Raw genomic sequence first — 71,226 nt, 5'->3', positions numbered from 1 at the left:
TGTGTTCACTTCCAGAAGCCCAAATGCTCAGAATATTCTGAGTGGCTGAGATGAGCCTATTACAAGACACCTCAGATCTCCTCTAGAGGTCTCAAAACTTCCCTATCTGTAAATGCTTGAGGGCTAGGCAGGAAGGTGCCCAAAAAGCAAGCCACCCTAATTGTGCTACAGCTCTTAGTCACTTGGGCACCATCCTCAACTTCTGTGAGCAACTGCAGCAGAGAATTGGGCCTTGGAACCGAACAACCTAGGCAAAACATGGTGACCTGGAGAGGTGTGTTTGATGGAGCTTAGACTTTAAGGGGGGAGGGGGAGATGCAGGGCAAATCCTAAGAGGGCCCTGAGTGCTTGCTTGGCTAACAGATTTCCATAGAAGTAAATTCAAATGAGAGAACTTTGTTTTAGGCCTATCTCTGGTCATTCATCACATCGGGTTATAGATTGGCATGGTGCCTTGCCCTGAGCAGATTGCTTCTTCTCTCTAGGTAATCTGTGTATGGTGACTGGAGGTGCCAACCTGGGAAGAATTGGTGTGATCACCAACCGAGAGAGACACCCTGGTTCTTTTGATGTAGTTCACGTGAAAGATGCCAATGGCAACAGCTTTGCCACCCGACTCTCCAACATTTTTGTTATTGGCAAAGTAAGTCCGGGTTTCCCTTCTCTAGCCCAGGGAAACCTGTAAATGTAGGTACTGCTGGGAGTGTAGCACCTGGCTCCTGGCTGGCTTTTGAAAAGTACCAGTAATGAAGTGAATATGCCTTACACTGTGGTTCTTCCAATTAGTGCCTGGGGGTTGGGGAGACTAGTGGTCAGCCTCGGACACTACTTAGTAATTGTAAGTCATTAACTACGAAGGACATTAAAATAATTCACATCTACGTGTATAGGCAGCAAGTTTAATAGGGTGGCCCCAGCAGCCCAGACAGTGGATATTTCTCATAAGCCAGCATCTAAAGGTCTTAGGACTGCCTGGCTGTTGCTTAATGTTCTCAGGCCTCTGTTTCTTTAAATGAGAGGACAAATAGAGCACATGCCAAGCTGCTAATGGGAGTTAGTGTGTGGTGGGTCTTGACACTCCTTGTTCTCTCCTCCAGGGCAACAAACCATGGATTTCTCTTCCCCGTGGAAAGGGTATCCGCCTCACCATTGCTGAGGAAAGAGACAAGAGACTGGCAGCCAAACAGAGCAGTGGGTAAAATGGTCCCTGGGTGACGTGATTGGAAGTCTTTATACTTAATTAAAGATTCTACAGCACGCTAAATGTCTCATGGTGTTTGTTGTGGTCTGGGTTGGGGTTTTGTTTTCTTTTACAGTTGCCTACTTGCCTACTGTTTTATTTCTAACATGAAAAGTAGATTGAATCCTCCAGCAGGCTTGGGCATTCTGTGATGGAGGTCTTCCTGTGAGTGGTTTGGGTTTTTTTTGTTTTGTTTTGTTTTGTTTTGGCTGGACTTGGGCAGTGGGAGGGAGAACACACCAGACTTAAGGAGCAGCAACTAACCCAGGAGGGGGGAGAGCCCAGATTGTTGGCCATAACTCCTCTGTACTGTTGACTCTTCACTTGGAAAAAAAAAAATCGATACCCTCCTTCCCCTGGTTCATCTGTTTTTTATTTTTATTTATTTATGATAGTCACACACAGAGAGAGGCAGAGACACAGGCAGAGGGAGAAGCAGGTTCCATGCACCGGGAGCCCGACATGGGATTCGATCCCGGGTCTCCAGGATCGCGCCCTGGGCCAAAGGCAGGCGCCAAACCGCTGTGCCACCCAGGGATCCCTCATCTGTTTTTTAGAGCAAGGTGAAGCAGTGGGAGAGAATCTTCAGCAGACTCCCCACTAATCATGGAGCCAGATGTGGGGCTTGATGTCATGACCCTGAGATCATGACCTGAGCAAGTCACCCAGGTGCCCCTTGCCCACCAATCTTTTCCCAAGGTTTATTTTAGAGGTGGAGGAGGGGCAGGGAGAGAATTCTTAGACTCCCTGTCCAGCACAGGGCCTGCTCTGGGACTCCCAGGGCTTGCTCTTAGGACCTTGAGATGATGACCTGAGCCTAATCAAGCTTAGGCTGTTGAGCCACCCAAGTTCCCTGCCCACCAATCTTAAGAATTGTCCTTGCTGCGAGGGGCCAGCTCTCTTCCTTTTTCCCTATAAGGCAAGTCTGCTAAAAAGCCTCTTTACCTCCTATAGCAGGGCTTGTCAACCTTCATATTCTTGGTCCAGATAACTTGTGGGTGGCTGTCCTGTATATTGGGAGATAAACAGCATCCCTGGCCTCCAACCACAAGGTTAAAGCATGCCTTCCTCTTCCACCCAGTTGTGATAATGTAACAAAGTAACTCTTGATGTAGCCAGATCCCTCCTGAGGAGCAAAACTGGTCTTGTGTCTCACCATCACTGTTGGTTTTTTTTTTGGATTTGATTTATTCATGAGAGATCAGGAGAGCTAGGCAAAGACATGGGAGAGGGAAAAGCAGGCTCCCCATGGGGAGCCCAGTGTGGGACTCATCCTGGAACTCTAGGATCATGCCCTGAGCTGAAGGCACTCAACCACTGAGCCACCCGGGTGTCCCTCACAATTGCTTGAACATCTTGTTGCAGACCTAACTTACTAAATGATTCCACCATGACAAGTTTTCAGATAAAAAGGCCATTTGGACTTTATTTTTTTAGATTTTGTTTGAGAGAGTGAGCATGAATGGGAGAGGAGACAGAAGAAGACTCCCCGTGGAGCAGGGAACCCATTGGGCTAGATCCCAGGATCCCAGGGATCATGACCTGAGCTGAAGGCAGACACTTAACCAACTGAGCCCCCCGGGGCCGCCCCCCGTTTTGGGCATCTTTATCTGAAGCATGATGAGCCTGGGTAAGTTCACTTCACATGTTTAACTTGGCGCACACAATGGTCCTCCCAGGTGCCCAGGTCTGTGGTCTGACAGAAGGAGGTATGCTGAAGACCTGTGGCTTGCAGTGTCTCCACCCCAGCTGGATCTTGGGCTTGGAGTTAGCCACAGGTGCAAACTGAAAAGCTAAAGGAGGGATCAGCTAAAGGACTCCTGAGGGAGTCTTCCAAGCCGATTTGGTCTCACAGGGCTTCTCTGCCCTTCATTTTGCAAACTCCAAAGCACGACTGGCTGGGGCTTGAGAGCAGTCAACCTGAGACCTCAGCAGGAGAAAGGGATTTTTTTCAAGAACAAGTTCCAATCAAATCAAGCCAGAGGGGTGTGATATTGGGCTTGTCAGACATGTTGCTAAAGTGTAATCCTGTGGAGCTCATCCAGATAGGCAGTTCTGATGAGGAGCCAGGCCAGAAGTAATCTGAAGGTGTCCCTTGGGACGCCTGGGTGGGTCAGTGGTTGAGTGGCTGCCTTCGGCCCAGGGTGTGATCCCAGAATTCCGGAATCAAGTCCCGCATTGGGCTTCCTGCAAGGAGCCTGCTTCTCCCTCTGCTTATGTCTCTGCCTTCTCTCTGTGTCTCATGAATAAATAAATAAATAAAATCTTTGAAAAAAATAAAGGTGTCCCTTGAAAAATAGGCTGATGAGACAGTGAAAGGCCAAAGGGCAGGAGTCCTAAATACTGGTGGATTCTCTTGCTGCCACCCTGCTCCCTGCACCCATGGATGTTCTTTTAGAAGTCTCAGCTCTGCAGATGATGGAAATTATTTGAATTTTAGCTAAGGAAGCAAAGCAAATAGGAATGAGAGGCCTCTCAATTGGATCTTTCCACATGGGCAGGGGTTTCCTAGATGCTTCATCAGCCAGCCATCTTGTGCAATGGGGGAATTGGTGTGTTTGGCTGCAGTCTGCTCACATCACAAGTTTTTAAATGCTTTTTTTTAATGCCTCTACACATAAGTATTTTTTCACATTTTTTTTTAAAGATTTTATTTATTTGACAGTGAACAAGAGCATAAGCCAAGGGCATAGAGGAGAAGCAGACTTCCCACTGAGTGGGGAGCCTGACAAGGGGCTTGATCCCAGGACCCCAGGATCATGACCTGAGCCAAAAGCAGATGCTTAACCATCTGAGCCACCCAGGTGCCCCTCAAATTTATAATTCCTGTTAACATGAGTTACCAGAGTTATATTAGTCTCAAGTGTACATACAATATAATGATTCAACAATTCTGTACATCACCTGGTGCTCATCACAATTGCCTTCCCTAATCTCCGTCGCCTATTTAACCCACCCCCTACCTCCCCTCTGGTAACCATCAGTTTGTTCTCTATAGTTAAGAGTTTGTTTCTTGGTTTGTCTCTTTTTTTCTTCCCTTTGCTCATTTGATTTATTTCCTAAATTCCACATGAGTGAACTCAGAGTATTTGTCATTCTCTGACTGGATTATTTTGTTTAGCATTATACACTAGCTCCATCCATGTCATTGCAAATGGCAAGATTTCATTCTTTTTATGGCTGAATAATATTCCATTGTGTATATATACCACATCTTTATCCATTCATCAATCAATGGACACTTGGGCTGCTTCCATATCTTGTCTATTGTAAGAGAGAGAGAGAGGCAGAGACACAGGCAGAGGGAGAAGCAGGCTCCATGCAGGGAGCCCGACATGGGACTCGATCCCGGGTCTCCAGGATCAGGCCCTGGGCTGAAGGCGGCGCTAAACCACTGAGCCACCCGGGCTGCCAAGATAGTTGTATTTTTAACTTTTTGAGGAGCCTCCATACTGTTTTCCAGAGTTGGCTGCACCAGTTTGCCTTCCCACCCACAGTACATGAGGTTTTTTTTCTCTGCATCCTCTCTAACACCTGCAGTTTCTTGTGTTGTTAATTTCTGCCATTCTGACAGGTATGAGGTGATAGCTCATTGTAGTTTTGATTTGCATTTCCCGGATGGTGAGTGATGATGAACATCTTTTCATATATCTACCATTTGGGTGTCTTTGGAGAAATGTCTGTTCTTGTCTTCTGCCCAGTTTTTAATTGGATTAATTGTTTTTTGGGTGTTGAGTTGTCTAAGTTTATATATATATATAAAATATGCTAACCGTTTACTGGATATGCCATTTGCCAATGGCTCCCATTCCATGGGTTGCCTTTTAGTTTTGCTGATTGTTTTCCTTCACGGTGCAGAAGTAAACAACATTTTAAATGTCTTTTTTTTTATTTGTGAAGCTAGTGCAGGAATTTTTTTATTTTTTTTAAAGATTTTATTTATTCATGAGAGACACAGAGAAAGGCAGAAACATAGGCAGAGGGAGATGCAGGACTCCATCCCAGGACCCTGGGATCACAACCTGAACCAAAGGCAGACACTCAAACGCTGAGCTACCCAGGTGCCCCAGGAATTTTTTTATTAAAAAGTAGCCCTAATGTGGGAAAGATTTCCATGCTAACAACCAGGTCATGTGGGTGTACTTAGCCAAAGCAGCTTGTATCATCAGACTGAGCTACAGTTTTCCAAATAAAATTGCTCGTGTGTTTGTAGGGCTTTTGAAGGCTTCCAGTTTGATTCATAAAATCTTAGAGCTGGGGCGGCCCGGGTGGCTCAGCGGTTTAGCACCGCCTTCAGCCCAGGGTCTGATCCTGGAGACCCGGGATCGAGTCCCATGTTGGGCTCCCTGCATGGAGCCTGCTTCTCCCTCTGCCTGTGTCTCTGCCTCTCTCTCTCTCTCTCTCTCTCTCTCATTCATGAATGAATAAATAAAATCTTAAAAAAAAATCTTAGAGCTGCAGGGAATCTTAGCGATCATTTCAGCAGGGATGCAGGCAAATGATATTGAGATGAAACTGACTGAAGAAACAGACCTTTACTGGGTTTGGTTTACTTCCCTTGTGCCTTCAGTGGGCTGGGGCTAATGTTCCAGTCAGAGAGTAGCACAGCACAGCTTTGAGAAGAATACAACTAGGATTCATGTAGCACTTTATAGTTTACAAGAGCCATCTTGATTTTTTTTGATATCCAAATCCTGTGTTCCTGCTGCTAAACGAGACATTACAGAGAGAATGATATCCTCCCCACTGCCTCCTGACCGACGCCAGTCAGTTCTATCCATTGTCTTTCCCATCTCAGGTCAGGGCAAACTGTCTTACCAATTACTCAAGCCAAACACTTTGGACACGTCCTTAATCCATCTCCTTTCCTCACACTCCATGTAATTTCATTAGAAAATATCAGGAGTGGAAGGGCACCTGGGTGGCACAGTCAGTTGGGCATCCACCGTCGGCTCCAGTCAGGATCTTAAGAGTCCTGGGATCAGGCTCTGCTCAGTGGGGAGTCAGCTTCTCCATCTCCCTCTATGCTCTTTCTCCCAAGTAAGTAAATAAAAATCTTTTTTAAAATCCCATTGGTTCTACCTTCAAAGTATGTACAGAATTCATGTTTCATGATATTTAGAAATTAATGTTAATTTTTTGTGAGACAATCGTGAAAAGTTTTCCAGAGATACATACTGAAGTATTTATAGAAGAAACCGACAATCTGGAATTTGCTTTAAAATAATCTTGGGGGCAGCCTGGGTGGCTCAGCCATTTAGCGCTGCCTTCGGCCCAGGGCGTTATTCTGGAGACCTGGGATCGAGTCCCACGTCGGGCTCCCTGTGTGGAGCCTGCTTCTCCCTCTGCCTGTGTCTCTGCCCCTTTCTCTCTGTGTCTCTCATGAATAAATAGAATCTAAAATAAAATAATCTTGAGGCGTCTGGGTGGCTCAGTTTGTTAAGCCCCTGCCTTCAGCTCAGGTTGTGATCCCAGGTTCCTGGGATCCGGCCCCACATTGGGCTCCATGCTCAGAGGGGAGCCTGCTTTTCTGTCTCCCCACTGCTTGTGCTCTCTCTCTCTCTCTCTTTCTCTCTCTTTCTTTCTATCAAATAAATAAATGAAATCATGGGATGCCTGGGTGGGTCAGTGGTTGAGCGTCTGCCTTTGGCTCAGGGTGTGATCCTGGAGTCCCTGGAGTCCCACATTAGGCTTCCTGCATGGAGCCTGCTTCTCCCTATGTCTATGTCTCTGCCTCTCTTTCTCTGTGTCACTCACGAATAAATAAATAAAAATTTAAAAAATAAAATCATTTTTATAATGGTTACATGAGGCTCATTACACTAGTTCTACTTCTGTATAGGTTTGACATTTTTCTTTTTTTAAAAGATTTATTTATTTATTCATGAGATGTTCAACTGCTGAGCCACCCAAGCATCCCTGACATTTTTTCATAATAAACTTATAAAGGAACAAATAAATAGTATAGTGTCTGCCCTCTTCCCCACCCCAAGTAATACTGCACTATTTCTTATCACCTGCATTGCTACCACCCTAGTCTGAGGCACCAACAATCTTGTGTACATTACACATTATAGCATTAGCCCCTGACTGGTCTCTCACTTCCAATCTCGACCCAGAGGCCAGAGGGACCCTGTTAAAGTAGGTAAGTCAGGGTGCCTGCCTGGCTCAATCGGTAGAGCATGTGACTCTTGATCTTGGGGTCCTGAGTTCAAGCTTCATGTTGGACACAGAGATTACCTAATTAAAATCTTTTTTAAAAAGTAATAAAGTGTGGGGACGCCTGGGTAGCTCAGCAGTTGAGCACCTGCCTTCAGCCCAGGGCATGATCCTGGAGTCCCGGGATCGAGTCCCACATTGGGCTCCCTACATGAAGCCTGCTTCTCTCTCTGCCTACATCTCTGCCTCTCTATGTCTCTCATGAATAAATAAATAAAATCTTTAAAATAATAATAATAAAGTGTGTTTAGTCAGGTCAGGTCCCTCCTCTGCTCACAGCCCCTGAATGGCTCCTATCTCACTCAGACTAAATGCCACAATCATGAGGCCCTACAAGGCACTCACAACCTGGCCTCTCATTTCATCTACTACTCTTACCCTGGCTCAACCCGTTCCAACCACACTGGCCCCCTTCTCTTTCATGAACACAAGAGGTACTCTCCTCTCTCAGCACCTTTCCCTAATACCATTTTTATATATGTAGTTTATATTATGAACATATTCAAATATATAGAAAAGCCAAAAGAGCAGTACAATGATCATCCATATAGACACCAGCTAGATGCAATAATTAACATTTTGCCATATTTGCTTTATTTCTCTTTGTAGACATACACACACACATCCCTATTTTACCTCTTGAAAGTAAGTCGCAGACATCATGACATTCCATTCCTAGTGCCAAGAGATGGCCAAGGGCTGACTCTCAGGGGCTCCACCCAAAGTTAATTTCCATATTACCTTGGGTACAAACTAGATACTCAAGAGAGATGCTATCTTTTCAGGTAGGACTTTTCTACCCTGAATCAGGGGAATCCACTTATCTGCCCAGATTGTTAGGCTTCAAAAATTCCCCCAAATCAAAGATCAATCCTAAAGTTCAAAGAGAGAGAATGAAAAAGGTTTGATTTGCTCAGGCAGGAGTTTGTGGGTCAATTTCTTCTACCATTGGGCTATGTTTTAAATTTATTTATGAGAGAGACACAGCGAGAGAACATGCACGAGCCTGGGGAGGGGTAGAGAGAGACAGAATCTCCAGCAGACTCCCTGCTAAGCACTGAGTCTGGAGCCAGACACAGGGGCTCAATACAGGGCTCAACATCGAGCTCGATCCCACCATCCTGAGACCATGACCTGAGCTGAAATCAAGAGTCAGTCACCCAACCAATTGAGCCATCCACATGCCCCTACCATTTTGGCTTTTGAGAATGTTGTACTTTTTTTTTAAGATTTTAATTTTATTATTTATTTGACAGAGAGAGAGGAGTATGAGCAGGGCGGGAGGAACAGAGGGACAGGGAGAAGCAGACTCCCCGCTGAGCAGGGAGTCTGACATGGGGCTCAATCCCAGGACCTCTTGATCCTGACCTGAGCTGAAGGCAGAAGCTCAACCAACTGAGCCACCACCCAGGTGCCCTGAATGTTGTAATGTTTAAACAATAATAACAACAACGTTCCCAAGGGACAACAAACATTGTTCAACAACAACATCATCAATAGAAAGAAGAAACTTTCCAAGAGCCAACAATGTTTCAGTGTATTCCTGGGGTTTTCCTAGGGATATACTCATGCATTTTTCTTGGCTTTTCTAAAAATGGTAAACATGTGTAATCAGTGGTGTGGTGGTAAATATTTAACCGCTAACTCCCTAAAAAAATGGGCACATATACATGTTCATAGGTTTATTATAAGTTTCACTGATACAAAGAATGTATGACACAATTTACAAATAATAATGAAATAGGCAATACTCAATTTTTTAAAAGATTTTATTTATTCATGAAAGATACAGAGAGAGAGGCAGAGACATAGGAAGAGGGAGGAGAAGCAGGCTCCACTCAGAGAGCCCAATGTGGGACTCGATTCCTAGGACCCCAGGATCATGCCCTGAGCCAAAGGCAGACACTCAACCACTGAACCACCCAGGTGTCCCATAGGCAATACTCTTTATTGTGAATTCCATATAGTCAGTTGGTTCTCACAGAAAGCTTTCATCGATTTTTGCCAAATTCTTATAGCCATATCAATCTATGATTATGGTTACAAATGATCAAAAAATGTAGTTTTGACAAAAGTGTTGGTTGACATCTGGGTCTGCATTAACAAATGAGACAAAAGCAAAACAACAAAGACATTCATAAGAACTTCACTCATTTGTCAATGATGTGAGCAACTTCTTTGCTGAATCAGATAATAGTTTTCAAATGTCGAAAGAGTATCTTCTTAATTTTTTGTACTAGTTATAATATAATGGCTACAAGACACAACATACTAAGTTTAATCTGCATTTTTAAATTTTTTAAAGGTTTTATTTATTTGAGAGAGAGAGTGGAAGAGCACAAGCAGGGGTAGAGGGAGAGAGAGAGGGAGAAGCAGGCTCCCTATTCAGCAGGGAGCCCGATGCTCAATCCCAGGACCCCAGGATCATGACAGACAGAGGCAGATGCTCAGCCTATCAAGCCACCCAGGCGCCCCAAGTTTAGTCTGCATTTTAACATTTTCTCCATTGCTTCATTTATTCATGAGAGACACAGAGACAGAGAGGCAGAGACACAGGCAGAGGGAGAAGCAGGCTCCATCCAGGGAGCCTGACATGGGACTCGATCCTAGGTCTCCAGGATCATGCCCTGGGCAAAAGGTGGCGCTAAACCGCTGAGCCACCAGGGCTGCCCTCTCCATTGCTTCCTTAACTTTAGGCCATCAACAAAGCAATTAATCAAGTCCTGATTGAGGTGTTTACCAATTTCAAGCTACCATCATGATGTCACTGAATGGGGAGCTGGAAGGAGGTGCACAGCAGCACACCACTACATAAGCATTTCCCCCACATATATACGATGGCATAAATAACCTTGAGTGCATATATAGTAAAATGTAAAATAATTAGGAAGTAATGAGTGTTTAGTATTTATTACCTTTACATTTAATATAATTTGCTTAATTGTAAGTTTATATATTACCATTAAATAGAGTTTTTTGAAAAAGATTTTATATATTTGACAGAGAGTATAAGCAGGGTGAGCAGCAGGCAGAAGGAGAGGGGGAAACAGGTTCCCTGCTGAGCAGGAAGCCCCAAGTGGGACTTGATCCCAGGACCCTGGCATCATGACCTGAGCCAAAAGCAGATGCTTAACCTACTGAGCCACCCAGGTGCCCCTCTCTTCATATCCTTTTGACACTTTTCTTCTAGGAGCTTTTCCCACTCTCAGCTATCCTTCGGGTGTCAGTTGAGATATTGCTTCCTCTGGGAAACTTCTGGGAATGCCAGGGGCCCTCAGCACTCTGTTTCCCTGTTCTTGCCATCCTAGAATCTGCCACAGTATATTAAAATGGCCTATTTACGGGGCACCTGGCTGGCTTAGTCAATGGAGCACTTGACTCTTGCTCTCAGGATTGTGAGTTCAAGCCCCACCTTGGGGGTAGAGGTTACTTAAAAAAAATTGTTTATTTAATTGTCTGTCTCCTTCAAGAGTTGGTGAAGTCCATAAGGCTAATCTTGCTCACCACCATAATCCCCACTATCTAGCCCAGTTACTGGTGTGTTGTGGGTGCTGAACAAATGAATGAATGAATGAGTAAGAGGTATATCCTGCAGTTCCCTTAGAAACCTACCCTCCATCTGTCTTGTTTCCTCTCTGTTTCCCCAAGGACACCTTGTACTTTTTCACTTCCAAAAAAAAAAAAAGAAAAGAAAAGAAAGAAAGAAAGAAAGAAAGAAAGAAAGAAAGAAAGAAAGAAAGAAAGAAAGAAAAGAAAGAAAGAAAGAAAGAAAGAAAGAAAGAAAGAAAGAAAGAAAGAAAGAAAGAAAGAAAGAAAGAGGAACCCAAAGTTTTTGCTTGTGCTTGAGGGGACAAGGTCAGAAAATGTTACCTTCGGAAATTAGAACTAATAGAATCAACATTGAATAGATGAAAGCAGCCATCTGCAAAATAATCCACTTTAAAAGGGTTGGCTTGTAAATGTGGTACAATGCGACTTTTCGGGTCTCTATGGTTACCAGCATGTTGCCACAGGCTGGAGATCTGCCAAATATAAAGAAAGCGATAATGTCAATCAGTTGTAACCTGATTGTTAAAGATAATGTTGTACAAGCAGGAGGGCCCTTGTGTACATGGGTCTTGAAAAGAATGGAGCCAAAAAGCAACACACTTTTTGTGTTTGATCATCATCAAGTGCTACACATGGTCTTTTACAGCGTACAAAGCACTTCCAACGTGTTACCTCAGTGAATCTCCATGATGACCCCACCAAGTAGATCTTGTTCATCATTTTACAGATGACAAAAGTAAAGTTCAGGGAGGTAAATCAACTTGCCCTAAATCTCCCCTCCTATCCCCTGCACAAAACACATATCCTAACACCCACACCTTCACTAGGCCCACAGAGCATGAGATGGTGATGAACCCAAGGAGAGAAATATCCCTAACCAGAGAAAGTTCTTATGACCAGTTGGTTAACTCACTTGCTTTGGTTCATTCTGATTCTATGCTCAGGTAGTAGCTTTTAGCTTTGGAAAGTTTTGGCTCAGGGCCTTGGACCCCCTGAAGAGAGTCAGGGTCGAGGGCAATGAGGGAGGACTGCAGCCAGGTTGGTCTCTTGTTCATTCAGCAGATGTTTATTGGACAACTACTATTACCCAGCAGTGCTAACAGCATGGGATGTAGTGGTGAATAAAACACAGAGCTCCTCACCAAGCTGATGTTCTAATTACAGGCATCTGACAAATAGTATAGTAGTCCCTTCTTATCTGCAGGGGATATGTTTCAAGACCCCAGTGGATGGGGCACCTGGGTGGCTCAGTGGTTGAGTGTCTTGCCTTTGGTTCAGGTTGTGACCCTGGGGACCTGGGATCGAGTCCCACATCAGGCTCCCTGCAGGGAGCCTGCTTTTCCCTCTGTCTGTGTCTCTGCTTCTCTGTGTGTCTCTCATGAATAAATAAAATCTCAAAAAAAAGATTAAAAAGACCCCCAGTGGATACCTGAAACCGAAGATAATACTGAACCCTATATATACTATGTTTTCTCCTCTATGTGCCTATGATAAATTTGAATTCATAAATAGACACAGGAAGAGATTAACAATGACAATGAATAAACAGAACAATTATGACAATATTCTGTGATAAATGTTATGTGAACATGATCATCTCCCAAAATATCTTATTGTCCTATACTCATTCTTCTTATGATGATGATGATGATGTGAGATGATAAAATGTCTACATGATGAGATGAAGTGAGGTGAATGATGTAAGCACTGTGACGTGGTGTTAGGCTACTGTTGATCTTCTAATGCTATGTCAGGAGGAGGACCATCTGCTTCTGGGCCACGGTTGAACTTGGGTCACTGAAACCACGGGAAGCAAAACTGCAGATATACTTACAAATACGGTTATGATAGAGGCTGTAAAAAGGGAACACGGGGTGCTCTGGGGGCCCATTGAAGAGCCATCCACAGTGGTCTTGAGGAGGGTCTGGGCAGGTGTCCCGGAGGAATAGATAGATGCCTGAATTGATACTGGAAGGGACTTAGCAATACAAAAAGAGGTTGGAGGAATCAGGATGGGCAGAGAAAAACTTAATAGAGATACAGAGTGAGAAAACTAGAGGAGGATGGGAGTGTGTGAAGAAAGGTCAGGGGAGGGGGTTGTGAGAAGTGCGGCTGGAGAGATAATCATAAACGCCAAATCAATAATAATGTATAGTAGAATTTAACAAGATCCATGAGGTCCTGATCATGATTATTAATCATTAGTTGATTACACCAATAATAATATATATAGCTGGTACTGATGACTTTATACTTCTATGATCTAACTTGCAATGAGTGATTAGAGCACCTCATTGTGGGGCACAGAGCTCAGCACACTGCACGCACCCTCACAACAACCCTACCTTGTACGAACTGTTATGTCCTACTGTGCAAATGAAAGAATGGCAGGCCAGAGTGATCAAGAGTGTATCAAAAGTCACACTGGCTGTTATACGGCTTGTATGGCATCAGGACTGAGGTTTGATATAGACTCCAGAGTCCATCCTGGAAAATGACTTGCTTAATAGCACAGCACTTCATCAGACATGTATAGGAATTTCAACTTAATCCTAAGAGAAATAAAGAGGGTGCCTGGGTGGCTCAGTGGTTGAGCACCTGCCTTTAGCTCAGGTTGTGATCCTGGGGGTCCCAGGATGGAGTCCTGCATCGGGCTTCTTGCAGGGAGGCTGCTTCTCCCTCTGCCTGTCTCTGCGCCTCTCTCTGTGTGTTTCATGAATAAATAAAATATTTTTTAAAAAGGAAGGAAAGAAGGAAGGAAGGAAGAAAAGAAGTAAGAAAGAAAGAAATAAAAGAGCTGTGGGCCAGAAAGAGACAGCCAGATTTTGCTTTATTTTTATTTTTTTTTCCAGATTTTGTTTTAAAGAACTCACCCTGGGGGGCACCTGCAGGGCTCAGCCGGTTAAGCACCAGCCTTTGGTTCAGGTCCTGATCTCAGAGTCCTGGGATCTAGCCCTGTGTCAGCCCCCTTACTCAGCTGGGAGTCTGCTTCTCCCTCTCCCTCTGCCTTTCCCCCTGCTCATGCTCTCTCAAATAAATAGATAAAGGGGCACCTGGGTGGTTCAGTGGTTGAGCATCTGCCTTTGGCTCAGGTCCTGATCCCGGGATTCAGGGATCTAGTTTCACATCGAGCTCCCTGCAGGGAGCCTTCTTCCTCCTCTGCTTATGTCTCTGCCTCTGTGTGTTTCTCATGAATGAATAGATAAAATCTTAAAAAAATAAAGTTAAAAAAAAGTCATCCTGGCTGTGGGGTGAGGGATGGGTTAGAAGGGGAAGAATAGAGGCAGAGAGGGCAGGGGAAGGCTTTTGCCTTTTACTTCATCTCTGATGGTTGTGGCTTGGACTAGGGAGGTAGCAATGGGGATGGAGAGAAGGGAGTAGATTCAACAGATAGGTAGGAGGTAACATTGCCAGGCCCTGGTGCCTGATGAGGTATGGGGAGTGAAGGCAAAGAAAACTTGAGCATGACTCCTGGAGTTCTGCCTTAAGCAGATGGATTAATGGTGGAGCCATTTCCTGGGAAGAGGAACACAGAGGGAGGAGGAGGTTCTGAGCAAGAAGATCATCCCAACCCTGTGCCACCCCCCCATCCACCCCCACCCCTGCTCCCACCACTGAGTTCACACTGCAGGTGGAGCACAAAGTCCACGCGAGACACAAAGCTGGAGAGATGGTTCTAGACTTCAGAGAAGAGATCTGGAGCATGGATCAAGATAAAGAAGGGGCTTCCAGTGGTGGAGGGATGAAGTCTCCCAGGTGTGCAGGGTGAGAAAGGCAAGGGCAGATGGGCACCACTGTTTGAGGGAGGATGAGTGAAAAGTTTGTATAAGGTACTGCATAGGGTCTGCTTGTTCTTCTGGGAGGAGAAAGCTGGTAGGCCTGAGACTTCAACTCTATGAATGGAAAGGACCTTCAGAAGGTGTTCAGTTCAATTCTCTTGCTTAGAGATGCCTCCCCGAAGAGGGGCATTGCCAGTTTGAGCAATGCTCATTGAGGACGAGGGCTAGGGCTGCCTCTCTACTCAGGGTGTGGGCTGTTGTTTGACATAGGGCAAGTCAGTTCACACCCCTGGTTCTTACCTTTCCAACCTGCAGAAAGGGGATAATAATTATATAAACCTCACAGGGTTTGTTTTGAGGATAAAATGAAGTAGAATATTCCCTGTGGCAGGTGGTAAATTCTATTGAATGTTAGCTGATCCTGGCCAACAGAATGTGTCTGACCTATTACAGTTTCCAAATCCATATTCTCCTCAGCCCAATTGCTCAATAACGTTGCTTAGGGCATTCAAAAAGCAGGAACAACAAAAGTATTTGGGAAAAGAACATAATAGTTGATATTTCAAAGGACTCACTTTGAAATTCAAGGACTAATTTTGACTTTCAAAGTAGTCATCACAGGAAAAATCAGAACTTGGTTGGACTTTCTTTTCCTTTTTACAGTTTGGTATAATTTTTACTCTGAATCACCTAATGATAAGTGGTAGTATTAAAGTGTGGAGTCAGGGGCAGAGGTCAATCCACTCTTTTCAGTCCTTAAAGCCTCTGAGTCACAGTCTCAGATAATCCCATTAGAGCTTTTCATCAAGCCTGCAAAGGAAGTGTCATTTATATCCTTCTTTGTAGAGGTGGAAAATAAGGCTTAAAGAGATGGAGAACAGACATGGGACTGGATGGGAACCCAGGCAGATGCTGTCAGAGCCTCCCATGAAGTGGGGGGATTGGATGGTTCATGGATCTAGAGGGGAGAGTTCTTTGGCATTGGCTTGTTTGTCCCATGTAAGAGGAATTCGTGCTTTTGTGCAAGAAGTAAGGCAGTAAGGGGGCCATAGCAGAGTGATTCAGGCCAGAAGGCAACGATGGCTCTCAAGGCCTTTTGGAAAGCCCCCTCCTTGGGAGCCATATGTTCACAATCAGCGTGTATTTGGCCAGAGTTAAGGGGCCTGTCTTGGCCAGTGGCCAAGGCAGATGTTTGTTGTGTGACCCCTCATAGCATGATCTCAGTAAACCCTCACCATACCAGGAATGTGTATGCCATAGTTATGACCAACTTCATCCCGTAACTGAGAAGGTTTCAAAGGTCCTCTGGGCCCAGGCTGGCCCAAGGCAGAGCCAGAGAGGCAGAAGGTTAGCCTCCCATTCCCTCACACCTCCCTGCTGGGGCCCCTTTCTTTGTAGAAGACTTTCTCTTCCACTCTTTCCATGCTCTCAAGTGCTCCCTGTCCTCCTGCAGGCTTCCCCACCTCAGGACTTCCACTAAGGCCTGCCTGGCCATTGGCTTCATTCCCCCTCCACCCACCACCTCCACTTATTGTGAAGGATGAGTCCCTTTGCCCCTCATTTTCTTTCTTTCTTTCTTTCTTTCTTTCTTTCTTTCTTTCTTTCTTTCTTTCTTTCTTTCTTTCTCTTTCTTTCTTTCTTTCTCTTTCTCTTTCTTTTCTTTCTTCTTTCTTTCCTTCTTTCTAAGTAAACTCTACCCCCAAGGTGGGGCTTAAACTCACGGTCTCGAGATCAAGTCACATGCTGTACCTGAGCCAGCCAGGTACCCTACGTATCCTTTACAATCTCTAATCTTGCTTGGCTCTGTCGTGAAGCTTCTCCAATTTCCCCAGAAAGGGAAGGACAGGAGACAAGTGTTCAGTGAGCATCTACCCTGTGCCAGTTGTGGAACCTCATTAAATCTTCGCAACAGCCCTGTGAGTTTCTATTCTTTCTTTCTTTCTTTTTTCTTTTTTTTTTTTTGCCCTGTAAGTTTTTACAGGTAAGGAAACCTGGGTTCAGAGATGGCAAGCAACTTGCCCAAGGTACACAGCTGATAAAGGCAGGGTGTAGTTCAATTTAACTCCTGAGTGCCTGTGACCTTGAACTCTCTCCAGTTCATACCACAATGCCTGTCCCAAGACATGTAAGCTCTTGATTACCTTTGACTCCTCTCTTCACCCCACCAATCCTTCAGCAAATCCCACTAGCTTTACCTTCAAAATATATCCAGAATCCACCACTTCCCACCATCTCCACAGGTGCCACCCTGGTCTAAGTTCTCATCATCTTTCATCTGGATTGCTGCGATAGTACCAATAGAACTGCTCCTTTGCCCCTAGCAATGCTCCTACTTCATTCACCCTTGTCCCTCCCTACCCTTCATACATGGTGTATTCATTCCTCACAAGCCAGAGGGATCCTATTAAAACACATGTACAAATCATGTGTCTCTACATCAAAATCCAGCAATGGCTCTCATTTCACCTGTAGTATCCATCCTTACATTGGTCTGCATGGCCTGCGTGTTCTGTCCCTGCCTCTTTTCTAGCCCTCTCTCCCTTGCTGCTCACTCTGCTCCAGCTATACTGGACTCACTGCTGTTCCCCCAACACACCAGGCATGCTCTTGCCTTAATGCCTTTGTACCTACTGTTTCTTCTGCCTGGAACATTCTCGGAAATTAGCATGGCTGGCTGCCTCCTGTCCTTCAAGTCTTCATTCAAATGCTACCTTCTTAGTGAGACTTTCTCTGTCGCCCTGTTTAAATTTGCAACCCCCAACCCACTACTGCTTCCATTCCTACTCTCCTGTTTTATTTTTCTCCCTTGCTTGCACTTGTCAGCAGCTACAGCCACACCTCCCACTGAGCTGTGATGGTTCATTTTATGTGTCAACCTGACTGGGCCACCGTGTGCCCAGATACTTGCTTAACCATTATCTCTGAGTGTGTCTGCCAGGGTGTTTCTGAATGAGATTAACATTTGAATCTGTAGACAGAGGAGAGCAGATTGCCTTCTTCAATGTGGGTGAGCTTCACCCAATCCATTGAAGGCCTGAATACAATAAAAGATTGAGTAAGGAAGAATTACTTCCACCTGACTGTTTGGAGCTGGGACATTAGTCTCCTCCTCCCTTCGGACTGAGACCGGAACTTATACCATAGGGTCCCTTGGGTCTCCAGTTCACCTAGTGCATATCGTGGACCATTCAACCTCCAAAATTGTATGAAGTAATTCCTTACAGTAAAATTCTTTAGGTATATGTACATGTCCTATTGGTTCTGTTTTTCTAGAGAACCCAGACAAATACACCAACTAACAGTATACTTTCATTATATTTTTAAAAGATTTTATTTATTCTTAAAATATTTTATTTATTTATTCATGAGAGACACACAGAGAGAGGCAAACACATAGGCAAAGGGAGAAGCAGGCTTCCCGTGGGGAGCCGGATGGGGGCTTAGTCCGATCCTGGGACTCAGGATCACGCCCTGAACAGAAGGCAAATGCTCAACCACTGAGCCACCCAGGTGCCCCATTTATTTATTTGACAGAGTGACATAAGCAGAGGGAGATGGAGAAGCAGGCTCCTCACAGAGCAGGGAGCCAGATGTGAGGCTGGAACCGAGACCCCAGGATCATGAACTTTTTGGCTCGTGAGACAAAGGCAGACACTTAACTGACTGAGCCACCCAGGCATCCCACCTTTATTATACTTTAAAAAGTTATTGTCTCTCTCAGCTGCAACTTAAACTTCTTGAGAGCAGGAACTTTGGTCTGTTTTGTTCACCGCTGTATGCTCAGCAAGATGCCTGGCATAGAGTATGTACTTGATAAATATAAATTGAATGAATGATGGCCCTTATAATTGTACCCTGTTTGTCTCGCTTTTTTGTTTTGTTTTGTTTTGTTGTGTCCCGGGAGTCTGTGAGCCACTCCACCACAGGAACTGACCTTTGCATCCCCGATGCCAGGCGAAATGCCCATCACCAAAGCCCCAGGGCATTTACGATCCATCCAGAAGATCACTGACCATTCAGGTTTCCAGAACCACACAGGGCAGAACCCTTTCCCAGTGCCGAATTCAGGAAGACCACTCGTCTTTCCCCCTACCGGCCCGTCAAACGCCAACCCCAGCAAGGCTAGGCGCCTCCGCCTGCCTGGGGCGCCCGCCCGCCCTCCCTTCCTCGCCTCTTGCCTCCCTTCTCCCTCCCAACCCTCCTCGCCCGCCTCGGTACAGGCGATTATCTGGGGGTGGTAATTATTGCGAGTAAATTGGAAGTTGTTTTGCACAGGGCTGTGTCTCACGCAGGTCGATTTGTATGCTTCTTGGGCACTTGTGACACTCCAGAGACGCCATAGCAACGGCCCCGGCGCCGCCGGGCTCACTGACGACAGGAGACGAGGCGGGGGAGTGGTGCGAGCCGCGGGCCTCGAGGTGGCGGGCAGGGCCGGCGCGGGGGAGGGGATGGGGAGGGCACCGCGCGGCAGGCGGCCGTCGCCTCTCCCGGCCTGGGTTTCCTCCGTGGGTCCCAGGGCCAGAGCAATGCGACGGAGGCCGTCGCGGGGCACAGATGAGATAGTGGCCTGAAAGGTTTGTAAACCGGTAGAGCCAGGGCTGGCTGTTCGTGCAACGACCGTTCTCTCCCGCGCCATTGTCTTCTCTCGCGCTTGCCCCGCCTTTCCGCGGCTCCCCCTGCCCGCCTCGCCCCCGCCCCGACTCCTTGCCTGCCAGATTCCCCGCCGCGGGAGCGGGGTTCCTGCCGGCCCTCCTTTATTCGGTGCAAAAATCACTGCCCCTGGAACACCTTTTGGCGATGAGGCCCACAGAGACACCGCCAGCGCATCCCGCGGGGGCCGAGCCACTGATTAAATTGTATTCACTCTGCCTTTCGGTCATTCAGATTGGCTGGGACGAGGCCAGCTGGAATTAGTGACAAATTTGAAGCGAGAATATTCACAAAGGAAGGCCATTTTATTGCTTGCAATGACATGATAATTCAAAGGAGGCTCCCCGGTGTTTCCAAGGGTAGCTCTACTTAGACTTTTCTTTTCTTTTATTTTTTGCTAATTATTTGCATACATGCAGACCGCAAGTCCAGAAAATCAGTTTTGTTCCCTTCTTGGTATTGGAAAAACAACCCTTCCTTCTCCAATGGCCTCCTCCCTCTTTAAATTTGAGATCCTGACCAGGAGAAGGCTTTGAAAACAAGACAGGCTACTGAACAATTAATTTCTTCTAAATCCTTTTTGAGCACCTACTATGCCTCAGAACTAGTGTTGGAGACGCAGACATGGAGCTAACATTCTGGAGGAGGAACAGATAATATGGAAGTAAACATAAAGGAGATACTTTTCAATAGTAGTAAGGGCTCTCTCTAAAGGACATAAACAGGATGAGGGAGTTGGGGTAGCTACTTTAGAGAGGATGGGTCAGGAGAGGTCTCACAGGAGAGATAGTGGAGATCTGGATGATAAGAAGGAGCCAGCCATGCTAAGATTTTAGGGGAAAGTGTTCCCCGGCAGAGAGAAGAACACATGCAAAGACCCTGTGGTGGAAATGGCCTGGGTTGTCTGAAAAAGAGAAAGAAAGCCAATGTAGTTGAGGTGAAGTGAACAAACAGGATGATATTTGGACCTGTCAGGTCCCTGGGAAATTGCAGGCCACAGTGAGGAGGTTGGATGGTATGAGTGCATTGTGAACTCATGAAAGGTTCTAAGCAAAGGAGTGATGTGATCTGGTTTCTATTTTTTAAAAAGATTATTGGCTGCTGTTTGAAGGATGGATTAGATTACCCTAATAAGAAAAATGGACCAGGAGACAAGAACGGGAGTAGGGAGGCCAATTAGGAAGCCATTGGTAAATGCCAGGTGGCTTGCAGCTGGGTGGGGAAAAGTGGAAAGATTCAGGATGTATTCTGGAGATAGAGCCTACATGGCTTGGTGATGTGTTGGATGAGGGACAGAGAAGAGACAACATTCCTAATTTCTAGGTTTGGGGCTTGAGCAACTGGGTAGATGGTGGTGTCATTTATAGAGATGAGAGAGAATGGAGCAGATCGGGTTTGAGGGTGGGTTGGGAACCCATACTTTTGGATGTTTTCAGTATGAGATGTCAGAGAGGCCTTGATATAGTAGTCTGGGGCTCAAGTGAAAGGTCTGGACCTAAGAGAGACATTTGGAAGTCCTTGATATTGAGGAAAGAGTTCTCAGGATTCTTGGTGACTTGTTCAAAGCTAACCTGATGCTAGAACAGATAACCACTTCCCTCTCTACCTCCAAAATGACACCCTTGTTCTTCACTTGACCTGTATCAGTGAAGACCTACTCATAGGAGAAATGCAGAATGAAACAATGACTTTTTAATAAGCAGAAGGGCAAAGAGCAAAAGGTTGGAAAACATTGTTAGCAAAGGTGTGGGGAAACACTCATCCTCATTTATTGCTGATGGGCATATAAATTTGCCCATCCCTTATGGAAGGCAATTTAGCAGTTTCTGTTGAGATGAGAAAGACACATACACTTTGACCCCAACAATTCCACCTGTAGGAAATTATCCTACAGATATACTCACAGATATTCACAAGACTGCACGTCCCAGGATATTTATTGCTGCAATGTTTGTAATAGCAACAGATTGGAAAAATATCCACCACCAGGGGACTGGTCAAAGAAATTAAAGTACACTCTTACAATAGAATATATGCAGCCATTAAAATTGAGGAAGTGGGGCAGCCTGGGTGACTCAGCGGTTTAACGCTGCCTTCAGCCCAGGGCCTGACCCTGGAGACCCAGGATTGAGTCCCACGTTGGGCTCCCTTCATGGAGCCTGCTTCTCCCTCTGCCTGTGTCTCTGCCTCTCTCTCTCTCTCTCTCTCTCGCTCTCGCTCTCTCGCTCTCTCTCTGTCTCTCATGAATAAATAAAAAAATCTTAAAAAAACCTGAGGAAGTGCTTGAATTTTTTTTAAATTGAGATGAAACTCATGTAACATTACATTCGCTATTTTAACCATCTTATTATTTTAAAGATTTTCTTTATTCATTCATGAGAGACACAGAGAGAAGGGAGAGATATAGGCAAAGGGAGAAGCAGACCCCTGGCAGGAGCCCGTTGTGGGACTCGATCCCAGAACTCCAGGATCACACCCTGAGAAAAGCAGATGCTCAACCATTAAGCCACCCAGGCATCCCTATTTTAACCATCTTAAAGTGTAAAATTCAGTGTTTTCCTGTATTGATATGGAACATCTTCTGAGACATATTGTAAGTGCCTATTCCCACTCACCTGTTCCCACCTGCCTACCTCTGCTGGTGATCCTAGAAGGGACTTTTTTCAATGGGCACCTTTGAAATGTTGCCATGACACAGGAGGCTGAGAGAGTCTGTTGCTAGGGGAAGGTGGTGGTAATATTAATCAACAGTTCTCTTATACTATATGTTGGCAAATTGAATTTAAATAAAAATAAATAAATAAATAAAACAAAACCCAAAAAAAAAAAAAAAAAAAAAAAAAAAAAAAAACAGTTCTCTACCAGCTGCACATTAGTGTCACTGGGGAAGATCTAAAAAAAGGCCCTTGCCCAGGCCCCACCTCTAGAGATTCTGATTTAATTAGTCAGAGGTGGGGCCTGGACATGATTTTTAAATTAAGGCATAATGTACACACACGTTCAAATGCATAGGTCTTAAGTGTATAGCTCAATGAACTGTGATAATTGTGGGCAGTATGTAACCACCACCCCAGTAAAAACATAGACCATTTCCACCGTTTCCACCATCCCAGTCAATGCCCCCATTCCTGCCAGAGGAAACCACCATTCTTTCTATTGTAGATTCATTTCCATTGTTCTTGAACTGCATATAGGTAGAATCAAGCAGTATGTAACATTTTGAGATTGGCTTCTTTCACATACCATAATGCCTTTGAGAATCATCCAAATTGTTGCATTGATCAGTAGTGATCTCTTCTGCTGCTGAATGGTATTCCCTTGTGTGGACACAATTGTTTGTTTAGCCATTCACACATCCAGGGATATTTGGGTTGTCCCAATCTTTCTGCAGGCACATGCACTCATTTCTTTTGGGGTGGAATTGCTGGATTTATGTTGAACTTACTTGAAACTCCCAGTTTTCTAAAGTTCTTTTTTTCCCCAGTTTTCTAAAGTTCTTGTACCAATTTACACTCCCACCAACAAAATATGAGAGTTACAGTTGTTCCGCATCCTTGCCAACACTTCGTATTGTCATCTTTTTAATTATAGCTATTCTCATGGGTACATGGCGGTATCTCATTGTGGTTTTTTTTTTTAATTTTTATTTATTTATGATAGTCACACAGAGAGAGAGAGAGAGAGGCAGAGACACAGGCAGAGGGAGGAGCAGGCTCCATGCACCGGGAGCCCGATGTGGGACTCGATCCCGGGGCTCCAGGATCGCGCCCTGGGCCAAAGACAGGCGCCAAACCGCTGCACCACCCAGGGATCCCTCATTGTGGTTTTAAATCGTATTTCCCTAATGATGATGTTGGTTATCTTTTCATGTGCTCATCCACCATTCATATATCTTGTCCTATGTAGTATCTATTCCAGTCTTTTGCCCGTATTTTTTAAGTTATCCTTTTATTATTGATTTATAGGGGCTCTGTATATATTCTGGATAGTCTTCCTTTATCAGATTCATGTATTGCAATACAATTCTTATTTAAAAGGTCCCTCCAGGGCAGGGGCAGCCCTGGTGGCTTAGCAGCGGGGGGTGGGGGGGGGGTGGGGGGTGGGGTGGCTTAGTGGTTTAGCGCCACCTTCAGCCCGGGGCATGATCCTGGAAATCCGAGATCGAGTCCCACGTCAGGCTCCCTACATGGAGCCTGCTTCTCCCTCTGCCTGTGTCTCTGCCTCTCTCTCCTTCTGTACCTCTCATGAATAAATAAATAAAAATTAAAAAAAAAATAAAAGGTCCCTCCAGTGACTCTAATATGAATCTAGGGTTGAGAACCCCTGGTACGCTAAAGATCAGCTCCAGAATGTCCCTACTTCTATGAGTCCCTGAATATGCTCCCTAGCAACTATGCCTGATGATTGGTTATTTTTTTAAAGATTTTATTTATTTATTCATGAGAGACAGAGAGAGAGAGGCAGAGGCATAGGCAGCGGGAGAAGCAGGCTCCCTGCAGGGAGCCCAATGCAGGACTCGATCCCAGGACCTGAACCGATGGCAGACACTCAACTGCTGAGCCACCCAGGTGCCCTGATTGGTTCTTCAATCCATGTGAACATATGTGGCCATGAGGATTTGGAAAGTGAGGGTGCCTTGTCAGGCTTCCTCCTGTGGATCTGTCTGGCTTCTTGGATTGGTTCATTTATCTAAACTGTTCTCTCAAAAAATAAAAATAAAAATAAACTGTTCTCTCATCCTCTGATGTGAAACCTTAAGTAAAGGTTTACTTGGCCCTAAAATCTCCCATGTATGAAACTTGACCTTATTGCCTGACCCATTCCTACTATCTGGATATGGTGTACGACAAAGGGTTAAAGACATATTTTCTCCTGGATGGAGCTAGCTATGTCCTAGGCATAGAAGGAGTGTGACTTTCTGTATCCCCTCCCAGCCATTATCCTCAGGCGGATACCTGCTCACTGAAAGGGAGAATCATTTTCTCGTAGCCTTGGCAACCATTTACCAAGGGTTGGGGAGTTGATGGCCTGGTCCTGGTCTCTTTGAATCTGCTGTATACTGCATGACTTTGTGTAAAGCAGTTAACCATCTGAGCCTTGGCTCTTGTGACTCATAAAGGAGAACAGTAATTTCTTGCTTGTTGTGGGGAAAGTGCCTGGGATAGTGTAGGTGTTCACAAAGCCATTGGTTCCCTTGAAAGGGTATCTGGGAAGGCTTGGCTCTGGGAGCACTGCAGCTGGGCAGTGAGAGGAGCTCTCTGTTTGGGGATTTGCTATGCCCTCGACGTGCCCTGGTGTCATGTATCTGCTCCTTCCCTCCACATACAGTTTAGGAAGGCCTAGACTGACCAGGATCCCTCCTGCTGTGTCATCTTCACCCTGCCCTTCTTGGCTAATTTGAACAGAGCATCCAGCAAGGGCCCCTAGACTCTTTAAGCTCAGAGCAGATGGCTGGGAAGCCAATTCTCTGGGACATACAGTTCCTGACTCAGATCCAGGCAGGGGGCCAAGGCCTTCAAAGGGCTGTAGAAAAATGTAACCCTCATCCTCCCCTCAAGAGCTTGTAGATTTTATTGTTGGTCTCTTTTAGTGCCAAGGAAGAACAGCAGAGGACCACAAAGGTTAGGATTTGGTGCCCCCAGTAGTCCCTTCTTGGGCTGACACTGGGGAGTAGCCTTGACTTCAGCCTGTAGGGTAGGTGCCCATGCCATAGAGGGAGCGTTTGCTGCTGCAGGAACAGACACAGGTGGCTTTCTCCCAGTCAGAGATTTGGGGAAGAGAACAGAAAGGGAGAATCCCATTCCTGGGTGTCATTCTGATGGCTCTGTGCTATTTCCAGGTCCTTCCTGAGGCAGGTTTAAAAGGCAATTGCACCCAAAAGCATAAGATACCTAGGAATAAACCTAACCAAAGATGTAAAGGATCTATACCCTCAAAACTATAGAACACTTCTGAAAGAAATTGAGGAAGACACAGAGAGATGGAAAAATATTCCATGCTCATGGATTGGCAGAATTAATATTGTGAAAATGTCAATGTTACCCAGGGCAATATACGCGTTTAATGCAATCCCTATCAAAATACCATGGACTTTCTTCAGAGAGTTAGAACAAATTATTTTAAGATTTGTGTGGAATCAGAAAAGACCCCGAATAGCCAGGGGAATTTCATTTTTTTTTTATTTTTATTTTTATTTTTTATTTTTTTAATTTTTTTTTTAGCCAGGGGAATTTTAAATAAGAAAACCATATCTGGGGGCATCACAATGCCAGATTTCAGGTTGTACTACAAAGCTGTGGTCATCAAGACAGTGTGGTACTGGCACAAAAACAGACGCATAGATCAATGGAACAGAATAGAGAATCCAGAAGTGGACCCTGAACTTTATGGTCAACTAATATTCGATAAAGGAGGAAAGACTATCCATTGGAAGAAAGACAGTCTCTTCAATAAATGGTGCTGGGAAAATTGGACATCCACATGCAGAAGAATGAAACTAGACCACTCTCTTGCACCATACACAAAGATAAACTCAAAATGGATGAAAGATCTAAATGTGAGACAAGATTCCATCAAAATCCTAGAGAAGAACACAGGCAACACCCTTTTTGAACTCGGCCATAGTAACTTCTTGCAAGATACATCCACGAAGGCAAAAGAAACAAAAGCAAAAATGAACTATTGGGACTTCAAGATAAGAAGCTTTTGCACAGCAAAGGATACAGTCAACAAAACTAAAAGACAACCTACAGAATGGGAGAAGATATTTGCAAATGACATATCAGATAAAGGGCTAGTTTCCAAGATCTATAAAGAACTTATTAAACTCAACACCAAAGAAACAAACAATCCAATCATGAAATGGGCAAAAGACATGAACAGAAATCTCACAGAGGAAGACATAGACATGGCCAACATGCATATGAGAAAATGCTCTGCATCACTTGCCATCAGGGAAATACAAATCAAAACCACAATGAGATACCACCTCACACCAGTGAGAATGGGGAAAATTAACAAGGCAGGAAACCACAAATGTTGGAGAGGATGCGGAGAAAAGGGAACCCTCTTACACTGTTGGTGGGAATGTGAACTGGTGCAGCCACTCTGGAAAACTGTGTGGAGGTTCCTCAAACAGTTAAAAATAGACCTGCCCTACGACCCAGCAATTGCACTGCTAGGGATTTACCCCAAAGATACAGATGCAATGAAACGCCGGGACACCTGCACCCCGATGTTTATAGCAGCAATGTCCACAATAGCTAAACTGTGGAAGGAGCCTCGGTGTCCATCGAAAGATGAATGGATAAAGAAGATGTGGTTTATGTACACAATGGAATATTACTCAGCCATTAGAAATGACAAATACCCACCATTTGCTTCAACGTGGATGGAACTGGAGAGTATTATGCTGAGTGAAGTAAGTCAGTCGGTGAAGGACAAACATTATATGTTCTCATTCATTTGGGGAATATAAATAATAGTGAAAGGGAATATAAGGGAAGGGAGAAGAAATGTGTGGGAAATATCAGAAAGGGAGACAGAACATAAAGACTCCTAGCTCTGGGAAACGAACTAGGGGTGGTGGAAGGGGAGAAGGGCGGGGGGTGGGAGTGAATGGGTGACGGGCACTGGGGGTTATTCTGTATGTTAGTAAATTGAACACCAATAAAAAATAAATTTAAAAAAATTCATCTGTTCCCTTAAAAAAAAAAAATAAAAGGCACAGTGCTGGCAAGTGCTGGCAAGAAGTGTGGCTGGTATCATGTTTGGACCACCCCCCTTCCTTGGTTCATGGTCTCCACTATTGCTTTGGATATATCACTCCTACCCATGGCCTCATTATAGCTCTCCAACATGGTGTCTGTTGCTCTCCTTTGAGACTCGTAAATTGACAAATTCATCCATCCATCCCAAAATACTTACTTATTAGCTACTATATGTAGGTACTGTGGTAAGCTCTGCAAGGCTATAATGTGAAAAAGACAGATCTGTCCTTCACAGAGCTCACATGATCCTGGGTGAGCCAGAGGTAACAAGGCAGCTACATTCCATCGACTAAATCCAATGACAAAGGCAAGGTGTGTCACATTGTGTCCCAGAGGATGACTATTGGGAAGGATTATGGAAGAAGGTCCCTGGAAGAAGGGAAGGGAGATTTGAGCTGAGAGCTGAGGAGTGAATAGGAGATAGTGAGACAAAAAGGAAGGGAAGAGGGACACCTGGGTGGCTCAGTGGTTGAGCGTCTTCCTTTGGCTCAGGACGTGATCCCGGGGTCCTGGGATCGAGTTCTGCATTGGGCTCCCTGCAGCGAGCCTGCTTCTCCCTCTGCCTATGTCTTTGCCTCTCTCTCTCTATCTCTCATGAATAAGTAGATAAAATCTTAAAAAAAAAGGAAGGGAAGAAAGTCCAGGCAGAAGAAACAGCATGCAAAGCAAGATTTAAGTGGAAGTGGTTCAGTTTGAGAAGAGTGGTGTGTGTGTGTGTGTGTGTGTGTGTGTGTGTGTGTGTGTGTGTGTGATTAGACAGGAGAAGCAGTCAGTGGCCAGATCAGGAAGGCCTTGAAAGCCATGGTGAGGAGCCAGGACTTGATCTGGAGGGCAAGGAGGAGGCTTCAAAGGGTTTAAACAGGCCATGACATGGTCAGGTTGGTGTTTCTGGAAGATCACTCTGGTTTCTGGGTACAGACACAGTGAGGGGGTGGACACAAAATAAAAGCAGGAAGAAAGTCAGGAAGCTATTGCAGTCAGCCAGGTGCAAGATGACCATGGCATAGACCAGAAGGGTGGCAGAGGTGATTAAGAGAAGTGTTAGGGTTTGGGATATATTTTGGAGGTAGAGCCAACAAGACTTATTGTTGAATTGGAAAGATGCCTCCCAGTTTCTGACTTGAACGATTAGGGGAGGGGGTTGGTAGTACTGTTCATGGAAATGAGGAATACTGAGGGAACAGGTCTTGGGGAGTGGGGGGATGAGTTCATCAGTGTCATGTTGAGTTTGAGCTTCCAGGAAGATACATCCTGTAGCCAGTTGGCCATCTAGGTCTGATACTCAGGAGAAAGGATGAGGCTAGAGACAGAATTGTGAGGTTTGGGGAGTGGATGAGGTAGCTCAAAGAGAGGGTAGAAGGCCATGTTTCTTCCAGCACCACTGCCCTGTCAAATGGTTCCTTACCCTTTGGTGCCTGCCTGCTTCAGCTCAAATCCTACGAGGCAGGTTTAGAAGACACCAAAAACTGCAATTCGGTGCAAAAACGTTGCGGATAATCCTCCCTCTTTCCCCTCAGTTCCTGTCATTTCCACAGCATTCTGGACTGATTTGACTTGCTTCCAGTAAGAATTTACCCAGCCCAGGGGGCCAGGTTGGCCGCCATTCTTAGGAAGCTTGGTTTCCGGCTCCCCCTGCTGACAGAACTGGAGATGACTCACAGCTGGGCTGCAGAGCTAGGGAGCACCTTCCCCTCCCCTCAAAAGAGGGGATGGAGGAGATCTCCGGGTGGCTCGGCGGTTTAGCGCCGCCTTGAGCCCAGGGCGTGAGCCTGGAGACTCAGGATCGAGTCCCACGTTGGGCTCCCTGCATGGAGCCTGCTTCTCCTTCTGCCTGTCTTTCTCTCTGTGTCTCTCATGAATAAATTAAATCTTAAGAAAAAAAAAAAAAAAAGAGGGGATGAAGACCTCAGCCCCCAGAACTCTTCTCCAACCCCGAGCCCAAATCCCACCCACTTTAGAACCCTTGCTAGAAATAGCGAGAGAAAAGCCTAATTAGGGATCTGGGAATCACAAAAATTTTTAAGTTTTTAAAATTTATTTGACAGAGAGAAAGCAGCGGCAGGCAGAAGGAAAGGGATAAGCAGGCTTCCCACGGAGTAGGGAGCTGGATTGATGCGGGGGTCCATCCCCATCCCAGGACCTTGGGATCATGACTTGAGACAAAGGCAGGCGCCTAACTGACTGAGCTGCCCAGGCACCCCTGGGAATCACAAATTCAATCCTTCCTGTTTCCAAATTACTTTCTTCTTTTTTCTGCCCCAAACTCTTGTTCTCCTTGCCCAGGAAGATTTCATTTGGTTATTTATACCCATCTCTAAAAACACTCTTCCAGGAAGCCTGGGTGGCTAAGCGGTTGAGCGTCTGCTCAGGGTGTGACCCCAGGATCTAGGATAGTCTCACATCCGGCTCCCTGCAGGGAGCCTGCTTCTCACTCTGCCTAGGTCTCCTGCCTCTTTCTCTCTCTTTCTGTTTCTCAAAATAAATAAATAAATAAATGAATAAATAAATAAAATCTTTTAAAAAATCACTCTTCCATTCTTAGTCCCCATGAACAGTATTTTGCTGACACCCAGTTTACCTATCTCCTCCTGTGCCATGATCGGTGCTCAAAAGAGCACTGGGCTAGGAGTCAAGGAACCTCGGTTGAGTCCTGTTTCTGCCACTGAGTCACAGTATGACTTTGGACCAGTCACTTCCTTCTTTACCAGTGACAGTTTGCTCACCTGTGACTCTGGACTGGATGCCAAAAAAGTCCCCTCTCAACTCTAGTATTTTAGGCACCATCACCTGGTGCTCATCACAATTGCCTTCCCTAATCTCCGTCACCTATTTAACCCACCCCCTACCTCCCCTCTGGTAACCATCAGTTTGTTCTCTATAGTTAAGAGTTTGTTTCTTGGTTTGTCTCTTTTTTTCTTCCCTTTGCTCATTTGATTTATTTCCTAAATTCCACATGAGTGAACTCAGAGTATTTGTCTTTCTCTGACTGGATTATTTTGCTTAGCATTATAATGCTAGTGTATACACTAGCTCCATCCATGTCATTGCAAATGGCAAGATTTCATTCTTTTTTATGGCTGAATAATATCCTCGGGGTGTGAGAAAAAAAAAACAGAAAAATCCAGTAGCCTAAGGGCAGGCAAGCTGCAAAGTAGTTCCTTTCTTCCCAGTATTCAGAGTCTTTGGCAGATCACGACAGCTGGGAAACAGGGAGGCGGGAGCCTGGGTCCTGAGGGAGTTCCTTCTAAGCTTTTCTCTACAGCCCACAGAAGGGCAGCTGCCTAAGACAGTAATCAGGGTTTTGCTTTGCTCCATTTTGAGTGCTCAAGTGTTCCAAGGATATAGAAGTGATGATGGTAGACCCTGGAGCCAAAGCACAACTGGAGATGGCCTTCCCCAAATTGACGATGAAGATTTTTTGTGCTCCTCTTTTTTTCCTTTCTTATGGAATGCTCCCCACCAGCCCTTCTTCTCTCACACTCATACTTTGGGTATCCAGCACACCTGCACACTCAACCTACCCCCATCCCAACTTGTCTCCAGGAAAAGAAGTGATCAAACACTTCAACAGGGTAAACAAGCTCTTTCACAAACTGGCTTCTGATTACTTCATCACCCTCATTTCCCACTACTGTCCTCTTCTTTCCAGCAATAAGCAGTGGACACAGTGAATGAACATTGATTTTTGTCTGTATAGACATGGTATTGAATTCTGGCTCTGCCATCTTCTAGCTTTGGAACCTTAGGCAAAGTCACTTGATGTTCCTGAACCTCAGTTTTTGCTGAGGATAATAGTATACCCAAAGCCCTCTTAACAGAAAAGACTTAAAGCCATATGAAAATATGACTAAACATCATGTGAACCAGGAAAATAGCCCATATTCTCTTTTCAGAAGATACCTTTTTAAGCTCCTAATGATCTATGAAATTTACAAAAAGCTTAAAAACCTCAGGACTTAGGGTGGGCATGACTGGGTCAGTTAGGTGAGTTTTCAAATACTGAATGTTAATTAGTACCTTGAAGAATCACAAAGTACGTTTTGAACAATGTAAGAACAAGGACAATTTTTGTTGGCCCACAACCTATTTAGGATCCCCCCAAGCAAGCCACTTAAACTCACTTAGCACGACTCCTGCCTGAGCTCTACGTTTGAAAATATGATTGCATCCTAGTTGGAGCTTCTAAAGAAATGGTGACCATGCTTTATAGCACTACTAATTTCTTAAATGAGAGCTTTGGCTTGGCTCTTGAAGACCCTTCAATGTGAGTTTAAGTCATGGGGACCATGCCTCCCAGGGTGTTTGAATTCAAAGCCTGCTCAGCGCCAGGCAATGGCGAGCATGGAAAGAAGGAAATTTTGGGGCGTGGGCTATGAAGGTCTCTAGGGGCCACTACAATGACTGAGATCATAGCAGGCATTCTACTTCACTCACGAGGGTGGCACACGCACAGGCACAAATGTGCTGAAGCACGGTTTGGATTGGATTGACTACGCTAGAGGAACAGGACACGAAGCCGTCCCACTCCGCTGGGGCTGCAACTGCCTCTTAGCTCCAGGGCGCGTAAGCGCGGGCGCGCGACCTACGTGGGCGGGCTCAGGCGTTAGCGCCGAGTGCGGCGCTGCGGATTGGCCAGCCAGGAGGCCAACGGTTGGTCCTGCCTCTCCTGAGGCGCACGGCGCATGCGTAGCGTGGGAGCGGGCGAAATTCAATCTTCGGTTGAAATACCTGGAACCAAACTGAGGGTCATGGAGGCGTCCCGAGGGTCTGTGGAAGCCGCGGCCTTAAGCCCAGAGCAGGCCGCCCTTTACCAGAGGTATGTCTGGGCCTCCGGGCGGGCCTAGCTCGCAGGCCCCGGCCGGGAGTCGGAGTGGGAAGCCCTCGGACCCTCCCAGCGGCCCAGGCTGCTGAGGTGGAGCCCGGTGAGAGGCGCCCTCGCGTTCTCTGAGTAAGGCGTGGGAATCTGTCCAGATTTCTAAAGCCTGGGGAGCCTCCCGATACCTCTTTTTTTGGGTCAGATAGCTCTCTTAAAATCTTAAAAGCCAGAACTTCCACTGATCATGCCTTTCTTGAGTCTACCAAACGCCAGGCCTGGGGGTTGCAGAGATGAGTAAAACACTGACCCTACCCCCAAAATGCTTATCATTTGGTAGTGGAGAGGGATAGGTAAGCCAATAGTCACTGTAATATTTGATAAGTGCCGCAAGAGGTATAATGTGCGAGGCATAGTATGGGCGGAAGTGGCCAACCACAAAGTTCGGCCTCAGGAGAAGACATTCGTGTTGAAGGAGTAAGCGGTCACCATATGGCTAAGGGTGGGGGGCATGATGATGTGGGAGTGAGATTTAAACTTTTCAGTTGTGATAAAATACATCAAATTTACCAGTCACCATTTCTTTTTTTTTTTTTTTTAAGATTTTATTTATTCATGAGAGACAGAGAAAGAGAGGCAGAGACAAGGCAGAGGGAGAAGCAGGCTCCATGCAGGGAGCCCGATGCGGGACTCCATCTGGGAACCCCAGATTTACGCCCTGGGTGGAAGGCAGACACCCAGCCGCTGAGCCTCCTGGGCGTCCCTATTGTCACCATTCCTAAGTGTACAGTTCAGTGGTATTAAATACATTACTACTTTTTTTTATATAAAGAAACCATTTGTTTTTTTCAAAGACTTTATTTATTTATTCATAGAGACACACAGAGGGAGGCAGAGACACAGGCAGAGGGAGAAACAGGCCCCATGCAGGGAGCCTGATGTGGAACTTGATCCAGAGGCTCCAGGATCACGTCCTGGGCTGCAGGCGGCGCTAAACCGCTGAGCCACCCAGGCTGCCCAAATACATTACTACTTTTGTTATTATTTTTTACTACTGTTGTTAAAGCATCATCCTGTCCATCTCCAGAACTCTTCATTTTGCAAAACTAAAACTACCTGTTAAACAACTTCTCACTCCCTGCTCCCCCAGCCCCTGGTAGCCACTATTCTACCTTATGTCCCAGTGAATTTGATTCTAGGGACTTCATACAAGTGGAATCATACAGTATTTGTCTTTTGGGGACTGGTTTGTTTCAGGTAGCATAATTGCATCACGGTTCATCCATACTGTGTAATGTGACAGGATTTCCTTCCTTTTAAGGACTGAATAATATTCCATTGTATGCACATATCATATTTTGTTTACCTATTTATCAGTGATGGACACTTGGGGTTGCTTTCATCTCTTGATTGTCAACGGGGCTGCTTTGAACATGGGTGTGCAAATGTCTCTTGGTGATTCTGCTTTCAATTCTTTTGGATATCTCGCCAGAAGTGGGATTGCTGGATCACATGGTAATCCTATTTTTAACGTTTCTCTAGTCTTTTATTGCAGCTGCACAATTATACATTCCCTCCAACAGTTTACAAGGGTTCCAATGTCTCCATGTTCTCGCCAACACTTGTTATATTCTGATTTTGTTGTTGTTGTTACCAGCCATTCAAATGATAATGAAGTGGTTTCTCATTGGGATTTTTTTCCTTTGGCATTTCTCTAATGATTAGTGATGTGGAGCATCTTTTCCTGTGCTTATTGGCCTTTTGTATATCTTCTTTGGAGAAATGTTCCTTCAGGTCCTTTGCCCATTTTTTAGGTGGATTGTTTTTTTCTTAATATATTCTGGATATTAACTCCTTATCAGATATATGATTTGCAGATATTTTCTCCCATTCTGTAGGCTGCCTTTTCACTCTGTTGGTAGTGTCCTTTGATGCACAGAAGGTTCTAAATTTTGATATAATACAAATAAATAAATTGGGGGCAGTGAAATAGTTCTGTCTCCCTTTCAATAAAAGTACGTTTCTTTTTAAAAATATTATATTTATTTATTCATGAGAGACACAGAGAGAAGGCAGAGACCTAGGCAGAGGGAGAAGCAGGCTCCTCTTAGGGAGCTCGATGTGGGACTCGATCCCGGAACTTTGGGATCACACCCTGAGCCAAAGGCAGACGCTCAACCGCTGAGCCACCCAGGCTTCCCTAAAAGTATGTTTCAAGGCTGTGATAAGCTAAAAGGTTTCCTTACAGAGGAAGAAAATCATATCTTTGGACTACGTTACATGACTTCTTTAAAGAAGATTTGGGGAAAACAGTGAGGTGGTGTTGTATGGTAGAGTAGTAGCTTTAGAGTTGAGGCATTTGGGGTACTAATTATGGCTCTGCCACCTACTAGCTGGGAAACCTCAAATGAGTCACTTGACTATTCTGAGCCTCAATTTTCTCATCCAGAAAATGGGGATAGAAAGGATTAAGCCCTTCAGCTCCCTCCCCTCCTTTCCCTGAGCAAGCAAGTGCATTGATTTCCCCAACACTGCCTCTCATATGGGTACCTCTTACTTGCTCTCACATGATCTTTCCTGACAGCCTCCCAGGTGCCCTACAGTCATCTTTTGCTCTCACAATCCCACTTTACCCTCACACCTTTCTTGTCTCTCATTGCCCATCAACTCACAATCTCTCTTTTATTTCTCCTACTTTTTCTCCTGTCCTCTTCCAAATCTGCCTACACTGAAACCTCCTCGCACAAAGCATCACCTTCTCTACCTTTTTTTAAAAAAGATTTTATTTATTCATGAAAGACACACAGAGAGGCAGAGACATAGGCAGAGGGAGAAGCAGGCCCCCTGCAGGGAGCCCTATGCAAGACTCAATCCCAGGACCCTGGGATCATGACCTGAGCCGAAGGCAGATGCTTAACCACTGAGCCACCCAGGTGCCCTCTCTACCTTCTTCACTCTTCATTGTCCTCCTTGGCACACTCCTCTCACATAGTTTCTCTGTCTCTCTTCTTCCCTCTCCTCTTTCCCCTTGCTGTCCCTCCTTCCTCATGTCTCTGCCCCTCCTGCCTAAGATACAAAAGAAAACTTTGAAACCTGCTGTCACACACTCTCTGCACGTTTCCTCTTTCACATACCTTCATCTTCTGTCATATACAGTGACTGTCACACACTCTCAGTGTCAGTCATGCTCTCCCTTGGTGATGCCCCCCACCCACCACCTCCTCTCTTGCCCACCGTCCCCTTCTCCCCACTTTTGTCCTATCTCTTCCTGTTATCCATTCTCTCTCCCTCTGTGCCACCCACCTTTGTCACTCACTCTCCCTCTCTGACACTTGTATTTTCTTGCTCCCTCTCTCCCATTGTGTCTCTGTCACCCACCACATCCTTCTATTGCCCCCTTCTCCCTCCTGTCGCCCATTTGTTGACACTGTCATTGACCTGCCCACACTGTTGTCCATTCTGTCTCATCCACATACTCTTTCTGTTTCTGTCTTCCTCCCTGCTGTTGCCCCTTTCCCCTTTGTATGTCATCCGTGATCTCTGTCACCCACTCTCTACCTCTGTTACCCGCCTTGTTCCTGTCACCCTTTCTGTTACCCACTCTCATTCTCTCACCTTCCCTCTTTTTCTCTCTGCCACTGTATCATTCTGGGTCCAATCAGGAGGTAGAAACCGTACAGCATATTGAAACCGGCATTTCAATATAAAGAGTTATTAAATTTTTTTTAAATTTTTATTTATGATAATCACACAGAGAGAGCAAGAGAGGCAGAGACACAGGCAGAGGGAGAAGCAGGCTCCATGCACCGGGAGCCCGACGTGGGACTCGATCCCGGGTCTCCAGGATCGCGCCCTGGGCCAAAGGCAGGCGCCAAACCGCTGCTCCACCCAGGGATCCCAAGAGTTATTAAATTGATAAATATGTGACTGTAAGAAATAAGGAAACTCCATATGGTGTCTTTGGGCTAAGGGAGAGTACCAAGGAAGGACAAAGTTGGAAGGGGATCCTCTCCTCAAGCCTGAAGCTCAGACCTCATTGGAGAAGGTGTAGTTCAGCCCACTGTATAGCAGAGTAATGCTCTGCCTTGCCCAGGCCAATCTGGAGTGCTGGTGGTGAGCAGCCTATCAGCAACTCTTTGGTGTGTACATGCAGAAGATATGGGGGCCCAGGGCACAGGTAAGCTGCCGGGGGAGGTGGTTTCTATTTGAGAGGGCTGCAAGAAGGTTATTGACAGGCCAGGTGGAGGCTTCAAGGTCATCGAGGGACTGCATATTCTGTGTGTGCGCGCCTGTGGGCTGCTCTGTTGTCCTGCTCCTGCAGCAGCAGCCAGAACTTCGGAGAGCCCCTTCCTCCTGTGGTGTCTTTCAGATGCCCTCTACTGAGAAAGATTAGCATCGTGTTCACCATAAAGGACAGATGTTTGAAGGAATTCAGTCCATTATCACAGAATAGGTATTGAGGGGTGAATTTGGAACTGAGGCAATAAATGATGACTGGTAGAGTCGTCCACCCTCTGTTTATTTCTGTCACCCACCGTCTGTCTTATGTTACCCACCTTTTGTCCCTCACTCAACTGTGTTTCTCTCTCTCCCTCTGTCATGCATTTGTATGTACTCTGTATTGTCCATATTCTCTTGCTGTCACTTGTATGCTGCTCTCTTTCTTAATTCTCTGTCACCCCCAAAAAAAAATTCTCTGTCACCCACTTTCTTCTGTCACTGTACTCAAACTGCTTCTGTCAAGGTCACTAATGATTTCATAAACGGTCACTTCATAATCCTCATCTGCCTTGATTTACCAGCAGCATTTGATAATGTTGATCACTTCTCTGTGAAACACTTGATTCACTTGGCTTCCAGGACCCGTTGCTCTCCTGATTTTCTTTTTACCCTGCTGGTGGCTGCTTCTCAGGTTCTGCTGATTCCTCTTCATAGCCTCACGTTTTTTGTCTAACATATGTTATTTTTCTTCACTTTTTTATTTTTTAAAGATTGTATTTATTCATGAGAGACACAGAGAGAGGCAGAGACATAAGCACAGGGAGAAGCAGGCTCCTAAAGGGGAGCCTGATGTGGGACTCAATCCTCGGACTCTGGGATCATGCCCTGAGCTAAAGGCAGATGCTCAGCCCCTGAGCCACCCAAGTGCCCCTTGTCTAACGTACTTTAGAGTAAATTCTAAGACATCCCAGAATCCCATCCTTAAATTCTTTAGTGCATCTCTAAAAAAGAACCCATTTTTATGAGATAATTATAATGTATCAGCTAACAAAACAAGCTAATTCCTTGTTATTAATACACAGATCATATTCATATTTTTCAAGTGGTCTGAAATCTTTTTATAATTGGTTTGTTTGAATTAGGACCTAGAGAAGGTCCACACACTGCATTTAGTTATATTTTTAAAGTCTTTTAATCTAGAACAATCGCTCCCCACCCCCAACTTTTATTTCTATGCCAATGATTTGGATTAGTCTTACAGCTTCCTTGTAGTGTCATTAGCTTGTTCTCCCATCTCCTGTAACTTAAATTTAAGGGCTTGATGGAATGGACAAAGAAATGTCCTATATATACACACACAAATACACAATAGAATATTATTCAGCAATAAAAAAGAATAAGATTTTGCCATTTGTGACCACATGGATGGACCTTTAGGCATTATGCTAAGTAAAATAAGTCAGATAGAAAGACAAATACCATATGATTTCACTTATATGTGGAATCTTAAAAAAAACAAGCTCATAGATACAGAAAACAGATTGGTGATTGCCTGAGATGGAGGGCAGGAGGGTGGGCAAAATGGGTAAAGGGAATCAGAAGCTATAGACTTCCAGTTATAAAACAAATAAGTAATGGATATGTAATGTATAACATGGTTATATAGTTAACTATAGAACTGTAGTTAGTAATACTGCATTGCATATTTGAAAGTTGCTAAGAGAGCAAATTTTCAAAGTTCTAAACCCAAGAAAAAAATTCTATAATTATCTATGTGATGTATGATAACTAGACTTATTATGATGATAATTACACAGTATATACAAATACAGAATCACTATGTTTTACACCTGAAACTAATGCAATGTTGTATGTCAATTGTATCTTAATAAAAATAAAAACTGTAGCAAAAAAAAGATTAAGGATCAATATTTTTGGCATGAATATTTCAAAGGTGAGGCTGTATACTTCTTTTTTAAAATTTTTATTATTATTTTAAAAAAGATTTTATTTATTTATTCATGAGAAACACAGAGACAGAAAGAGGCAGAGACACAGGCAGAGGGAGAAGCAGGCTCCATGCAGGGAGCCTGACGTGGGACTTGATCCCGGGACTCCAGGATCATGCCCTGGGCTGAAGGCGGCTCTAAACCGCTGAGCCACCCGGGCTGCCTTACTTTTTTTTTTTTAAAAAAAGATTTTATTTATTTATTCATGAGAGACACACAGAGAGGCAGAGATGTAGGCAGAGGGAGAAGCAGACTCCCCATGGGGAGCCTGATGTGGGACTCCATCCCAGGACCCCGGGATCATGCCCCGAGCCAAAGGCAGACGCTCTACCACTGAGCCACCCAGGTGCCCTGAGGCTGTGTACTTCTTATTGCCTCATAGCAAGAAGCATATAATGTCGGATAGTCCCAGTTTTAGTAATGTTAAGATTGGTCAGTGGGATCAGGTGCTCACAGGCTGATCACTCCTTTGCAAAATTGCATTTCCCCCCTTATGATGAATAAATAATATGTTGGGGATATTTTGGCATCCTGTGGGTACTCAGTTCCCCATCAGCTTTTCATCCATTAATAATCATTGCCCAAATCAAGTATTTAATTAGAAATTACAAAGTGGTGGGCAGCCCAGGTGGCTCGACGGTTTAGTGCTGCCTTCAGCCTGGGTTGTGATCCTGGAGACCCGGGATCAAGTCCCGTGTCAGGCTCCCGGCATGGAGCCTGCTTCTCCCTGTACCTGTGTCTCTGTCTCTCTCTCTCTATGTCTCTCATGAATAATTAAATAAAATCTTAAAAGAAATTACAAAGTGGTAATTTTCTAACTTTACCATTGTTTTTATATTCGTTAGGTAGAACTCTTCCATAAATGTTCTTAATGTTGCAGTCTTGGAGTGCCAGGTTTTTTGTTTTGTTTTGTTTTGTTTTGAGTGCCAGGTTTTGCTTTTTTTTTTTTTTTTTGTAATTATACTCCTTCCTTTGGTGATCTTATCCAGGTATTTGGTTTATTTATTTTAAAAGATTTTTTTTTCCAAATTTTTATTTATTTATGATAGTCACAGAGAGAGAGAGAGGAGGCAGAGACACAGGCAGAGGGAGAAGCAGGCTCCATGCACCGGGAACCCGACATGGGATTCGATCCCGGGTATCCGGGATCGCGCCCTGGGCCAAAGGCAGGCGCCAAACCGCTGCGCCACCCAGGGATCCCTATTTTAAAAGATTTTATTTATTTATTCATGAGTGACCGAGAGAGAGGCAGAGACACAGGCAGAGGAAGAAGCAGGTTCCATGCAGGGAACCCGTGGGACTCAATCCCAGGTCTCCAGGATCACGCCCCAGGCCGAAGGCGGTGCCAAACCACTGAGCAACCCAGGCTGCACAGGTTCTTGGTTTAAATCCCATCTTTATGCAGAGAATTTTCACATTTTTGTCTGTAGCCCTGACCTCTTCTGAACTCTAGATTCCTGTATCCAACTGCTTACCTGACATCTCTACTTCATAGTAGACACAGCAAACCTGTCTAAAACTAAAGGACAAAGTCATATGTTCTTAATAGGTACAGAAAAAGCATTTGAGAAAATATAGTATCCTTTATCGATAAAAACTTAAACTAGGAATACAAGATAACTTTCTCAATCAATCAAATATGTCTTCAGAAACTCGAAGCTGAAAGCTTTCCATCCTTATGTCAGGAACAAGACAAGGATGTCCACCTCTATTCAACGTTATATAAATCAGCATTATAACGGATGTTCTAGCCAGGGCAAATAGGCCAGACAAAGAAATAAAAGGCATGCAGATTGGAAAGAAAGAAGCAAAACTATCTATATTTGTAGATAACATGGTCTTTTTTTTATAGAAAGCCCTAATGAATCCACAAAAAATTATAAGAGCTGATGAAAGAGTTCAGGAAATTTGCAATATATGAGACCAATATTCAATTCAGTTGTATTTTGCCAAGTAACATTCTTCTAAAACTTTTATTCTGAAATAGAAGATACATATAGGAAAATGTACCAAACAATTCAGTATAATGAATTATTATTGCAACCATCACCTAGGTAATGGCTTTTAGATTTTTATTTTCATCTTAATGGAAGAGCTTGTCTACTTTCCCACTGAGGTGGCCTGAAGGTGAATTGAAGGCAGACTTGAGGGTTCAGGACTTGTTTCCAAACACCCCTGGGTCTGTTCAAATTCTGGAACAAGTGCTTGCTTGAAGCACAAGAGTTTTGCACTATAGTGCAGTTAACCAGATAACCTCGGGCTGGCAGATTGGGGACTGGAGGTACTAGAGGTCTGTACCTACTCTAAAGAATTTACTATTGTTCCTGGAGAATTTTTCATTTTTAGTTAGACTTTATCTGAAAGGGCCAGTCAGGATGTCAGCCACCAAATGCTCTCCCAAATGAGGAAACTATTTCCTGCTGAAGCGCATTGGCTGGTATGATCCATCTGGATGCCAAAGCACATCTATGCCAGAAAAAAAAAGATAATTTTGGTTTTGACATAATTATCGATTAGCTGTTTTTTCCGGAGTAATTAGCCAGCAAGTTCAGCTGCTTTCTGAGGGCATGTTGTTAACATGTAAGAAGATGCTGTCTTCTTCCTGTTTATTCTGGCAGAAGCGTATTTGCCCAGTTCAACTAAAACTTTCAGATTTAAGTTACAAAGGAAGGGGACTAGATTCCCCACCTGCCTTTACCCATTTTGAAATAGGTCTTGCTCTACCTGCCTGTTTGTAATCTCTTTGTGACAGGGTAGAGAGGACCTGAAAGCACCAAGAACCTTGGATCTCTTTGGGGCCATATGGTTCAGTCCAGATAGTTCTTATCTGTGAAATCCAAAGCCAGTGACACAGAAAATGAATACTATAGAAAACCTTACAATGCTTTTAAGTGTTTGGTCTTATAGGTGAAACAGTACATAGATGGACATTGTTGAGCCCCAAACCAAACCTTGTGTAGGCTCCTATCCAGAGAGCCCTAGGATATTATTTTTTAGGAGAAAGCATTTGGAGAGAACATCCAGCCAAAGCCAATGGCACTTTTTCTAGCTGAGATAAACCAGAGGTCACATGTAGGACTTATCCCAGGACCCCCGAGATCATGACCTGAGCCGAAGGCAAATGCTTAACTACTTAACTGAGCCACCTAGGCACCCCAAGATTTGTGTTTTATTGTCCCTTGCTATGGAATGAAAATCTCTCTTCTGGGTTGACAGTTTTGCAGCTGAATAGTTCTTTAACATATCAGAACCTCATATGTAAGTGCCTTTTAAAGAGTTACTAAATTGGTAAAAAATAAAAACTGGGGAACCTGGGTGGTTCAGTCAGTTAAGCATCTGCCTTGGGCTCAGGTCATGATCTTGGGGTCCTGGGATGGAACTCCCTGTTCAGCAAGGAGCCTGCTTCTCTCTCTGCCCCTCCCCCCTGCTTATGCTCTTGTGCAGGCATGCACTCTCTCGCTCTTAAATAAAATCTTTAAAAAGAAAGAAAAGAAAAACTAGCCTTCTCCCATACTGTAGCAACTGTTTTTCTCCTTGTTCTGATTGAGAGGGGGTTCTTTCTCCTGAACTGGTTACTTTTCCTTTGTCCCGTTGGCTCCCAAACAGGCCTGGCTTTTCCCCAGCCATGCCCAAGAAGAATAGGGGAATGATTTTGGGGAAAAAAAATATTTGAGCCCATGAAGTGTTAAGTTCTCCAAATCACTGAGGATCTTGTGTGTTATAGATGGACACATGATTGCATTAGTAGTAAAAATGACATTTTTCCTTTCAAGCCCTAGAAAATGGAAGTGATTAGAGGTTGAGTGGCTAAATCAAACTGTATTACAGAAAACACTGTAGTCTTGTAAATAACCAGATAATCCAGGGTGATGCTATAATAGGCAGATTTCATTTTTTCTCCCCAATTCCATTACTGGGAATGAATACTGTCCCAGGTCCAACTTCACTGGTGGAGCAGAGAGGGTAGAGGGGAAGAGCTGAGATGTGGTATTAGACCTGCTAACTAGGGAGGAATAGGGACTGTGAAGCAGCTTGGCTGACCGGGCTTCAACCCAATCAAAAAAGTGGTGGGGACCAAGGAATACTATAAATTCGAGTTGTGGTTGACAAATGTGGGAGTTCCAGAGGATAAGTAGAACCCAGCAATATATGAGTCTTAGTCTGGTAGTAAGAGGTCTGGGCAGACAGTTGCCATTTAAAAGGTTGGTGTATGATTTTGGGGAGTCTGACCTAGAGCTGGGGTCCACAGGCAGCACTTTACTTCCTGGGGAGGAAGCCTGGCTGGAATTAGCAGCCCAGTCCACAGAGGGGTTCAGGATACTGGGTAGGTTACTGGTTTAGGGATTTGGAAACAATCTAATAGTAATAAAATATGATGTATTTTCTCCTTCGAGCTCTGGAACATAGACCCAGCCAGAAGACCAGCAGTCCAGCTGAAGGCACCCTGGGGGTGGGAAGGCAGAGTGGAGAATGAGTTCAGGGGTTGGCACTATCCCCTCAGGTTCAAGACCAGACTAATAGGGAATGTAGCTTATTTCTACAGTGCAGCAGGAATTGGGGAGGTGGGCAGCTGACCTGCCACAGTAGGAATTGCAGTTTTGCAGCCAGTAGGCTCTTTTCTTCCTCTTCCCTCTTCTTCATCTTTTATTCATTTGGCTTTCACTTGAGTGCTCTAAAACCTGATCCTTATCCCTGTTCTCAAGTTCAGGCAGATAACACAAGCAGATCATTTTTTTGTTTTATTTTTTTAATAAGATTTGTTTGTTTGTTTATTTATTGGATAGAAAAAGAGAGAGAGACAGCAAGTGCAAGCAGGAGGAACAGCAGGCAGAGGGAGAAGCAGGCTTCCAACTGAGCAGGGAGCCCAATGTGGGGCTTGATCCAAGGACCCTGGGGTCATGACCTGAGCTGAAGGCAGAGGCTTAAACAACTGAGCCACCCAGGCACCCCTGGTTTTAAACAAAGTTAATTTTTTGGGACGCCTGGCTGGCTCAGTGGTTGAGCGTCTGCCTTCAGTGAAGTGATGATCCTGGGGTCCTGGGCTTGGGACCCGCGTTGGGCTCCCCACGGGGAGCCTGCTTCTCCCTCAGCCTATGTCTCTGTTTCTCTCTCTGTGTCTCTCATGAATAAATAAATAATAGAAATAAATAAAGTTAATTTTATAGTAGTTTTAGACTTACAGAAATATTAGATACAGTGCAGAGGGTTCCCACATACCCCATACCTAGTTTTCCCTGTTGGTAGCATCTTATATTAGTGTGGTATATTGCTCACAGTCAATGAACCAATACCAATACATTATTATTTTTAAAAAAGATTTTATTAATTTATTCATGAGAGACACACAGAGAGAGGAAGAGACATATGCAGAGGGAGCCTGATGTGGGACTTGATCCCAGGATCCCAGGATCATAACCTGAGCTGAAGGCAGACTCTGAACTACTGAGCCCCTGACTTTCTTAGTTTTTGATGACCTTGACAGTTTTGAGGAGTATTGGTTAGGTTATTTTGTAGAATGTTCCCTCAATTGGGATTTGTCACCATTTGTCATGACTAGACTGGGGTTTTTGGTTTCGCGGGGAAAGACTACAGAGATAAAGTGCCCTTCTCATCAAATCCTATGAGAGGTACATACTGTTAACATGATCTATCATTGTTGATGTTGACTGTAATCACCTGGCTGAGGTACTGCTTCCTCTTTACAGTTACTTGTTGGGGATCCCTGGGTGGCCCAGCGGTTTAGTGCCTGCCTTCGGCCCAGGATGTGATCCTGGAGTCCGGCATCAGGTCCCGTGTTGGGGTCCCTGTGTGGAGCCTGCTTCTCCCTCTGCCTGTGTCTCTGCCTCTCTCTGTGTGTCTCTCATGAATAAGAAAACTCTTTTTTTAAAAAAAAGTAATTGTTAGGGACGCCTGGGTTGCTCAGTGGTTAGGTGTCTACTTTTGGCTTAGGTTGTGGTCCTAGGGTCCTAGGATTGAGTCCTGCATCAAGCTCCCCATAGGGAGCCTGCTTCTTTCTCCCTCTGCCTATGCCTCTGCCTCTTTCTGTGTGTCTCTTATGAATAAATAAATAAAAATCTTTAAAAAAAATTGTTAGCCCATACTGCATGGGAAACCGCTTTATCCACTAGAGTACAATGCTTATGTTGTTTCCTTTGCTTTAAGTCTTGCAGATTACATTCATTTCCTAGGTTATTAGATCAGCATGTTTTCCCTCTACCCTTTCAGTGAGATTATTTCATACATTTGTAATACAGCCAGATTGTTTTTTTTTTAGCCAGATTGTTTTTTAAATAATTTTAATAGTGTGTTAAGTGCACTGATAGAGATGAACACACCAGGGAGTCCTGAGGTGGAACAGTTGATCCAGCTGGAGGATAGGGTAGGGATGGAAGGCGTCCTAGGGGAACTGAGGGTGAGACCTGATCTCTACATCAAAGCAGCTCTTAAAATGTCTCTGTACCACCTGGGAACTCTATAGAAATATAAATTCTTGGCCCTCACTACAGAATCAGATAGTCTGGATTTGGGGTCTAGCAATCAGTTTTAATAAGCGCTCCAGGAGATTCTGCCTAACAGTGAGAATTACTGTCTTTACAATGAGTTCAGTGAGTTTAGCTTGGTGAAAGGAGAGTACATTCCAGGAGGAGGAGGGTGGTGTGAGCCTAAGGTTAGAGGATACAAAGTAGCATGATAGGCATAGGGGTTAAAATGTTTGAGGCTGGAAGTGGCAGGAGTTAAGGCAGAGGTCAGCAGTTCCTGGTTGTATCAGGGAGGGCTTGGAATGGCTGACTAAGGAACTTAAACTCCATTATGTAGGCCACAGGAAGCCGCTGAAGAATATTTTGTTGTTAATAGCCTTATGGAAGTATAATTTGCATACTGTACATGCATTTCATCCATTTAAAGTGTACTGTTTAATTTTTAGTATATTCACAGAGTTGTACATTCATCACCCCAAAAAGAAATTTCTTGCCCTTTAGCCATTACCAACTACCCCAAGTCCCAGAATTCCCCAGCCCCTGGCAACCACAAATCTACTTCTTTTTCTCTGTGAATTTGCCTATTCTGGTCATTTCATATAAATGGAATAATAAAACATGTGTCCTTTTGTGACTGGGTTATTCATATAGCAAAATTTTTTCAAGGTTCATTCATGTTATAGCATGAATATTTCATTCCTTTTTATGGCTACATAATATTCCATTGAATGGAGATAAACACACACATACCACATTTTTATCCATTTCTCAGTTGGTGGACATCTGTGTTATTTCCCCTTTTGTTTTTTTTTAAGATTTTATTTATTTATTCATGAGAGATACACAGAGAGAAAGAGGCAGAGACACAGGCAGAGGGAGAAGCAGGCCCCATGCAGGGAGCCCGACGTGGGACTCGATCCTGGGTCTTCAGGATCAGGCCCTGGGCCGAAGGCAGGCGCTAAACCGCCGAGCCACCTGGGCTGCCCTATTTCCCCTTTTGGCTTATGAATAATACTGCTGTGAACACTCATGTACAAGATTTTCTGCAGACAAATATTTTCATTTCTCTTGAGTCTGTACCTGAGAGTAGAATTCCTGGATTACACCGTAATTCCACGTGTAACTTTTTTAAAAAAAATATTTATTTATTCATGAGAGAGAGAGAGGCAGAGACACAGGCAGAGGAAGAAGCAGGCTCAATGCAGGGAGCCCGATGTGGGACTCGATCCCTGGTTTCCAGGATCACGCCTTGGGCCAATGGAGGCGCAAACCGCTGAGCCACCCAGGCTGCCCCCATATATACCTTTTTTGAGGAACTGACAAACTGATTTCCAAAGCAGCTGCACCATTTTACATTCCCACCAATAGGGTTATGAGAGTTCTAATTTATCCACATTGTCGCCAGTGCTTGTTTTTTTTTTTTTTTTTTCTTGCTTTTTGATTCTAGTCATCCTAATGGGCATAAGGTGGTATTTCATTGTGGTTGTGGTTTGCATTTCCCTGATGACTAATGATGTTGAGCATTATTTCATGTGCTTATTAGCCATTTGCAGATCATCTTTGGAGAAATGTCTATTCAGATCCTTTGCCCATGTTTATTTTTTTTTTTTTTATTTTTTTTTTTTGCCCATGTTTAAATTGTGTTATTTGTCTTTTTTAAAAGATTGATTTTGGTGACAAAGAGTGCATGAGCAGGGGAAGGGGCAGAGAGAGAGGGAGAAAGAAAATCTTAAGGAGATTCCCTGCTGAACTTACCATGGGACTCAATCTCATGACCCTGAGATCATGACCTGAGCCAAAATCAAGAGTCGAGTGCTTAATTGACCCAAGCCACCCAGGTGCCCATGTGGTGTCTTTTAATTTTTGAGTTGTAAGATTTTTTTATATGTTCTAGGTACAGATCACTTATCAGATACATGATTTACAAATATTTTCTCCCATTCTTTGGGTTGTCTTTTCATTTTTTTAATGGTATACTTTGAAACACAAGTTTTTTTTTGGTGAAACCCGATTTATTTTTCCTTTGGTTGGGGATCCCTGGGTGGCGCAGCGGTTTGGCGCCTGCCTTTGGCCCAGGGCGTGATCCTGGAGACCCGGGATCGAGTCCCACATCGGGCTCCTGGTGCATGGAGCCTGCTTCTCCCTCTGCCTATGTCTCTGCCTCTCTCTCTCTCTCTGTGACTATCATAAATAAAAAAAAAAAAAAAAATTTTTATTTTTCCTTTGGTTGCTTGTGTGTTTGGCATCATATCTAAGAGACCATTGCGAAAACCAAGGTAACAAAGATTTATGCCGATATTTTCTTCGAAGGGCTTTGTAGTCTTAGCAATTATGTTTAGTTCTTTGATCCATTTTATTTTATTTTTTAAAAGATTTTATTTAGGGATCCCTGGGTGGCGCAGCGGTTTAGCGCCTGCCTTTGGCCCAGGGCGCGATCCTGGAGACCCGGGATCGAATCCCACGTCGGGCTCCCGGTGCATGGAGCCTGCTTCTCCCTCTGCCTGTGTCTCTGCCTCTCTCTCTCTCTGTGTGTGTGACTATCATAAATAAATAAAAATTTTAAAAATGTTAAAAAAAAGATTTTATTTATTCATGAGAGACACAGAGAGAGGGGCAGAGACATAGGCAGAGGGAGAAGCAGGCTCCCTGTGGGGAGCCTGAACAGGATTTGATCCCAGGACCCCAGGATCACAGTCTGAATCAAAGGTAGATGCTCAACCACTGAGCCACCCAGTTGTTCCTCTTTGATCCATTTAAAGTTAATTTTTGTGAGAGAGGGGACCAATTTATTTCTTTTGCACATGATAGTTGAAAAGACTATTCTTTCCTCAGTGAATTATTTTGGCATCCTTTTGGACCATAAACCTGAAGAATTTTAAGCAGAGGAGTGACATGATTTCTTTTACATTTTTTCCTTAAATTTTACATTTTAAGACAGTATCACTGGCTGCTATGTAGAGAATGTATCAGAGGGGCCAAGAGTGGATGTAAGACCAGTGAGTAAGAAGTTGTGACTACCCAGGCCAGAAGTAATGGTGACTTGAACCACAGTAGTGGTAGTGGAGATGGAGAGACACAGGTTATACCTGGGAAACAAAGTTACTAGGGCTTGGGGATTATCTGGCTAGGGGAGGGGGTGATTAAAAGAGGGGATATCAAGGATGACCTCATGTGAACTGGAGTCAAGGATGATCTTCAGATTTCTAGCTTGATGGCTAAGTTGATAGTAGTGTCATTTACTACCACATAAATGGAGAAACATGTTTTTGGAGGGGAAATAATTAGTTTAATTTTGGATTAATTCGAGTTGCCTGTGAGACTTTTTCAAGTGGAGACATCCAGAAGGCCGTTAAAATATGGATCTAGACTAGACTTTGGGGGCAAGCCCTGGAATGGAGAGAGTGATTTCATAAACCCATTAGGTGGGGGTGGAAGGCCAGAGGAGAGAGTAAAAGAAGTGAGAAGAAGGGCCAGGACTGAGCCCTATGGGAAGAAGAGCAGAAGAAATGGCCAGTGATGTGGGAGGAAACCAGGAGGAATCTAGAGGAATCCAGTGGAAGGAGGGAATTTTAAGGAGGGAATGATTAGTGTCAAATGTATCACAGAGGTCCAGAAAAATAAAAACTGAAAAGTGCCCATGTATCTTTCCTGTTTCCACACTCTCATGATATAGGTATAGGTTGGTTGGTTGGTTTGTTTTACAAGAAAATACCACTCTATACTTATGGGTGGCATTTTAAGAAATACTGTGGAACCAGTAACCTTTGCACATACATTTCTCACAAATAGTGCTTGAAGGTGTTGTTGGCAATGTCTCCCATCCTGAATTGAGGATATTAAAAGCCCAACTGCAGTTTGGATTCCAAAATGGACTCTAAAGTGTTATTGATTGAATATTCAATCTGCTTCCTTCCTTTCTAATCTGTGTGTGTGTGTGTATATATATATATATTTTTTTTTTTTTTTTTACCTTTTTAAAACAGATATGTGAAGGAGGCCAAAGAAGCAACTAAGAATGGGGATCTGGAAGAAGCATTTAAACTTTTCAATTTGGCAAAGGACATTTTTCCCAATGAAAAGGTGATGAGCAGAATCCAAAAAATACAGGAAGCCTTGGAGGAGTTGGCAGAACATGGAGATGATGAATTCACAGATGTGTGCAACTCTGGCCTTCTGCTTTATCGAGAACTGCACAACCAACTATTTGAACACCAGAAGGAAGGTGTAGCTTTCCTCTATAGCCTATATAGGGATGGAAGAAAAGGTGGCATCTTGGCAGATGATATGGGATTAGGGAAGACTGTTCAAATCATCGCTTTCCTTTCTGGTATGTTTGATGCTACACTTGTGAGTCATGTGCTGCTGATCATGCCAACCAATCTCATTAGCACGTGGATAAAAGAATTTGTTAAGTGGACTCCAGGAATGAGAGTCAAAACCTTTCACGGTTCTAGTAAGGATGAACGTACCAGAAACCTCAATCGGATTCAGCAAAGGAATGGTGTCATTATCACCACATATCAAATGTTAATCAATAATTGGCAGCAACTTTCAAGCTTGAATGGCCAAGAGTTTGTGTGGGACTACGTCATCCTTGATGAAGCACATAAAATAAAAACCTCATCTACTAAGTCAGCAATATGTGCTCGTGCTGTCCCTGCCAGGAATCGCATCCTCCTCACAGGAACCCCAATCCAGAATAATTTACAAGAACTGTGGTCCCTATTTGATTTTGCTTGTCAAGGGTCCCTGCTAGGAACATTAAAAACTTTTAAAATAGAGTATGAAAATCCTATTATGAGAGCGAGAGAGAAGGATGCTACCCCAGGGGAAAAAGCCTTGGGATTGAAAATATCTGAAAACTTGATGGCAATCATAAAATCTCATTTTCTCAGGAGGACTAAAGAAGAGGTACAAAAAAAGTCAAGTACCCCAGAGGAGATCAGATTTAGTGAAAAGAATCCAGATGGTGATGCCATTTGTAAAATGCCTTCCCTTTCCAGGAAAAATGATTTAATTATTTGGATACGTCTTAGGCCTTTACAAGAAGAAATATACAGGAAATTCGTGTCCCTGGATCATATCAAGGAATTGTTAATGGAGACACGCTCACCTCTGGCTGAGCTAGGTGTCTTAAAGAAGCTGTGTGATCATCCAAGGCTGCTATCTGCACGGGCTCGTCATTTGTTGAGTTTAGGGTCTGTAAAATTCTCTGTTCAAGGTGAAAATGAAGGGGAGGATGCCTCAGACGTGGACCATATTGATCACGTAACTGATGATACACTGATGGAAGAATCTGGAAAAATGATATTTCTAATAGAGCTGCTTAGGAGACTGCGAGATGAAGGACATCAAACTCTGGTGTTTTCCCAATCGAGACAAATTCTAAACATCATTGAACGCCTCTTAAAGAATCGGCACTTTAAGATATTGCGAGTTGATGGAACAGTTACACATCTTGTGGAACGAGAAAAAAGAATCCACTTATTCCAGCAAAATAAAGATTACTCTGTTTTTCTGCTTACCACTCAAGTAGGTGGTGTTGGCTTAACGTTAACTGCAGCAACTAGAGTGGTCATTTTTGACCCTAGTTGGAATCCTGCAACTGATGCTCAAGCTGTGGATAGAGTCTACCGAATTGGACAAAAGGAAAATATTGTAGTTTATAGGCTGATTACTTGTGGGACCGTAGAGGAGAAAATATACAGAAGACAGGTTTTCAAGGACTCACTAATCAGACAAACTACTGGTGATAAGAAGAACCCTTTCCGATATTTTACTAAACAAGAATTAAGAGAGCTCTTTACAATTGAGGATTTTCAGAACTCTGCAACCCAGCTGCAGCTTCAGTCTTTGCATGCTGCTCAGAGGAGATCTGATAAGATACTAGATGAACATATTGCCTACTTGCACTCTTTGGGGATAGCTGGAATCTCAGACCACGATTTGATGTACACACGGGATCTGTCTGTTAAAGAAGAGCTTGACGTGATTGAAGAATCTCATTATATTCAACAAAGGGTTCAGAAAGCTCAATTCCTTGTTGAATTAGAGTCTCAAAATACAGAGCTCTTAGTGGAAAAACAAAGAACTGGAAATGAGGGGACCTGGCTGAGAGAACCTCTGTTTCCTTCTCAAACAAAGAAGAAATGCCCTGAAATGAATAAACCACAGCCTTGGCCCTCATCACATCTACCTACTTACCATATCCAGGAAGAAGTAATCAGTTCCCAGATGGCAAGTGTAATCATTGATGATCTGCCCAAAGAGAATGAGAATCAAGATATCTCCAATATAAAGATGAATGTTACCGTCTTGCAAGATGGTAGTCACTCACTTGTAAGTACATCTGATGCTGACTCTGTAGCTATCTTACCTAAGGGATGTGGATGTGTAGATGAAATCTGGACCAACTCATCGGGAATGGCTATACAAAAAGAGGCACTGCGAGAGGGGCCTACACAGGGGACACTGCAAAAGAACCCTCTGGGAAATTTTAATTATTTCCTTAGTGAATCAGTCAGAGATGATCTTGGGCCAAATCCAGATCAACTAAAGGATGATGAGACTTTGCCTCACTGTAGTCCCTGGCCCATTAATCCCATGACAAATGAAAATCAAAATACAGAATCACACGCATCTGTAATTGAAATAGCTGATGAGGAATGGTCAGCATCCCGCAGTGCACTACAGGATGCTCAAGTACATGAGGCCAAGTTGGAAGAGGAACCTTTAGCGTCCTCATCACAGTATGCATGTGATTTCAACCTATTCTTGGAAGACTCTGCAGACAATGAACAAAATTTTTCCAGTCAGTCTTTGCAGCATGCTGAGAATGAAAACAGCTTGTGTGGCCCTGCAGCTAATTCTAAAGCAGAGTCTGAGCGGGGTGAAGTGCGTCTCAGCTTGGATCTTTCTGAGACCCAAGATGATCCAGAAGTAGTAATAGGTAATATGAAGAAAGGCAGAAGGAAAGCCAGAAGGATCCTTTCAGATGGTGAAAATGAAGACAAAACTTTTCAAGATACTCCAGGCACAAATCTATTCACCTCGCCTTGTCAGTTCTTACCTATAAAACAGTTTGATGCTTCAACTCCCAAAAGTGACATCAGTCCACCAGGAAGGTTCTTTGCACTGAAAATACCTGACAGTATAAATAAGTCTGTAAATGCTAGAAGATCCCTGGCTTCTAGGAGGTCTCTTGTTAATGTGGTTTTAGACCACGTGGAGGATATGGAGGAAGGACCTGACAACAGCAGCAAAGCAGAAGTTGCTGAAGATTATCTGGAGGAAGGAGCCGAGGAAAGCAGTGGGGAAGTCTCAGAATACACCGAAGATCCTCCTGACGAAACGCTGCCTTCAGAACATAAGTCCAGCTGGCTAACTACACGTGAGCCTGGGGCTTTAGTTCAAGAGGCCTCTCCAGGTGACCCTGAGCCTTTGTTGGGCAGACAGTTGGTTGATTCTCCCCAGGATGAGGCAGTAGAGGCTGTCAATGACTATGAGGCTCTTGTAATTCGTGGAAAAGAACTGAAAGAGTGTGGAAAAATACAGGAGGCCTTAAACTGCTTAGTTAAAGCACTTGACATAAAAAGTGCAGATCCTGAAGTCATGCTCATGACTTTAAATTTGTATAAGCAACTTAATAAAACTTGAGAATATAACCTATTTACTGTTAAAGTGAAACACTGAGTATGAATTCATTCATTCTTACAACTGGGTTCCCTGGGGGCATGAAGCATTTAGGCTTAAGGTGAGAGAGAGCTCAAAGAGCAAGTTTTTGTTTTTAACTATTTTGTCCATTTGGCCTTTACTCTGTACTCCTTCCTATCCCCCCTCCTCCATATATACATTCTGGTGTCCTGAACACTAGGTTAATTTACTTCTTTCCTTGAATAGTCTTACATTTTTCTTTTAGGCACACTCTATAAATTTAATAGAACTGTGTTACTTCCAGGAAAGTTTTTATAAAGTTATTCTGGCCATTCTCAATCTTATTCTGGAAATGATCACTTCTGTCTATCACAGTTCAGACAAGAATTGTAAAGTTACTTTTCTCAGGTGTTTTCTCTTCCATTCACTGAGATGATGCTGGCAAATGGATACAGAGGCTCCTTAGTTTAAGCAGGAGCTTGTTAGAATTCTAAATCGAAGATCTGCTTATTAACATGCTATTTTCTGCCTTCAGTTTACTACAGCAGAAGGCTGGGCTATCAGGTGCCTGGGGCCAGGCTTATCACTGGTACCCTACTTTGGGAGTCACTGCCGACAATTTAGCCATCCTTCACTCACCACCAACTGTTCTGACACAGGCTAGCACATGGTGTCTTTGGGTGGTAGACTGAAAAGGAGTTTGGTTGCCCCTCAGAAACCAAGTGCAGTACAACACTCTGCACTTCAGAAAGGGAACCAGCATTTATGGAATACCTACTGTGTACCAGGCTTCTTGTTTAATCCTTACCATAATCCTTTGAGGTTGAGGGTCGCACTTACATTGTTTTAGTTGAGGAAACTAAGGCTTAGTATGGCTGTGACCTGCTGAGATCACAGTAGGGGGTGAAATGGATTTAACCATATGTTACCTAGTGAAAAGTTGTTATAATAAATTGTCTTTACTGCAGTGAATATACTGGGCTATTTCTACTGACAACCCTTCTGACCTGTGGAGGTCTTCCATACCAAACAGCCCTCCAGTTCTCGGCAGATATCTACTGGATGTCCTATGTTCAACTCTGTCCTGACATTACCTGTTATTAGGGTCAGACTCCACAGGTGTAAGGGCTTACTTCCATAACACTGCCTTCACTTCCGATGCCAGGGGCTAGCATTGGGCCCCATGTTATCCATACTTTTGTCCAACGTGGCTACAAATTGAGGATTCTCGTGACTCTACCTTCAGATTCAGTAATTTGCTAGAACAGCACACAGAACTCAAAATATGTAATATATATCATCTAAATAAGTTGTATATAAAAGTTTAAAAACTACAGTTAATCCTTGAACAATGTGGGGGTGGGAGTACCAACCTCCCCACGGTAAAAAATCTACATAATACTTGACTCCTCAAAAATTAACTAATGGCCTACTGTTGACTAGAAACCTGATAACATAAACAGCTGATTAGCCTATTTTTCATGTTATATGTATTATATACTGTATTCCTACAATAAAGTAAGCTAGAGAAAAAGGAAGTCATAAGGAAAATACATTTCTAGTACTATACTCTATTAAAAAAAAGTCTGTGTATAAGTGGACCCACACGGTACAAATCTGTTCAAGGCTCAACTGTTTTTTTTTTAAAGATTTTATTTATTTATTCATGAGGGACAGAGAGAGAGAGAGAAAGGCAGAGACACGGGCAGAGGGAGAAACAGGTTCCATGCAGGGAGCCCGATGTCAGACTTGATCCCAGGACTCCAGGATCATGCCCTGGGCTGAAGGCAGGCACTAAACCACTGAGCCACCCAGGGATCTCAACTGTGTTTTGGTTACTGTTTCAGTATAATTGGCATCCTTTGTAATACTAGTATTTTACTTTATTCATTTGTTTGGGTTTTGTTTTTATTTTTTTAAAAGATTTTATTCATTCATCCATGAGAGAAAGAGACAGAGAGACGCTGAGACACAGGCAGAGGGAGAAGCAGACTCCATGCAGAGAGCCCTACATGGGACTTGATCCCAGGTCTCCAGGATCACACCCTGGACCAAAGGTGGCACTAAACCTCTGAGCCACCCAGGCTGTCCTGATTGGTTTTTTTAAGATTTTATTTATTCATGAGAGACACAGAGAGAGGCCGAGACACAGGCAGAGGGAGAAGCAGAATCCTTGTGGGGAGCCCAATGAGGGGCTGGATCCCAGGACCCTGGGACCATGAACTGAGCCAAAGGCAGATGCTCGATCACTGAGCTACCCAGGTGTTCTTATTTTATTCATTTGAAAGCAACCTTCTGAGAAGGGACCCACTGGCTTAGGCAAACTGCCTAAGGGCTCCATGGCACAAAACAGATTAAGACCCCTGATCCAAGGGTATGAGATAAAATCTCTTACCTACTTCTGCCCCCAGTTCTGGATTGCCACTCCCAAGGATGGTCTATGGATGTAGAAGTACAAGTATGTATATATGTATATGTAGGTTTTTACCCAAGTGACAGTATACTATATACCCTGTTCTGTACCATCGTTTTTAATTTTAACACAGCTGTATATTTTATTGAATGGGTATACCATCTGTCATTTATTGGCAGACAAGGTGATGAATATCCTTGTACCTTTTATACACATTATATCTACAGGATAAATTCTTAGAAATGGAGTTTTGGGGTCAAAGGGCATATTTATAATTTTTATAAGTATTGCCAAGTTGTTCTCCAGAGGTTCTAATAATATACAGTTCCACAATTAATGAATACCTGTTCCTCATGCCCTTGCCAACAACACATAAATGCCAATCTGATAGGTAAAAAGCAGGTTCTCATTTTGGTTTTAATTTTCAATTATTTTACTCTGAATGAAGTTGGTTCATTAAGCATTGAACTTAATGAAACAAAGATACATTTTTTAAAGATTTTATTTATTCATGAGAGACACAGAGAGAGAGTGGCAGAGACACAGGCAGAGGGAGAAGCAGGCTCCATGCAGGGAGCCCGATGTGGGACCCGATCCCAGGACTCCAGGATCACACCCTGGGCTGAAGGCAGGCGCTAAACTGCTGAGCCACCCAGGGATCCCCAAAAGATGCATTTTCAAAGCAGGATTAAATTCATGAGCTGTACTATGTATAAATCCCTAATTTTTTCATTTATCAACTCCTTTAGAACCTTAGTTGCCAGTTCAAAATTAACTTCCCAAAGGTTTGCTTGGTGTCAGAGACCCATTCCTGCTCTACTTTCTCGCAAGCTATCTATAGCTGCTTTCTCTCTCCATGCCACAAATTAGTTTGCTTCTTCTACTCTACCTTTCCAGCACTCCGGCTTCTTTTGTGGGTGACACCCGTGCAAAAGGCATTCACTTGGTATCCTGGGTAAGCCAATGTCCTGAGCAAAGGATGCTAACTAGGTCGTGTCTCATGCATCTAAAGCTTTTCAGAATTTTCTTCAAGATTTTCAGAATTTACAGCCCTTATTTAGAGACACTGTTTTGAACGGGGTTTTAAAAAACAGTTTCATCTTATATGCCTGCTATTTTGAACATCTCTCAATACCATACTGGTATATCTGTACTCAGGGACTGTGGCATCTGTTTAGTCTGCTCAGTGGGTAAAATCTCATGGAGGCATAACTGCTGGAGATGCCCAGAAACCCCAAAATAAGAAACTTATATGTCAAATGCAGCTGAGTGAGAACACAGTGTGTTAAAAGAATCACCGTTATGAATCACATGGTTGTATTGGCCAAGTTTTATTTAAAAAAAAATTTAAAGTAGGCTCCATGTGTATCGTAGAACCCAATGTGGGGCTTGAACTCAGGATCCTGAGATCAAGACCTGAGCTGAGATGAAGAGCCAGACATTTAACCGACTGAGCCACCCAGGCACCCCTGGCAAAGTTTTATTTTTGAAGCAATATAGTATTTATAATATTCCTTATACTTTTTATATGTCATAAATATGGCATTGTGAAATTTAAAAATGCAGACACACAGAACATTGGCTGCTTAGTCTAGTACAAACAACTGGTAGAACTGAGTGCCTTCTTTTCCTCCAAGAAAGGTTTATTTAAAAAGAAGAGTTCATAATGAATTCACTCATGTGGATCTTAAGAAACAAAACAGATGAACATAGGGGAAGGGAAGGAAAAGTAAAATAGGATAAAAATAGAGGAAGGCAAACTATAAGAGACTCTTAACTGTAGGAAATAGTTGCTGGAGGGGAGGTAGGTGAGGAGATGGGATAACTGGATGATGGGCATTAGGGAGGGCCCTTGATGGGAGTGAGCACTGGGTGTTCTATGCAACTGATAAGTCACTAAATTCTACCCCTGAAACTAATAATACACTGTATGTTAACTATATTGAATTTTGAAAAAAGGTTCAGGTTGAATGGCCATTATGTACAGTGTATAGTATTAAGACAATGGAGCAGGACGCCTGGGTTGCTCAGTAGTTGAGTGTCCACCTTCAGCTGAAGGCATGATCCCAGAGTCCTGGGATTGAGTCCTGTATCAGGCTCCCCGTAGGGAGCCTGCTTCTCCCTCTATCTATGTCTCTGCCTCTCTCTCTCTGTGTCTCTTAAGAATAAATAAAATCTTAAAAAAAAGACAATGGAGCTAATAACTCTCCTGGCAGATCCAAGTTGGCTAACTTATAAAACAAGTGTTGCCTAGGAACTTATTTTTTTAATTTTTTTTTATTTACTTATGATAGGCACACAGTGAGAGAGAGAGAGGCAGAGACACAGGCAGAGGGAGAAGCAGGCTCCATGTACCGGGAGCCCGATGTGGGATTCGATCCCGGGTCTCCAGGATCGCGCCCTGGGCCAAAGGCAGGCGCCAAACCGCTGCGCCACCCAGGGATCCCCCTGCCTAGGAACTTATTTTATGATTTTTCATATACTATTCCATCTATTTTCTATCCAATTCAATGTGTTTTGAATAGTGTGAACTAGGTATTTGGCTCCCCCAGAGATGGTTTTTGAATTAACTTATGGGATATACTGAGACTTAGAGAGTAGTTCTGGGAGGGAAGAGACTACAGGTTAAAAGGAGTCTGCTTATCTTTTAAATCTTTAAAAAAATTATAAAGGAAACTCTTTACCCAATGTGGGCCTCGAACTCACAACCCTGAGATCAGGTGTCACATGCTCTACTGACTGAGCCAGCCAGGTGACCCCGCTTGACTTACCTTTGAGAACAACTACTACAGTGTGTAATAACCTTTCTCCACCTCATTTTATGCCTACAAACCCACAATAAAAATAAAAATACAAGGATTACTCAATACCTTTTAAAGAAATAAACAGAATGTATAAAACATGTTCAGTCTTTCATACCATTTTATTTTCTCCCTTCAACCATAATAATATGATATCCAAATTCTGTCCTAATTGGAGGGTCGGTAAACACAGGCTCATCTGGCCCACTTACAGGCAAGGCAAATGCTGCTTCTTGAAATGGTCCCACCATGGAACCTCTGGTCATCCAACCCAAGTCGCCCTGAAAAACCCAAAAGATATGTGATGTCAGGTGGCCCTGAAGAGGCAACAGTTCTACTGTAGCTTGAGAATTTCCCAACACAAATGCTAAGGTTCCTAGGTTTATTCATCTGGACTGTAAAGAAGCGTGCTTGACAAGGACAAACAGGTAGAAGAGATCCAACCCTGGACTGAACACATAAACACTCACAATGTTGCTGGTTGTCTGTTAGCTGTGCCAGTTTGGTAATGCCTAGTTTTAGACACAGGTGACCTGTACTCAACTGTTCACAAGTTGGACATTTCTGCTTTTAGGATCTTTAAACCAAGACAAGGCTAAAATTAATGGCAGAATGCAGAAATAATCCCTACTGCTGTGTGTCCTCCATGGCGGAAAGACTTTTTTCCCCCTTTTTTTTTAAGATTTATTTATTTTAGAGAGAGAGAGAGAGAGCACGAGCTGGAGGGGCAGAGGGAGAATCTCAAGCAGACTCTGCACTGAGCACGGAGCCCAACTCAGGGCTTGATCTCACAACCTCGGGATCATGACCTGAGCTGAAACCAAGAGTCAGATGCTTAACTGGACTGTGCCACCCAGACACCTCAGGGAGAGATCATTTTAAATGATAACAGCACCATACCCCTTGCCTGGCTTTATCTTCACTATACTGTGTGGCCACTTCATTGAATCTCATTCCAGACTTTAACTTTTCCATGGCTTCCATGATTTTCCCATGTTTTTCACACAGAATGTGTCTAACCTACAAGGAAAAAGTATGTTCACATGGTATTTGGGACATGCAAATGGTTCCCTTTCTTACAGTATAGCAGTCATGTCTGGATTACTTCCATAGTGAGAAAACACATCAGGTTCATAGCAACAAAGTCCTGGAAGTCTGCTCCGTTGGGCGATGGCCACAAACCCATTTCCTGTGTCAAGACACTATCTGGGAACTCTGATTTAGACAGCAATAGGCACAGGGCTATGAGAAGCTCCCATCTTTACCATGTACTTCAATGGTAACAGGAAGAGGAAACATAACGGTTGAAAGCTGGGGCCCTTGAGTCAAATCCCAACACTGCTGTGTGATTGGAGGCATTTTCTTAAACCTCTGTTTCCCCATTTGTGCCCTGAGATAATAACAGTAACTATGTGTTCCCGTAGGGTTGTGAAGACTGAGATAACGATGTTAATATTCAATAAAGGTTAGCCACTACTTCCATCAGAGTGGGGATGATACTAAAAAAAACCATGAGGAAATACTTTACCAAAAGAGGCCCAATGTATAAAACTCCTCAGAATCTGGCACTTTGAAAAAGTATCTTATGTTAAGTATATTCAACCCTATGGAAGTATTCAAGTTTGACTTACGTTTATATAAAGCCATGTTTTTTAAAAACACAAATCACTCTACCTTTAAAAATGATTTTGTCAAGGTAGCTGTTCTACATGATTTCCAATTTCTCATTCAAACTCAATCCATAGTTTCATATTGTACATCATACTCTGGAATGGGAGTTAACGGTGTCTCCCTTATGAATGCAGAGGCAAGCAAATCAAGCCTGGCCTCAGAGTTCAACTACTGGAATTGAGGGCAAGGGGATTCTAGACCCACAGGAATAACTTCCTGTCTGGAGAAGCTACACAGGAGATAGGAACATAACAAAGGAAATGATCTGTCAAAAGGCAGGGCTCTGAGAGGCAAACTTCTAGAGAATGTGTCCAGCAACTGTCCAAGAAAGACAGGGACAAACAGTCTGGACACTAGAGAGATACATGTTGGGAAACAAGGATGGTTCATCAGACCTCAACTTGGCCTAGCTAAAACAACTTTGAGAATGCCTCCCTCTTTATGATTCCATACTTCTGGTTGGTTTGATTACTGGGACATGAATGAAACACTCATGATAAAGGAAAGAGGATACCATCTAACATTTTATCAATGAATAAACAAGTATTCTGGTCTGGACAGCCTGACAGGTTAGACATGAAGTGTCTGTAGTATCTGTGGCCTCTGCAATGTGACAGACTGACTGGCAACCATGTAGACTCCCATCTTAGAAAAGAGCTGACCCACAGAGGATTTGGGAGTGATTAGCGTGGAGGTAGCGCGGGATCAATCCTCCACTGCAGGAGGGAGGAGATTACCCAGGGAGGCTACATAGAACAAGAAGAGGAGAAACAAAGGCTAAAGACATGCTTGGAGAATATTGACATTTAGGCCACAGCAAAGAAAGATGCTCTATACATAGTGCAGTACGAAGGCCAAATAGGTAGGACAGAAAGGCGTGTTCAGGGAAAACAAGGCAAGAGACAGTTTCAGGGAGGAAATGGTCAACAGGCTTAAATGCTGCAGAGTGACCAGGTAAGAAGTACAATCAATTTAGTACTGAGACATCGATGACCTTAGCAAAAGCAGAAAGAGCAGAAACCAGGCTGTGGCAGGCAGCTCAAGGAAGTAATGGAGGGTGGGAAGGGAAGGCATGTGGGGTACTCCCCCAGATGAGTCAGAAAAGGAGACAGAGCTCTTATTAGAAGAAAAAGGTCACAAGCACGTGTCTATTTTAAAGGTCCCTGGGCATAATCTCAGAATGAAGGGAAAGATGCAGTCAGGAGAGAAAGGCTGAAGACAGCAACCAAAGAGGGTAGAGAAGATGAAGGAGCAAGGCATGGCATTCGGTGCACTGCTTGAAATATCTGTGAGCCTTAGAGGAGGAACACTGAGAAGACAGAGAGGGGAGGTGTGGATAAAGAGAACTTTGTTGGGAGGGGGGCTGGAACGCCAATGAGTTACTGCTTATAGGTCTGGTTTCCATTTTCATGTGAAAATTTAACAATATTTAAAAGTTAGTATTTGCTAGGCTAAGCACTTTGCACGCATTCTCGCATGAAATCCTCACACCAACCTTGTGAGACTGGATCAGTGTTTCTCAACCTCAGCAGCACATCAGAATCATGCTCAGCACTGCTATAAAATCCATCAAGGTCCAGGGCCCACCCCCCGGAGATTCTGAGGCAGCTGGTCTGGGGTGGGACCCTGGGCCCCAGTAGTTTTAGAAGCTGTCTAGGGGAATCTGAAGTACGTCAGGGTTGAGAACCACTGGATGAAATTGTCTGCTGCCTGATGAAGCAGGGTGGCTGACAGCTGAATGTGAGCGGTAAAGGACTGCTGAGCAGTACTGAGGGCCTGGCTTAGGTCAGAGACCAGGAATCAGTGGTCCCAATTCGCAAGGCCATGTGACTCTCCAGCAAGGCCCAGCACTTCTGGGTGTAAATGTAAAGGAAGTAGACGACAGGATTGATCCCAAGTTGGAGACCGGGAGGTGGATGCAGCAAATGACCAAAAGGAAAGAGCTAGGGCTCTCAGATCCAGTGGTCAAGCTCTTTGATCTACTTTCCAGTTTATAGGTCATACAGGGCTTGGACAACAGATATGAAGCCTGGGAGAAGGTAGGGAGAACAGGTGGGCTCGAGGGCTTGAGGTCTGTGTGCAAAGAAGACCAGAAAAACAATCGGGAGGCAGGAGGGAAGCTATGGTCGGCAGATGGATTTCAGAATCTGGACTGCTCTAGAGACACAGGGCAGGGTGTGGGCTCAGGAGTGGGGTTGAAAGCAAAATGGCAGGATATGGAAGGAGCATAGCCCTGAAAGGCCAGAGGGTTCCAGGGTCTTCTCCCTGCTGGGACCTTTACAAACCACTGGAAACAATCCAGATGTCCTCTAGCAGGTGAACAGTTAAACATACGGCACATCCGTTCAGTGCACATTACTCAGCAACATAAAGGAACAGACTATTGATAAGTGGAGTAACTGGAATGAAAACTCCAGAGAATTATGCTGAGAGTGGGAAAAGCCAGGTTACATATTGTATCATTTCATTCATGTAACATTCTTGCAGTGATAAAATTACAGAAATGGAGAACAGGTGCCAGGGGTTAAGGATAGAGAAGGTAGGGGAGGGAAGTGAGCATGGCTATAAAATAGCAACAAGACAAGATCCTTGGGGTGATGGGAATCTTCTGTATCTTCACTGTATCAATGTCCATCTCCTGGTTGTGCTATCGTACTGGAGTTTGATGTAAGTTTGATGTAAGATGTTACCATCGGGGAAAGCAGGGTAAAAGGTAAATGTATTATTTTTTTTACAACTGAATGGGAGTCTAAAATTATCTTAGGAAAATTTGGTTCTAATCAACTTTCCTACCTGATTATGTGCCACTTCTTTCCACATACCTCACGCACAGCCACACTGAACTTACTTTTTTCCAGAAAAGGCGAGGTGCCTCTTCAAATTCACATGCAGTGGAGCAGTCTCTTAGGCTGGGTGCTTGTACAAGTCAGAACGTAGGGGGAAAACTGCACGTGGCCAAAATTACCCTATAACATCCCTTATGAAAATGCCATACCAGAGACCCAACACGTCAGCCCTCATTAAACCCAACATAGCCTGTCTCTCAGGCCTGTGGCAACAATGACCACTTCTACTGCTGAACACCAGATGAAGTACTTGGTTTGTATTTGGAACTATGTTTCATGAAAACATTATGTTTGGATGCCAGAGTCCCACTTCACATAACTGGATGCTTATATGAGAACAGAGGTCAACTGTGGAAAAGCAGATTCATGTCTCCCATCTCATGCTTTCTCTGGTTCACTGAGTAGAAGAGTGGGTAGAACAGCTCACACTATATTATTTCTCTCTTTCTCTCTTTTTGGCTGCATGTGGCTGGATTTATAGGACACTACTGCAGCAATGTATTTATTTGACTAACTGCTCCAACTGCAGTAGGATAATAAAATCCACCTCTTACTTCCTGTTTTTTTTTTTTTTAAACCCAGAACTTAGTACACTGCTTGCTACAGGGCAGAGGTCACTAAATCCATACTGAACAAATGAATCAAAGTATGGAATCCCACACCCTGACCAGAACATGGAAATTGCTTGTTACATAGCACTAAGTAGTATGGTTTTGTTCATAGACTGTATTTTCCCAGGGCAGACACTCCCCTGGGACTAGCTAGTTCCAAGTAATTATCTGTGATTTGTCTCCCACCCCAGTTTTAACAGTCAGGACCCTGGCTTGTAGTTTACTAGTGGGGAGCTAGCTACCTGATGGGACTGGTTGGTACCTTTGCCTGTTTATCTAAGCCCTTGGTTTTATAAAATATTTTTCCTTCTGAGAAATAGTTCATTTGTTTATTTTCTTCATACTTTGTATTATTTCTTGAAATGTACACTTAATACATTTCAGAACACAACAGGAAGGATTAAGAAATTTGGAATGTTTGAGAAAGCATTTGAGGAAATCCTTAAAAGGAATTACCGTTTGTAAGTGAGACTGGTCACTACCTTCCAATTTTATGTTATCTTGATTTTATATCAGCATTAGGCTAGCCTCTTAGAATGAGTTAACCATTACATTCCTTCCTTAGAATGAGTTAAGCATACCATCTTCCTTTCCTGGGTACCAAAATAAGAGATGTATAGAAGTAATTTAAATTTAATGTGAAAGGAAATTAATGAGTAACTCACCTTTATTGTATTACCACCACCTTTGGGACCCTGGGCCTTTTTGTCAGAACTGTCACTCCCGGAGGCGGCTCCCCCTTTAGAGAAGAGATCACAGGTACTCGTTTATAATGCATCCTGATATTTACAGAAAGGTCCAATAAAATAAGAGTTGATATTTCTGTCCTAGCACCACACTTCCAAAGGGCACTCGGCCAGACACTTTACTACAAGAGGCTAAATTAATCTGTGACTCACCTCCCATAAAGCAAGAAATTTGTGTCCTACATAAACCCTTTGTGGAAAATGGATATACAAGTGAGTGTGCTGATAGATGGAGAGCACCAAAAGCCTGGTCCAGACTTTCTGGACCTAATTTGAAATCCTGCCTTCAAAGGGCAAATCCTTGAACTCTTGCAAGATGTCTAATAAGCACTGCAACTATGTATCTGAGTAGTCACAATTCCAGTAAGTCAAATCTCCATATATATTTTATTTATTATTTTTTAAAATAATTTTTTATTGGTGTTCAATTTATCAACATACAGAATAACACCCAGTGCTCATCCCGTCAAGTGCCCCCCTCAGTGCCAGTCACCCATTCACCCCCACCCCCCGCCCTCCTCCCCTTCCACCACCCCTAGTTAGTTTCCCAGAGTTAGGAGTCTTTACGTTCTGTCTCCCTTTCTGATATTTCCCACACATTTCTTCTCCCTTCCCTTATATTCCCTTTCACTATTATTTATATTCCCCAAATGAGTGAGAACATATAATGTTTGTCCTTCTCTGACTGACTTACTTCACTCAGCATAATACCCTCCAGTTCCATCCACGTTGAAGCAAATGGTGGGTATTTGTCATTTCTAATGGCCATATATATTTTAAATAAAAATCTTATTTTCCACCAGCCATATTTGGCTAAATATACTATCATCATGTCCAAATTCCTGGAGTCTATGACATTGCCTACTGATACCTTCCTAAGAAAAGTTGTTGATATTCAAGAGTAACAACCACAGGCAGCATCTTAGATTTTACTATGATGTCATCTTACCACTGTGTTAACTTCTGTGTTCATGGCCGCATACTTACTGTTAGAGGTGGATGTTTGTAAGAACTATGGCTGGGTTAAATGTTAAGTTCAGTGAACATTTCCTAAATAACTACTAAGTTCCAGACACTGGAGATATAAAGATGAACAAGCAATGGTACCTTCCTTCATGGAAACCATACGTTACTGGAGCAGAGAGACATGTAAACAGATCATTTCAGAATGACCTATGATCTATGGACAGAAGGCTGTGGAAGCACAGAGGGCCATTTTAGCCAGTCAGGGAAGATTTCCTGGATGAGCAGAAACTGACCAAGTGAAGAAAGGACAGGGATGAGGAGCCACTCCAGGGTGGTAGAACAATGTGGTGTGTGTCGGAAACTATGGATGAAGCCAAATCTGAGGTGGGAGTGTTGTGAGATAAGCCCAGGGGAGGTGGCTGAGAGTTAGGACATAAGGTCCTAGGAGTCCGACTAAGGAACCTGGAATTTATCCTTAGAAAAGGGAGCAACTGAAAAGTTTTAATCAAGAGACTCCATGTTACTTGTCTTAGTATCTCCAATGCCTCGCACAGTACCTGGCACACTGAAAACCCAAAATACCTGACTACCAAATGCCTAAGACAATGTTACTGCCAAAGGAATTTTATCCCACCAAACTCTTAAGTGGGTTTGCTGTATATTCACTCTCAAATGATGATGCCTTCCAGTTATCCCAACATCTGGTGGCTATCTTCTGACTGCCTCCTCACTCCCTTTGACTGACTGAGGATGCTGGCAGTTTCAGGATTCCTTTCTGCCCTCACTCTCGCCATCATCTTGGATGACCTTGCCACCTATGATGAGGAATCATCTAGTGACCTAAGTTCACACTTCTGGACCTCCCTCCTGAATGTTGATGCCTTCTACGTGGGGCCACTGTTCCCAAGGGCACACGATGGAATCATGTTGAGAACAGTTCAGTCTCTGGCTACAACTTCATGTTTTTCCAGCCTTATCATGCCTCACTCCCACAACACTGGCTCTTTGGCTTCACAGAAACCACTCCCCACTTCCATACCTTTATCCTGCTATGTTCCCCTAGACTAACAAATTTCTCCTTCCCTTCGGAGTCTGGAAACCTTGCTTGATCATCTGTGTTCCCAGTGGCACCCTTAACTACTTTGTCTTGCTATTCTATTATCATTGTCCAACAAACCAACCTTGGCTCAAGGCGACACCTAGGTCTTTCCAATCCTATATTGCGCCAGTTGCAAGTTACCAGGTAAATCATGAGTGTGTGGACTGTGTCCTCTACAAATGCATGGACTTCAATCCTAGGCTCTCAGCCTTGAGGGCTGATCCTTTTATTAGTGTTTTGTTCCCTTTCCCATCACCCTCAATGGCTATTCCAAACCTTTATCACTCAAGACCCACACTCAGTCCCTGCCCCTCAGTCTTAAAAACTACCCTTACCTCCCACTTTCATAAGAATTTGAGGCCATTAATCATGATATCCTATAAACTCCAGCTCCCAGTCTGGCCCCAATTTTTACAACCACACCCACCCTCGTTCCTTTCCCTATGGCCGCAAGCATAATGTATCCCTTCTTGGGACGCTTGGGTGGCTCAGCGGTTGAGCGTCTGCCTTCGGCTCGGGGTCTGATCCTGGAGAGCTGGGATCGAGTCCCGCATTGGGCTTCCTGCATGGAGCCTGCCTCTCTCTCTGCCTATGTCTGTGCTTCTCTGTCTCTCATGAATAAATAAATAAATCTTAAAAAAAAATAATGTGCCCCTTCTCCTATTCAAAGGTCAACTTCTCCACCTCGGTCCTGGACCCCGTTTTCTCAAACCTCACTCCTCTGGACCTTTACATCCCTCTAACTCTACTGGATTCTTCACATCAGCCTCACTCTTAAGTTTTCCCCATTCTTAAGTAACAAACAGAACTTTCTCTTCGTTCTGTCTTCTTCTAGTTACCATCTCATTTCCATGCTTTTTCAATTAAGGCTTTCCAGAGAAGTCCGCACTGATTGTCTCCCAACTTCTCACTTCCCCGGCCAGTCCTCTAGTCACTGGCCATCCGCTGCCCCCGGGAATCGCCGCTCTGCTCCCTCCCCTCGCTCCTCACCCGACCCCATTCTCCCTGGCCGTTCTGGCCGCTCTACCTTTCCCCCCTTTCCTGGAACCGCTCTTTCCCTTGGGCGGCATCTCCGAAAACTGCGACCGAACCCTCAATGGCTTCCTTCGCCGCACAAAGTCCCTTCAGGCCCCACAGGCATGTCCGGAACAAACGCCTGAAAAGGGCAACAAAACTGACCGTCTTCGCTGCGGCCCTGGAAGCAGGCATAATCTAGGGCAGACCGGGTCCTTGGGCCCTCGCAACAGTGGGGATGAAGCTGGCTGACCAATAGGAAGTTTGGTCGGTTGTGGGGGTGGTGGTGGAACCAAAGGTAGAGCAGGGGCGGGAAACTCCGCCTTTGCGTTTTTTGTTTCTTTGGTCACGGGCTCTCGTTAGCGCCAGTTCTCATTCTCCCCCACCCCGGCGGGTCTACCTCAGGCGTCCGTAGTGGAAGGCGCAAGCCTCTGCAGTCCCTTAGCGCCAGCTCTAGCCAATCCCGCGGGGCCTCCAGATAAAGGGAAAGAAGAAAAAGCCGCGGTGGCAGCTTTCTCCTCCTGCTCCCTCCTACACATAGGCCTGCCCTCCCTTGCGGTTTTTCACTTTTAAATTTTATTCTGCATTTGTAGCTGATGGGATTTAAAGGGTAGTTTTATTAAAAAAGGCTATCACCCCTCTGCCTCTTGGCAGAACTCTGTCATGGAGAAAAATTGGAAGCAGGCCTAAATGTCTGTCCGTCTGCCAGCATTAAATGGCAGACGCACCTGACAAATATTGAGTTCCTGGAACATTGTGCGAGCTCTACGTGTTCCAGCAGATAACAGCAACAATAACAAGCAAGACTGTGTAAGTGGCTGAACTTAACCCAAGCAGTACCTAGAGGCCAATAACTCAAAGGAGAAGAGGATGGGCATAGGTCTGCTGGGGGGTTTCAAGGTCAAAAGCACTATAAGACAGATTCAAAATCATGTACAATCTCAACTATGCAGTATGCATCATGAAAAGATGGGGAAGGAAAGATGATGAAATCTTAAGTGTTAGGGGTGGCTGGCTGGCTCAGTCAGTGCAGCATGCAACTACTGATCTCAGCATTGTGGGTTTGAGCCCCAAGCTAGGTGTAGAGATTACTTAAAACATTAGGTCTTTGAAAAAATTCTTCGGGTGCTTGGGGTGGCACAGTAAGTTAAGCGTCTGACTCCTGGTTTTGGCTCAGGTGATGATCTCAGGGTAGTGGTATTGAGCCCCACATTGGGCTCTATGCTCAACGTGGTGTCTGTGTTTCTCCTTCTCCCTCTGGCCCTCTACTTCCCCCACTCTTGTGCACTCTCTCTCTAAAATAAGTCTGAAAAAAATTTTTAAGTGTTCATTCTGGAATGTGAGTTTGTGCCTACCTTTCATTTTTTTCTATTTATATTATATTCTGTTTCTATCAATTGGCATGTATTTTTATTTTATTCAAGAAAAAAGAGCAGTAAACGTTATTTGTAAAACAAACACCAAAAAAAGCTAGCTCCTCTACAGGGTTAAGTCTGCACCAGTCTGTGGAGGCCGACTGTGAAGGAGTCTGTGGAGCAGAATGACAAACGAACATAAGAGCCGGCGGGGGGGGGGCAGAGGGAAGAGAACTTCATCCTTGAAACCATGGTAACGACTATGGGAGTGTGCACAGTGAGTGAGTCAGAGCCAGGAGTGGCTGCCAGTTGTATTTTCTGTTCATTATCTCCTCAGACTGATTCTTCCATGTATTTCTTAAATGAGGAAAATTAGGAAGGGAAGCTGGCAGCCCTCACAGACCTTGACCGAGACTCACTGTCCTGCCCTACCTGCCCCACAACCAAAGGGCTGCAGTTTCTTTTCCATCTGAGATCCCAGAGCTTATTCTGAGAGGGGAGTTTGAAGCAACAGAGTACAGGATCTCTTTGATCCCATTCAGGGGTGATCAATCCATGGGGAGCTCTGGGCCCTCAGCTTTTGGGGACAAGGGTAGAAAAAAAGTCACCTTTGGAAACAAAGCGAGAAAAATCAGTACATGGTGGATGAGGTCAGCCTCCTGCAGAAGTAGCCACCCATCCTGGCCAATGGATGCAGGTATATCGCCAATGGGATGGTTGTGTCTCCTGAGCACAGTCGGTGGCCAAACACTTTTCTAATCCTTTTCATGCCATTGTAACATGTCTGGCATGAGATAATGAAGCTTTGAACAACTGATTGCTGAAAAAGGGCTTCAAGGGCACCTGGGTGGGTCAGTTGGTTGGTTAAGCATCCAATTCTGGATTTTGGCTCAGGACATGATCTCAGGGTCATGCAATCAAGCCCAGAGATAGGTTCTGTGCTGGGGGTGGAGCCTGCTTAGGATTCTCCGTCTCTTTTTGCCCCTCACCCTTCTACCTCACGCTCACACTCAAGAAAGAAAGAAAGAAAGAAAGAAAGAAAGAAAGAAAGAAAGAAAGAAAGAAAGAAAGAAAGAGAAAGAAAGAAAGAAAGAAAGAAAGAAAGAAAGAAAGAAAGAAAGAAAGAAAGAAAGAAAGAGAAAGAAAGGCTTCAGAGAAGAAGAATCCATCTATGTTTATCCAGCATTGTCTAAGCAAGAGCTTCAGTTTCTGGAGAACATTAATATTCCAGTATCTAGTGAGGTGGATTTTTCTCTGAGGCAGTGTTCATTTGAGACAGTGGAGAACAACCAACACAAGTGGCATATGTAGCAGGATGCCTGGGTGGCTCAGCAGTTGAGCGTCTGCCTTTGGCTCAGGTCGTGATCCTGGAGTCCTGGGATTGAGTCCCACATTGGGCTCCTGGCATGAGGCCTGCTTCTCCCTCTGCCTATGTCTTTGCCTCTCTCTCTGTGTGTGTCTTTCATGAATAAATAAGTAAAATCTTTAAAAAAACCAAGTGGCATATGTAGCATGAGCCACGTGCTTTCCCATTATCTCTTTGAGTTTTAACAACAGTGTTTCGTTTTAAGATTGTGTTTTTAAGATTTTTTTATACATTTATTTGAGAGAGTGAAAGCGAGAGAGCAGGGAGCCCGATGCAGGGCTCAATCCCAGGAACCCAGGATGCCCCTTAAGGTTTTATTTTTAAGTAATACCTACCCTCAACGTGGTGCTTGAACTCACAACCCCAAGATCAAGTGTCGCATGCCCTACTGCCTGAGCCAGCCAGGAACCCCTGTTTTCACGGCAGTCTTATTTGTAGAGAATCACCATTGCCGTTTTAGAGCTGAAGAAACAGGCTCAGAGGAGTTAAGAAACCTGTTCAAGGTTGCAGATCTAGGGACTGTAGCAGGGTCGGGCTCGGAACTCAGATCTGTCTGACTTCCAAGCTGGTAGCTTCTTTTTTTAAAAAATATTTTATTCATTTATTTATTTTTGAGAGGCTCAGAGAGAGGCAGAGACATGTGAGGAGGCTGACACAAGACTCGACCCCAGGATCCCAGATCACGACCTGAGCCAGAGGGAGATGCTCAACCACTGAATCACCCAGGCATCCCAAGCTGGTAACTTCTGCATGATGACACTGCCCTAGGTTTTGCTAGCCCCTACATGAAACCCAAGAACAGCCAGTTCCCTTTGTTCTGAGTGCATATTGAAGTCGGTTTCCCCAGCACCTGACGCCTTACTAGGGGGCATTCTGCCCAAGGGGTGTCAGGGGCAAGTTATGCCCCCACCATACAGAAGTCAAGTCGCCTCTGGTTTATGTGTCAGTGTGTTGGTTCTGAGTAGTCATGAAGGTGATTGCCTCTGCCTAGTTGCACAGAGGCAAGAAGAAACATGGTGTTGGGGGGTGGGAGCAGTGGGCAGGGTGCTGTAGCCAGGCCACAGGGGATGCAGTGGGGAAGAGGTCTTCTGTATCCTCACCCTCAGGGACTGGTCTCCATGTCTAATGGATTCTGTCTTCCAAACACCTCATCTCTCTGCTCCTCATTGTTGTACAGTGAAAAAGGAACACTCTGCAGAGATTCACCAAGCATTTCCTGCCTTTGTGCCCTGCCCTCTCTGCCCCTGCCACAGCCTTTTGTATGTTTTTTGGACCATTGGAACAGCCCCCACATGTGGTCTCTCAGCCATCAGCCTCATACCCTCCGAGCTATGCTCCCTAGTGTCTGGCAGAGAGCTCTCAGAAACACAGATCTGACACGCATTCCTCCAATTAAGACCCTTCAGTGACTCACTGCAATCTGAGAGGCTCTTCAGCTTGGAGACCCAAGGGTCTTTCTGCTGACATCTGCAGTCTTATCTCTTGCCCTACAGGATTTCAACCATGTTGAGGTACCATTTACAGGCCCTCAAATGTATACTACTCTCTTAAAACTTCGTGCCTTTGAACATGCTGTTCTGTCTACCTGGAATGCTCTTCCTTCATTTCTTATCTAGTTACCTTTTATTTTCTTTTCAAGTCCAAGTGAGGTGCTACTTCCTCCTGGAGGCCTTCCCTGACTCTCTTCTCTACTTCTCCCAGGCTGGGCAGGCACTCACCTGCACTGCCAAAGCACCCAATGCTTATCTCTAATATTTGTATGATTTTCAGTAATAGCCCATACCATAGATGGACCAGGTTGTTTAACTGTTCACTTGTTGAAAAACATTTGAGTTATTTCCATTTAGAGGCCATTACAAATAAAGTGGCTATAAACATTTGTGTACAGGTTTTTATGTGAATGCAAGTTTACATTTCTCTAGGATAATTTCCAAGAGTGTTATTGATGAGATGTATG

At 44.1% G+C, this 71,226-nt stretch overlaps 3 protein-coding genes across 5 annotated transcripts in view; 2 read left to right on the top strand and 1 right to left on the bottom strand.

The window, feature by feature from the left end:
* The window catches only part of RPS4X (ribosomal protein S4 X-linked), a 5,449-nt gene extending 4,185 nt beyond the window's left edge, over window positions 1–1,264 (top strand). For all 3 annotated transcript variants that reach the window (XM_049107735.1, XM_025466182.3, XM_049107734.1), the window contains exons 6-7: window positions 486–643; window positions 1,098–1,264. In XM_049107735.1, coding sequence (XP_048963692.1) covers window positions 486–643; window positions 1,098–1,199 — 260 coding nt within the window. In that variant the 3' untranslated portion in view covers window positions 1,200–1,264. The remainder of the gene's footprint in view (window positions 1–485; window positions 644–1,097) is intronic.
* Window positions 1,265–31,862: 30,598 nt separating this feature from the next.
* ERCC6L (ERCC excision repair 6 like, spindle assembly checkpoint helicase) lies at window positions 31,863–52,396 on the top strand. Its single transcript, XM_025466181.3, has 2 exons — window positions 31,863–32,022; window positions 48,712–52,396. Exons 1-2 carry the CDS (start codon window positions 31,889–31,891, stop codon window positions 52,382–52,384), a joined length of 3,807 nt encoding a protein of 1,268 aa, XP_025321966.1. The 5' UTR covers window positions 31,863–31,888; the 3' UTR covers window positions 52,385–52,396.
* A 5,302-nt stretch (window positions 52,397–57,698) lies between these two features.
* PIN4 (peptidylprolyl cis/trans isomerase, NIMA-interacting 4) lies at window positions 57,699–66,740 on the bottom strand. The gene is made up of 4 exons (XM_025466180.3): window positions 66,562–66,740; window positions 63,389–63,462; window positions 58,496–58,615; window positions 57,699–57,876 (listed from the first exon to the last, which is right to left on the bottom strand). The coding sequence occupies exons 1-4, from the start codon at window positions 66,602–66,604 to the stop codon at window positions 57,718–57,720; spliced, it is 396 nt and encodes a 131-aa protein (XP_025321965.1). The 5' UTR covers window positions 66,605–66,740; the 3' UTR covers window positions 57,699–57,717.
* Window positions 66,741–71,226: the final 4,486 nt, after the last annotated feature.

This window comes from Canis lupus, chromosome X (assembly GCF_003254725.2).
Source record: "Canis lupus dingo isolate Sandy chromosome X, ASM325472v2, whole genome shotgun sequence".
In the NCBI taxonomy this organism is placed as follows: Eukaryota; Metazoa; Chordata; class Mammalia; order Carnivora; family Canidae; genus Canis; species Canis lupus.
This window is presented reverse-complemented; position numbering and strand designations above follow the sequence as displayed.

Excerpts from the sequence above, each read along its gene's own strand:
- ERCC6L (XM_025466181.3), top strand. The coding sequence starts at position 31,889 with ATGCGTAGCGTGGGAGCGGGCGAAATTCAATCTTCGGTTGAAATACCT. Across the intron at positions 32,023-48,711 it reads CAGGCCGCCCTTTACCAGAG|ATATGTGAAGGAGGCCAAAG; the intron begins GTATGTCTGGGC and ends TTTTTAAAACAG.
- PIN4 (XM_025466180.3), bottom strand. The coding sequence starts at position 66,604 with ATGCCGCCCAAGGGAAAGAGCGGTTCCAGGAAAGGGGGGAAAG. Across the intron at positions 58,616-63,388 it reads GTGGTGGTAATACAATAAAG|GTTAGACACATTCTGTGTGA; the intron begins GTGAGTTACTCA and ends TTTTCCTTGTAG. Across the intron at positions 57,877-58,495 it reads AAGATAAAGCCAGGCAAGGG|GGCGACTTGGGTTGGATGAC; the intron begins GTATGGTGCTGT and ends TGGGTTTTTCAG.